The sequence below is a fragment of the Phasianus colchicus genome, chromosome 6 (assembly GCF_987193195.1).
Source record: "Phasianus colchicus chromosome 6, bPhaCol1.hap1.1, whole genome shotgun sequence".
Taxonomy (NCBI): domain Eukaryota; kingdom Metazoa; phylum Chordata; class Aves; order Galliformes; family Phasianidae; genus Phasianus; species Phasianus colchicus.
In genome coordinates this window covers 53,630,758-53,701,431 of record NC_143441.1, presented here as the reverse complement: position 1 = coordinate 53,701,431, position 70,674 = coordinate 53,630,758, and the positions used below count along the sequence as shown (strand labels likewise).

Genomic DNA, 70,674 nt, shown 5'->3' with positions numbered 1-70,674 from the left:
ATGGAATGGAATGGAATGGAATGGAATGGAATGGAATGGAATGGAATGGAATGGAATGGAATGGAATGGAATGGAATGGAATGGAATGGAATGGAATGGAATGGAATGGAATGGAATGGAATGGAATGGAATGGAATGGAATGGAATGGAATGGAATGGAATGGAATGGAATGGAATGGAATGGAATGGAATGGAATGGAATGGAATGGAATGGAATGGAATGGAATGGAATGGAATGGAATGGAATGGAATGGAATGGAATGGAATGGAATGGAATGGAATGGAATGGAATGGAATGGAATGGAATGGAATGGAATGGAATGGAATGGAATGGAATGGAATGGAATGGAATGGAATGGAATGGAATGGAATGGAATGGAATGGAATGGAATGGAATGGAATGGAATGGAATGGAATGGAATGGAATGGAATGGAATGGAATGGAATGGAATGGAATGGAATGGAATGGAATGGAATGGAATGGAATGGAATGGAATGGAATGGAATGGAATGGAATGGAATGGAATGGAATGGAATGGAATGGAATGGAATGGAATGGAATGGAATGGAATGGAATGGAATGGAATGGAATGGAATGGAATGGAATGGAATGGAATGGAATGGAATGGAATGGAATGGAATGGAATGGAATGGAATGGAATGGAATGGAATGGAATGGAATGGAATGGAATGGAATGGAATGGAATGGAATGGAATGGAATGGAATGGAATGGAATGGAATGGAATGGAATGGAATGGAATGGAATGGAATGGAATGGAATGGAATGGAATGGAATGGAATGGAATGGAATGGAATGGAATGGAATGGAATGGAATGGAATGGAATGGAATGGAATGGAATGGAATGGAATGGAATGGAATGGAATGGAATGGAATGGAATGGAATGGAATGGAATGGAATGGAATGGAATGGAATGGAATGGAATGGAATGGAATGGAATGGAACCCTAACCCTAACCCTAACCCTAACCCTAACCCTAACCCTAACCCTAACCCTAACCCTAACCCTAACCCTAACCCTAACCCTAACCCTAACCCTAACCCTAACCCTAACCCTAACCCTAACCCTAACCCTAACCCTAACCCTAACCCTAACCCTAACCCTAACCCTAACCCTAACCCTAACCCTAACCCTAACCCTAACCCTAACCCTAACCCTAACCCTAACCCTAACCCTAACCCTAACCCTAACCCTAACCCTAACCCTAACCCTAACCCTAACCCTAACCCTAACCCTAACCCTAACCCTAACCCTAACCCTAACCCTAACCCTAACCCTAACCCTAACCCTAACCCTAACCCTAACCCTAACCCTAACCCTAACCCTAACCCTAACCCTAACCCTAACCCTAACCCTAACCCTAACCCTAACCCTAACCCTAACCCTAACCCTAACCCTAACCCTAACCCTAACCCTAACCCTAACCCTAACCCTAACCCTAACCCTAACCCTAACCCTAACCCTAACCCTAACCCTAACCCTAACCCTAACCCTAACCCTAACCCTAACCCTAACCCTAACCCTAACCCTAACCCTAACCCTAACCCTAACCCTAACCCTAACCCTAACCCTAACCCTAACCCTAACCCTAACCCTAACCCTAACCCTAACCCTAACCCTAACCCTAACCCTAACCCTAACCCTAACCCTAACCCTAACCCTAACCCTAACCCTAACCCTAACCCTAACCCTAACCCTAACCCTAACCCTAACCCTAACCCTAACCCTAACCCTAACCCTAACCCTAACCCTAACCCTAACCCTAACCCTAACCCTAACCCTAACCCTAACCCTAACCCTAACCCTAACCCTAACCCTAACCCTAACCCTAACCCTAACCCTAACCCTAACCCTAACCCTAACCCTAACCCTAACCCTAACCCTAACCCTAACCCTAACCCTAACCCTAACCCTAACCCTAACCCTAACCCTAACCCTAACCCTAACCCTAACCCTAACCCTAACCCTAACCCTAACCCTAACCCTAACCCTAACCCTAACCCTAACCCTAACCCTAACCCTAACCCTAACCCTAACCCTAACCCTAACCCTAACCCTAACCCTAACCCTAACCCTAACCCTAACCCTAACCCTAACCCTAACCCTAACCCTAACCCTAACCCTAACCCTAACCCTAACCCTAACCCTAACCCTAACCCTAACCCTAACCCTAACCCTAACCCTAACCCTAACCCTAACCCTAACCCTAACCCTAACCCTAACCCTAACCCTAACCCTAACCCTAACCCTAACCCTAACCCTAACCCTAACCCTAACCCTAACCCTAACCCTAACCCTAACCCTAACCCTAACCCTAACCCTAACCCTAACCCTAACCCTAACCCTAACCCTAACCCTAACCCTAACCCTAACCCTAACCCTAACCCTAACCCTAACCCTAACCCTAACCCTAACCCTAACCCTAACCCTAACCCTAACCCTAACCCTAACCCTAACCCTAACCCTAACCCTAACCCTAACCCTAACCCTAACCCTAACCCTAACCCTAACCCTAACCCTAACCCTAACCCTAACCCTAACCCTAACCCTAACCCTAACCCTAACCCTAACCCTAACCCTAACCCTAACCCTAACCCTAACCCTAACCCTAACCCTAACCCTAACCCTAACCCTAACCCTAACCCTAACCCTAACCCTAACCCTAACCCTAACCCTAACCCTAACCCTAACCCTAACCCTAACCCTAACCCTAACCCTAACCCTAACCCTAACCCTAACCCTAACCCTAACCCTAACCCTAACCCTAACCCTAACCCTAACCCTAACCCTAACCCTAACCCTAACCCTAACCCTAACCCTAACCCTAACCCTAACCCTAACCCTAACCCTAACCCTAACCCTAACCCTAACCCTAACCCTAACCCTAACCCTAACCCTAACCCTAACCCTAACCCTAACCCTAACCCTAACCCTAACCCTAACCCTAACCCTAACCCTAACCCTAACCCTAACCCTAACCCTAACCCTAACCCTAACCCTAACCCTAACCCTAACCCTAACCCTAACCCTAACCCTAACCCTAACCCTAACCCTAACCCTAACCCTAACCCTAACCCTAACCCTAACCCTAACCCTAACCCTAACCCTAACCCTAACCCTAACCCTAACCCTAACCCTAACCCTAACCCTAACCCTAACCCTAACCCTAACCCTAACCCTAACCCTAACCCTAACCCTAACCCTAACCCTAACCCTAACCCTAACCCTAACCCTAACCCTAACCCTAACCCTAACCCTAACCCTAACCCTAACCCTAACCCTAACCCTAACCCTAACCCTAACCCTAACCCTAACCCTAACCCTAACCCTAACCCTAACCCTAACCCTAACCCTAACCCTAACCCTAACCCTAACCCTAACCCTAACCCTAACCCTAACCCTAACCCTAACCCTAACCCTAACCCTAACCCTAACCCTAACCCTAACCCTAACCCTAACCCTAACCCTAACCCTAACCCTAACCCTAACCCTAACCCTAACCCTAACCCTAACCCTAACCCTAACCCTAACCCTAACCCTAACCCTAACCCTAACCCTAACCCTAACCCTAACCCTAACCCTAACCCTAACCCTAACCCTAACCCTAACCCTAACCCTAACCCTAACCCTAACCCTAACCCTAACCCTAACCCTAACCCTAACCCTAACCCTAACCCTAACCCTAACCCTAACCCTAACCCTAACCCTAACCCTAACCCTAACCCTAACCCTAACCCTAACCCTAACCCTAACCCTAACCCTAACCCTAACCCTAACCCTAACCCTAACCCTAACCCTAACCCTAACCCTAACCCTAACCCTAACCCTAACCCTAACCCTAACCCTAACCCTAACCCTAACCCTAACCCTAACCCTAACCCTAACCCTAACCCTAACCCTAACCCTAACCCTAACCCTAACCCTAACCCTAACCCTAACCCTAACCCTAACCCTAACCCTAACCCTAACCCTAACCCTAACCCTAACCCTAACCCTAACCCTAACCCTAACCCTAACCCTAACCCTAACCCTAACCCTAACCCTAACCCTAACCCTAACCCTAACCCTAACCCTAACCCTAACCCTAACCCTAACCCTAACCCTAACCCTAACCCTAACCCTAACCCTAACCCTAACCCTAACCCTAACCCTAACCCTAACCCTAACCCTAACCCTAACCCTAACCCTAACCCTAACCCTAACCCTAACCCTAACCCTAACCCTAACCCTAACCCTAACCCTAACCCTAACCCTAACCCTAACCCTAACCCTAACCCTAACCCTAACCCTAACCCTAACCCTAACCCTAACCCTAACCCTAACCCTAACCCTAACCCTAACCCTAACCCTAACCCTAACCCTAACCCTAACCCTAACCCTAACCCTAACCCTAACCCTAACCCTAACCCTAACCCTAACCCTAACCCTAACCCTAACCCTAACCCTAACCCTAACCCTAACCCTAACCCTAACCCTAACCCTAACCCTAACCCTAACCCTAACCCTAACCCTAACCCTAACCCTAACCCTAACCCTAACCCTAACCCTAACCCTAACCCTAACCCTAACCCTAACCCTAACCCTAACCCTAACCCTAACCCTAACCCTAACCCTAACCCTAACCCTAACCCTAACCCTAACCCTAACCCTAACCCTAACCCTAACCCTAACCCTAACCCTAACCCTAACCCTAACCCTAACCCTAACCCTAACCCTAACCCTAACCCTAACCCTAACCCTAACCCTAACCCTAACCCTAACCCTAACCCTAACCCTAACCCTAACCCTAACCCTAACCCTAACCCTAACCCTAACCCTAACCCTAACCCTAACCCTAACCCTAACCCTAACCCTAACCCTAACCCTAACCCTAACCCTAACCCTAACCCTAACCCTAACCCTAACCCTAACCCTAACCCTAACCCTAACCCTAACCCTAACCCTAACCCTAACCCTAACCCTAACCCTAACCCTAACCCTAACCCTAACCCTAACCCTAACCCTAACCCTAACCCTAACCCTAACCCTAACCCTAACCCTAACCCTAACCCTAACCCTAACCCTAACCCTAACCCTAACCCTAACCCTAACCCTAACCCTAACCCTAACCCTAACCCTAACCCTAACCCTAACCCTAACCCTAACCCTAACCCTAACCCTAACCCTAACCCTAACCCTAACCCTAACCCTAACCCTAACCCTAACCCTAACCCTAACCCTAACCCTAACCCTAACCCTAACCCTAACCCTAACCCTAACCCTAACCCTAACCCTAACCCTAACCCTAACCCTAACCCTAACCCTAACCCTAACCCTAACCCTAACCCTAACCCTAACCCTAACCCTAACCCTAACCCTAACCCTAACCCTAACCCTAACCCTAACCCTAACCCTAACCCTAACCCTAACCCTAACCCTAACCCTAACCCTAACCCTAACCCTAACCCTAACCCTAACCCTAACCCTAACCCTAACCCTAACCCTAACCCTAACCCTAACCCTAACCCTAACCCTAACCCTAACCCTAACCCTAACCCTAACCCTAACCCTAACCCTAACCCTAACCCTAACCCTAACCCTAACCCTAACCCTAACCCTAACCCTAACCCTAACCCTAACCCTAACCCTAACCCTAACCCTAACCCTAACCCTAACCCTAACCCTAACCCTAACCCTAACCCTAACCCTAACCCTAACCCTAACCCTAACCCTAACCCTAACCCTAACCCTAACCCTAACCCTAACCCTAACCCTAACCCTAACCCTAACCCTAACCCTAACCCTAACCCTAACCCTAACCCTACCCTAACCCTAACCCTAACCCTAACCCTAACCCTAACCCTAACCCTAACCCTAACCCTAACCCTAACCCTAACCCTAACCCTAACCCTAACCCTAACCCTAACCCTAACCCTAACCCTAACCCTAACCCTAACCCTAACCCTAACCCTAACCCTAACCCTAACCCTAACCCTAACCCTAACCCTAACCCTAACCCTAACCCTAACCCTAACCCTAACCCTAACCCTAACCCTAACCCTAACCCTAACCCTAACCCTAACCCTAACCCTAACCCTAACCCTAACCCTAACCCTAACCCTAACCCTAACCCTAACCCTAACCCTAACCCTAACCCTAACCCTAACCCTAACCCTAACCCTAACCCTACCCTAACCCTACCCTAACCCTAACCCTAACCCTAACCCTAACCCTAACCCTAACCCTAACCCTAACCCTAACCCTAACCCTAACCCTAACCCTAACCCTAACCCTAACCCTAACCCTAACCCTAACCCTAACCCTAACCCTAACCCTAACCCTAACCCTAACCCTAACCCTAACCCTAACCCTAACCCTAACCCTAACCCTAACCCTAACCCTAACCCTAACCCTAACCCTAACCCTAACCCTAACCCTAACCCTAACCCTAACCCTAACCCTAACCCTAACCCTAACCCTAACCCTAACCCTAACCCTAACCCTAACCCTAACCCTAACCCTAACCCTAACCCTAACCCTAACCCTAACCCTAACCCTAACCCTAACCCTAACCCTAACCCTAACCCTAACCCTAACCCTAACCCTAACCCTAACCCTAACCCTAACCCTAACCCTAACCCTAACCCTTACCCTAACCCTTACCCTTACCCTAACCCTAACCCTAACCCTAACCCTAACCCTAACCCTAACCCTAACCCTAACCCTAACCCTAACCCTAACCCTAACCCTAACCCTAACCCTAACCCTAACCCTAACCCTAACCCTAACCCTAACCCTAACCCTAACCCTAACCCTAACCCTAACCCTAACCCTAACCCTAACCCTAACCCTAACCCTAACCCTAACCCTAACCCTAACCCTAACCCTAACCCTAACCCTAACCCTAACCCTAACCCTAACCCTAACCCTAACCCTAACCCTAACCCTAACCCTAACCCTAACCCTAACCCTAACCCTAACCCTAACCCTAACCCTAACCCTAACCCTAACCCTAACCCTAACCCTAACCCTAACCCTAACCCTAACCCTAACCCTAACCCTAACCCTAACCCTAACCCTAACCCTAACCCTAACCCTAACCCTAACCCTAACCCTAACCCTAACCCTAACCCTAACCCTAACCCTAACCCTAACCCTAACCCTAACCCTAACCCTAACCCTAACCCTAACCCTATATTGCAATCCACCTCAAAAGCAGTTCATATCTCAGCCCATCCAAAAGGAAATGCAAGTCTCAGACTGGCCGGAAAGGAAGGCAAATGGCCTCCAACTGCCCTTGGCTGTTGCTTACAGGGTTGGGTTAGCCCTGCGGTAGAAACAAACAAAGCAAAGCTAACCCAACCCCGTAAGCAAGGCAAAGCTAAAGCCAATTTGGTTGAGATTAATCAACTGTACATGCTGAAATCAGCGCAACTCTCAAAATGGCCACAATGGGGCACAAGTCTCAGACTGGCCAGGAAGGAACGCAAATGGCCTCCAACTGCCCTTGGCTGTTGCTTACAGGGTTGGGTTAGCCCTGCGGTACAAACAAACAAAGCAAAGCTAACCCAACCCCGTAAGCAAGGCAAAGCTAAAGCCAATTTGGTTGAGATTAATCAACTGTACATGCTGAAATCAGCGCAACTCTCAAAATGGCCACAATGGGGCACAAGTCTCAGACTGGCCAGGAAGGAACGCAAATGGCCTCCAACTGCCCTTGGCTGTTGCTTACAGGGTTGGGTTAGCCCTGCGGTACAAACAAACAAAGCAAAGCTAACCCAACCCCGTAAGCAAGGCAAAGCTAAAGCCAATTTGGTTGAGATTAATCAACTGTACATGCTGAAATCAGCGCAACTCTCAAAATGGCCACAATGGGGCACGAGTCTCAGACTGGCCGGGAAGGAACGCAAATGGCCTCCAACTGCCCTTGGCTGTTGCTTACAGGGTTGGGTTAGCCCTGCGGTAGAAACAAACAAAGCAAAGCTAACCCAACCCCGTAAGCAAGGCAAAGCTAAAGCCAATTTGGTTGAGATTAATCAACTGTACATGCTGAAATCAGCGCAACTCTCAAAATGGCCACAATGGGGCACGAGTCTCAGACTGGCCGGGAAGGAACGCAAATGGCCTCCAACTGCCCTTGGCTGTTGCTTACAGGGTTGGGTTAGCCCTGCGGTAGAAACAAACAAAGCAAAGCTAACCCAACCCCGTAAGCAAGGCAAAGCTAAAGCCAATTTGGTTGATGCAAAATGACTGCAAAGCCAATTTGATTGATGCAAAAAGTCTGCAAAGCTAAAGCCAATTTGGTTGACATAAATGATGCACATACTGAAATCAGCGCAACTCTCAAAATGGCCACAAAGGGGCATGAGTCTTAAACTGGCTGGGAAGGAACACAAAATCACATGAGAAGGAAGGATTGGTTGGCATGGAAGTAGAAGGGCCCTAAGGAAGGGTGTGGGTGGGTTGGATTTGCTAGGCTGACACCAATGGGGTGAACTATAATGAGAACAAGTACTGCATTCCACACATTGCCTGCAATGACCTTGGGCGGTGGTAGGGGCTTGTGGCAGAGTGAAAGGAAGACTATGGGAAGGGAAGAGACCAGGAGATATGAGTAACAGCTCAACTGAACTAAACTGGTGGTGAGTGTGGGATGCCTGGAAAGAGCATGGCATCCCAGGGGGGAAGTCATCGACTGGAAGTGTCAAAGGCATCTTTGCCTGCAATACAGAGAGACACACTTTAGAAAGAGGAACGCCAAGACACAAACAGCGCTCACCATAAGACCACCCCCCACAAAATGTGCAAGCAAAAGACCACCCCAACAAATGGCTTAAGATTAAGGCTAGGAGTATTTAACAGGAAAGATGTAGGATTATTTTTAGTATTCCTAAATACTAAAAGGTTACAGATAAGTTTAGTGCACCATTAGAGGGTAGGTTCAGGGTTAATTTGGACAGCTAGTATAGTTATCTATACAGTCATGGTTACAATTAGCACTACATTTGTTGTTCAGAGCTCATTAAGGTTGGGGTGAAGATATTACAGTTAGGGTTATTAGGATCATGCTCAGAGTGACTGTTAGGGAAAGCCTAGGCAAAGGCAAGAACACTGAAGCAAACACCAAAACAGAGTGCAAAGGTATAGACAGTACCCAAGAGAGGGCAACATCAAAGGCAAGGCTAAGTCATGGAAAACAACAAAGAAGGCCGCGTCAGAGGCCGGGCCCAAAGAGAAGGCCGCGTCAGAGGCCGGGCCCAAAGAGAAGGCCGCGTCAGAGGCCGGGCCCAAAGAGAAGGCCGCGTCAGAGGCCGGGCCCAAAGAGAAGGCCGCGTCAGAGGCCGGGCCCAAAGAGAAGGCCGCGTCAGAGGCCGGGCCCAAAGAGAAGGCCGCGTCAGAGGCCGGGCCCAAAGAGAAGGCCTCAGGGAATGCCAAACCAGCACAAGACTGAAGAGACCATTACATAGAACGCCAAAACAGAGGGAAGGGCCCAAGAAAACGCTGCCAGGAACACCAAAATGGAGGGCAGGGACCAAGAAAACACTGCATGGAACCCAAAACGGAGGGCAGGGCCCAAGAAAACGCTGCCAGGAACGCCAAAAAGGAGGGCAAGGCCAAGAAAACGCTGCCAGGAACGCCAAAACGGAGGGCAGGGCCCAAGAAAACGCTACCAGGAATGCCAAAATGGAGGGCAGGGCCCAAGAAAACGCTACCAGGAACGCCAAAACGGAGGGCAGGGCCAAGAAAACGCTGCCAGGAACGCCAAAACGGAGGGCAGGGCCCAAGAAAACGCCACCACAGACACCAAAACAGACCAAAGAGAATGCTGCAGGAAATAATCAGGCAAAGAGGAGAGGCAAGGGGAACGCAGAAGGAAGAGAACGGACAGCCTGTAAGGCACACTGAAATGCAGAAATGAACTCCGGGTACCCTACCTTGTGTCTTACTAAGTAATGGGTAAACGTTGCCCTTACCTCTTGGGCAGATTATTACCGTCAGCAAAGTTGGCTTCCAGGACATCACAGGAAATGTAGATTTCTGTTCCTGGCTGTTCTCATGAAGAGCCACAGATTGCTCTGTGCAGTTGTTATGGCACTCAGGAGTGCCACAGCTCCCCGCTGCCACCTGTTGGACACAATACAGTAATTAAGGCACTGCCCCACATATGCGGGGGCTGCACCCTGTGCACACAACTTATTAACAACAACAATTGTTAAACTAACTATGACTTCTTTTCTGCACTACAATTAGGATGAAGGTTACTTTGACAGAAAACAAGGGGTGTTATTTTTATTGCTGCATTTCGGGTTAGAGACATTTTTTACATCAGGCTAAGGGTTAGGGTGACAGACACATCGCAGGTAAATGTAATTATTGTTAGAGCTCTCAGTAAGCTAGGGGTTCAGGTCAAGATTACAATTAACACTGCCTCCCAGCCAATCCCAGAGAGCCAAAGGCAAAGGCGTGCCAAACTGCCAGGACAAGCAAAGGGAAATCCAAGGAAGCAAAGGGAAATCCAAGGTAAAGGCAAAGCAAACAGCTAAGGCTAAGGGAAGGGCAAAAGCAAGGAAAATACCCAACGAAAAGCTATGGTGAGGGCAATGAGAGTGCAGCAGGGAAGGCCAACAGCAAAGGCCAAGAAAACACAGCAAGAAACACCAAAACAGAAGGCCAAGAGAACATGGCAAGAAATGCCTAGGCAAGAGCTAAGAGAACATGGCAAGAAATGCCAAAACAGGAGGCCAAGAGGACGTGGCAGGGAACGCCAGAACAAGCGGCCAAAGAGAACATGGCAAAGAAATCCAATACAGAAGGCCAAGAGAAGGTGGCTGGGTAGGCCAAAACAGGAGGCCAAGGAGAATGCCACAGGGAAGGGAACGCCAAACAGGACACCGAGGAGGACATCACAGGGAACGCCCGGGCAAGGGCTATGAGATGGCAGGAAGTGCCGAGGACAACGACCAAGAGAACATGGCAAGAAATACCAAAACAGAAGGCTAAGAGAACACAGCAGTAAATGCCTAGGCAAGGGCTAAGAGAACATGGCAGGAAGTGCCAAAACAGGAAGCCAAGAGGATGTGGCAGGGAACTCCAGAACAAGTGGCCAGAGAGAACATGGCAAAGAAAGCCCATGCAGAAGGCCAAGAGAAGGTGGCTGGGTAGGCCAAAACAGGAGGCCAAGGAGAATGCCACAGGGAACGCCCAGGCAATGGCTATGAGATGGCAGGAAATGCTGAGGACAACGGCCAAGAGAACAAGGCAAGAAATGCCAAAACACGAGGCCAAGAGAACATGGCAAGAAACACCAAAACCAAATGCTGAAGAGAATGCAGCAAAGAAAGCTAAGTACAATGGCCAAGACAATGGGGCACAGAACACCAAAACAGGACAGCAAGAAAATGCAGTAGATAATGTCTAGGGTAAAGAGAAGGAGAACACTGCAGTGAAAGGCCAGAGACAAATAGAATGTGGGAAGAAAAGGACAGGCAGCCTTTGGGGTACCCTAAAATGCAATAAAGAGCTCCGGGAGTGCTACATTGTACCACGCTACATAATGGGTAAACATTGGTGTGCATACGCTGCCCTTACCTGCTGGGCAGACAATTACCAGTCAGCAAAGTCGGCTTCCAGGGCATCCCAGGAAAAGCGGATTTCTGTTCCAAGCTGTTCTTATGAGGAGCCACAGATCTCTCCGTGCAGTTTTTATGGTGCCCGGGAACACCGCACCTCTCCGCTGCCACCTGTTGGACACAATACAGTAATGAAGGCACTATCCCACATATGCAAGGGCTGCACCCTGTGCACACTGCTCTAATGATGTCACAAAGGAGCATTAGGGATAAAATTAATGCTATTTGTTGGTTTGAAGTCACAGTTAGTTTATTAGTTTAACAATTGCTTTCTGCACTACGATTGGGATGAAGGTTAATTTGACAGAAAACAAGGGGTGTTATTTTTATTGCTGCATTTCGGGTTAGAGACATTTTTTTTTTACATCAGGCTAAGGGTTACGTTTACAGATGCATTGCAGGTTAATGTAATTATCATTAGAGTTCCCATTAAGCTACGGGTTCAGGTCAAGATCAAAATTAACGCTGCCTCCCAGCCAATCCCAGAGAGCCAAAGGCAAAGGCGTGCCAAACTCCCAGGACAAGCAAAGGGAAATCTGAGGTAAAGGCAAAGCAAACAGCAAAGGCTAAGGGAAGGGCAAAAGCAAGGAGAATGCCCAATGAAAGGCTATGGTGAGGGCAAGGGCAAGGAGAGCACAGCAGGGAAGGCCAACGGCAAAGGCCAACAGAACACAGCAAGAAATGCCTAGGTGAGGGCTAAGAGCACACGGCAGGACGTGCCAAAACAGGAGACCGAGAGGACGTGGCAGGGAACGCCAGAACAAGCAGCCAAAGAGAACATGGCAAAGGAAGCCAATGCAGAAGGCCAAGAGAAGGTGGCTAGGTAGGCCAAAACAGGAGGCCAAGGAGAATGCCACAGGGAACGCCAAAACAGAAGGCAAAAGGTATAGACAGCACCCAAGGGAAGGCAACATCAAAGACAACGCAAAGTCATGGAGAACAACAAAGGGAAGGCCTCGCCAGAGGCCGGGCCTCAAGGGACAGCCTCGGGAATGCCAAAATGAAGGACAAGATCAAAGAGAATGCCGCAAGGAACACCAAAACAGCACAAGACTGATGAGACCATTGCACAGAACACCAAAACAGAGGGCAAAAACCAAGATAATGCCATAGGCAATGCCAAAACGGAGGGCAAGGCCCAAGAGAACAATGCAGGGAACGCCAAAACGGAGGGCAGGGCCCAAGAAAACACCGCCAGGAACGCCAAAACGGAGGGCAGGGCCCAAGAAAACACCGCCAGGAACGCCAAAACGGAGGGCAGGGCCCAAGAAAACACCGCCAGGAACGCCAAAACGGAGGGCAGGGCCCAAGAAAACAATGGAGGAAATGCCAAAACGGAGGGCAAGGCCCAAGAAAACACTGCCAGGAACGCCAAAATGGAGGGCAGGGCCCAAGAAAACACCGCCAGGAACGCCAAAACACTGGGCAAGGCACAAGAAAACACTGCCAGGAACACCAAAACACTGGACAAGGCACAAGAGAATGCCACCACAGACACCAAAACAGACCAAAGAGAATGCTGCAGGAAATAACTAGGCACAGAGGAGAGGCAAGGGGAACGCAGAAGGAAGAGAACGGACAGCCTGTAAGGCACGCTGAAATGCAGAAATGAACTCCGGGTACCCTACCTTGTGTCTTACTAAGTAATGGGTAAACATTGCCCTTACCTCTTGGGCAGATTATTACCGTCAGCAAAGTTGGCTTCCGGGGCATCGCAGGAAATGTAGATTTCTGTTCCTGGCTGTTCTCATGAAGAGCCACAGATCACTCTGTGCAGTTTTTACGGCGCTCAGGAGCGCCACAGCTCTCCGCTGCCACCTGTTGGACACAATACAGTAATGAAGGCACTATCCCACATATGCAAGGGCTGCACCCTGTGCACACTGCTCTAATGATGTCACAAAGGAGCATTAGGGATAAAATTAATGCTATTTGTTGGCTTGAATTGTTAAACTAACTACAACTTCTTTTCTGCACTACGATTGGGATGAAGGTTAATTTGACAGAAAACAAGGGGTGTTATTTTTATTGCTGCATTTCAGGTTAGAGACATTTTTTTTTTTTTACATCAGGCTAAGGGTTACGTTTACAGATGCATTGCAGGTTAATGTAATTATCATTAGAGTTCCCATTAAGCTACGGGTTCAGGTCAAGATCAAAATTAACGCTGCCTCCCAGCCAATCCCAGAGAGCCAAAGGCAAAGGCGTGCCAAACTCCCAGGACAAGCAAAGGGAAATCTGAGGTAAAGGCAAAGCAAACAGCTAAGGCTAAGGGAAGGGCAAAAGCAAGGAAAATACCCAGTGAAAAGCTATGGTGAGGGCAAGGAGAGCACAGCAGGGAAGGCCAACAGCAAAGGCCGAGAAAACACAGCAAGAAACACCAAAACAGAAGGCCAAGAGAACATGGCAAGAAATGCCTAGGCAAGAGCTAAGAGAACATGGCAAGAAATGCCAAAACAGGAGGCCAAGAGGACGTGGCAGGGAACGCCAGGACAAGCGGCCAAAGAGAACATGGCAAAGGAAGCCAATACAGAAGGCCAAGAGAAGGTGGCTGGGTAGGCCAAAACAGGAGGCCAAGGAGAATGCCACAGGGAAGGGAACGCCAAAACAGCACGCCAAGGAGGACATCACAGGGAACACCCAGGCAATGGCTATGAGATAGCAGGAAGTGCCGAGGACAACAGCCAAGAGAACATGGCAAGAAATACCAAAACAGAAGGCCAAGAGAACACAGCAGTAAATGCCTAGGCAAGAGCTAAGAGAACATGGCAGGAAGTGCCAAAACAGGAAGCCAAGAGGATGTGGCAGGGAACTCCAGAACAAGCGGCCAGAGAGAACATGGCAAAGAAAGCCCATGCAGAAGGCCAAGAGAAGGTGGCTGGGTAGGCCAAAACAGGAGGCCAAGGAGAATGCCACAGGGAACGCCAAAACAGGACACCGAGGAGGATGTCACAGGGAACACCCAGGCAATGGCTATGAGATGGCAGGAAATGCTGAGGACAACAGCCAAGAGAACATGGCAAGAAACACCAAAACCAAACGCTGAAGAGAATGCAGCAAAGAAAGCTAAGTACAATGGCCAAGACAATGGGGCACAGAACACCAAAACAGGACAGCAAGAAAATGCAGTAGATAATGTCTAGGGTAAAGAGAAGGAGAACACTGCAGTGAAAGGCCAGAGACAAATAGAATGTGGGAAGAAAAGGACAGGCAGCCTTTGGGGTACCCTAAAATGCAATAAAGAGCTCCGGGAGTGCTACGTTGTACCACGCTACATAATGGGTAAACATTGGTGTGCATACGCTGCCCTTACCTGCTGGGCAGACAATTACCAGTCAGCAAAGTGGGATTCTGGGGCATTCCAGGAAATCCAGCTTTCCGTTTCTAGCTGTTCTCATGAAGATTCACACATCTCTCCATGCAGACGTTACAGCACCTGGGAGAACCACAGCTCCCAGTAATGCTGCACAGTAACGAAAGCACTACCCTGCATACATTGGGGGGCTGCACTCTGTGCATGATGCTGCTCACCAGCAGCACAGTAGCTGAGAACAACACACAAGAAAAGGCTCAAATACCCAACAACACTTTTGCTTCCATCTCCTCTGATAACTGCTCATTATATACAGCCCTCACCTTTGGCTGTGCAGGTGGGGATTGAGAAAGCAATGCCACCCCCACCAACAACCTCCCTGCCCCACACTGAGAGTCAAGATAGGGTTTGGGATCACCTGAGGAACCTGAACATCCAGGAGTCTATGGGTCCCAATGAAATGCATCCCAGAGTCACGACGGTATTCGCTGATGCAGTCAACAAGCCATTCTCAACGGTATTTGAGAAGTTGTGGCAGTCAGGTGAAATCCCTGGTGAGTAGAAAAAAGGCAACAGCACACCTGTTATTATGGATAAAAAGGATGACCCTGGGAACTATCAACATGTCAGTCTCACCTCTGTGCTGTGAATGATCGCAGAACAGATCCTCCTGGAAGTCACTCCAAGGCACATGTTCCAGTGCATCACCACCCTGAGTGAAAAACTTCCTCCTAATATCCAACCTAAACCTCTCCTGTCTTAGTTTAAAACTACTCCCCCTTGTCCTATCCTGATCCACCCTCATAAACAGCTGTTTCCCCTCCTGTTTATCCACTCCCTCAAGTACTGGAAGGCCACAATGAGGTCTCTCCAGAGCCTTCTCTTCTCCAGTCTAAACAAGCCCAGTTCCCTCAACCTTTCCTCATAGGAGAGGTGCTCCAGGCCTCTGATCATCTTAGTGCCCTCCTCTGGACCCACTCTGAGAGTTCCAAGTCCTTCCTGTGCTGGGGGCTCCAGGCCTGGATGCAGTTAAGCAGATGGTGCCTCACGAGAGCCGAGTAGAGGGGGAAAAAAAAAAAAAAAAAAAAAATCACCTCCCTCTCTCTGCTGGCTGTTCTTCTTTTAATGCAGCCCAGGATATAGTTGTCTTTCCAGGATGCAAGTGCACACTGCTAGCTCATGTCCAGCTTCTTATACACTGGGATCCACACATCCTTCTCTGCAGAGCTGCTCTCAAGGGGTTCTTTGCCGAGTTTGTATAAACAGCTGGGATTGCCTCTTCATCACTGACACTGACAGTGGGGGTCAAGTGCACCCTAATGACACCGAGCTGTGGGGTGCAATGACACACCAGAGGGATGGGACACCATCCAGAGAGACCTCAACAGGCTGAGTAGTGGGCACTCAGCAATGTACCTTCCCAGCCCAGAAAGCCAACTGTATGCTGGGTTCCACCCAAAGATGCGTGGTCAGTAGGCAAAGGGAGATGATCCTGCCCCTCTGCCCTATGCTGGTGAGGCCTCACCTGGAGTGCTGTGTCTGGATTTGGATGGCTGCAGTGTAGGACACAGACATAGAGCTGTTGGAGTACATACAGGGAATGGCCACAAATATGAACCAAGGGATGGAATGCCTTTCCTATGAAGAGAGAAAATTGGGGCTGTTCAGCCTGGAGAAGTGAAGGCTCTGAGGTGACCTGGTAACAGCCTTTCAATACCTAAAGGGAAGAATGAGAAAAAAATTAGGTTAGATATAAAGAAAATCTTGTGAGGGTGGTGACACAGTCGAACAGGTTACTCAGACACACGATGGATGCCTTGTCCCTTCCAAGGTGAGGCTGGGCCAGGTTCTGGGCAACCTGATCTAGCTGTATCACAGAGCCTCTCTGGACAAGTCCCAGTATTCAGCAGACCAGGGACCTCACTTCATCACACTGTTGGGAACCAGAGCTGTAGAGCTATTGAATGGGGGACAGGGGATGGAAGGAAGAGGGATGGGGGTTTGGGTGTCATAGAGATTAGGAAACTAATAGGATCTCCAGACAATTAGGATGGAGATATCTGGGGTGATGCTGAGTACAGTGGTCCAAAAGAGGACAATCCTTGGCCTTCTATAAAGATGAAGTCAGATCTGCTGTTCAAACAGAAAGGACTGTAGGATCCCAAGGTGGTCAGTCACAATGTGCTCTGAGAACAATGCCTGGGGATCCATTACCATTGACAAATTTGTAAGAGAGATATGGGAGAGAACCAGACAAAATAGGAACAGAATACCTGTTATCACTATGCTCGAGTGGTGCAGACCATATTATGCTCAGTGAGGATGAAGCAGATGGCCACTACGTTCTGGGAGTGTTCTTCAGGTCCTGGCCAAAGCACCTCACTCTATCATCAGCCGTGTAGTGCAGCAGGCTGGGAGAATAGACCCCATGGAGAAAGGTGAGCCGCCTGCAACCCATTTGATCCCTAAGTGAGCTTCCCACAGCCATTAGAAACCTGCCTGCATACAAGCTAGTGCACAAACACGGGGCTTGGAATGCTCTGTTACCTGCTCAGTAGATCTCAGAGTGCTTACACCCCTGATGAGACAAACTCCAGCAATCCCTAAACCCCATCAAGCTAAAAAAAAAAAAGAGATCAGCTGATTTATTACATGTAAGGGTGCACAGAATGCCTTTAAACAACTTTGTATGCTTGGAAGCAGTGCATAACACTCTTAACTACAGTCATGAAATGGGATGATAGAGGTGCACACAAACCATGTTTGGAGCCCCAGGTTTGAGATCATGCTGTAAGAACCATGAAATGGTGAACACAGGTGGAACCAGAAGATAACAAGCTCAGAAATATTTGCTTAAAAGACCTGGAGAATGAAGAACCTCTTTATGGAAAAGGATGTTAGCTCTGGGCATTCCCACAACAGCAATGCTCAGTCAGCTAACCAGCATTATCCTGAGGCTGATTGAAGCATTCCAGAAATGAGGGAGCAATGAAAGAAAGAAACATGTGTCAGTCCTTCAATCACCATATCAGAGAAAGGGAGATAACACCTTCATCTCCCTTAGAGAAGAAAAAAGGGCATTGTGATGACAAACATGCAAATACAGCTGCTCTAATCCAGTTTGGGATCCCCCCAAAAAGGTGGAGCTCACAGCCCTGAAATAAAGAAGGAATTACATGCCCCGTTCCAAATACTCACCCCACTCTCCCAGGGAAGATGCCGCCAGGATGCTGCACCTATGGCTGCCAGGCCTTAAATGTAGTCAGGATACCCCCAGAAGGGGATATCACAGCCCTGAAATAAAAAAAAGAATAAGTTACCCCATTCCAAGGATGAACACTCAGCCCACACTGCCAAGGAAGCAGTCTCCAGGTAGAGATGCTGCCCTTGTGGCTTCCACCCCTTAAAATGTGGTCAGGACACTAGAGGGAAAAAAAAAAAAAAAAAAAAAAAAAAAAAGAGAGAGAGAGATTACAGCCCTGAAATAAAGAAACCACTTACCCCCTTCTCAAGAACCAACACTTGCCCATGCTCCACAGGAGACAGTCTACAGAGATAAACGCTGTCCTTACAGGTGCCAGCACTTAAATGTGGTCAGGATGCCCCCAAAATGGGAAAAAATCACAGCCCTGAAATAAGAAAGAATCACTCGCCCTTTCTCAAGGACCAGACCTCGCCCCACACTCCCAAAGAGACAGTCGCCAAAGATAGATACCACGTTTAAGGCTGTCAGCCCTTAAGTGGGGGCGAGATCTACCAAAAAAAGGAGAGATTGCAACCCTGAAATAAAGAATCACTCACTCTGTTCTAAGGGTTCACTCCATGCTCTAAAGGAAACATTCACCAGGTACAATAGCTGCTCATCCTGCTGTCAGACCTTAAGTGTGGTTAGGAACCCCCCAGAAAGGGAGATTACAATCCAACAATGAAGAAAGAATCAGTTACTCTATTCCAACAACAATCACCCCACACCACAGAGGAAGCAGTCTCCATGGAGAGATGCTGCCCTTATGGTTTCCACCCCTTGAAAGCGGTCGAGATGCCAAAAAAAGGGAAAGATGGCGGCAACATCAGTAACAAGGCACGGCAGCAACATCAGTAACAAGGCACGGCGGCAACATCAGTAACAAGGCACGGCGGCAACATCAGTAACAAGGCACGGCGGCAACATCAGTAACAAGGCACGGCGGCAACATCAGTAACAAGGCACGGCGGCAACATCAGTAACAAGGCACGGCGGCAACATCAGTAACAAGGCACGGCGGCAACATCAGTAACAAGGCACGGCGGCAACATCAGTAACAAGGCACGGCGGCAACATCAGTAACAAGGCACGGCGGCAACATCAGTAACAAGGCACGGCGGCAACATCAGTAACAAGGCACGGCGGCAACAATCAGTAACACATGAATCACTCACCACTTTCCAAAGGTCTGCACTCACTCCCAAGGAGACAACCCCCAGGTAGAGATGCTGCCCTTACTGTTCCCAGCCCTTAAATGTGGTCAGGGAGGGGGTGGAGCCAAGGTCAGCCCTATCCGGTCCCATAGGTGAATTGCTTCCACCTGTGCTCACAGGGCTGGCTACACCCTTCACCAGGTGCTCAATCACTGCTTCTGGCTGTGACCTAACTGTTCCCATAAGGCCTGAAGCAAAAAAAAAAAAAAGACTAGTAACAAGCTGGCGATTGGATCTGCCTGTCTGGCAAGGGGAGTTTTATCAGTGGATGAGCAACAATGGCACGCATATTTTGATTCAAGTCTGTCCTCAAAGGCAATTGGTAAAATTGCCTGACTTTCTAAAATTGGTGACTCTGCTGGTGACACTGGGGTGACACTGGGGTGACATTGGGCTAGGATGATGTGGGGGGGTGATGCTGAGGGGTGATGTTGGAATATCATGGGGGGACATCAGGGAGTGATGTTGGAGTGATATTGTTGGGGGGAATGTAGTGGAAACCCTAAGTTGTGGCTTGAAACAATAATTGAGAAAGGACAAACCAGAGGAGCTCAGGTGCACGAAACGCACCTGAGTGATGAAAGGGGTGGATCCTGGCTCCACCCCCTCCCAGGCCTCATTTAAGTGTTGTCAGCAGGAATGAGCAGCTTTTGCTAGAGGTCCCTGCTTGCTTGAGGTCTTCTAAAGTTAAGTAGATTTTGTTCCTTGTTTTTGTGTTTACAGCTGCTGTGTTTAAGCAAGTCCTCACTTATTGCAACCTAGGACTTGCTTTTTTGCTATTGTTGTTGCATTTTCCATCATGTTGCAGCATTACAGGAGATAATTATTGGTGGGGGTGATGTTGGGGTTTTTTTGAGTAGTATTGTTGGAGTGAAGCTGGTAGGTTACATTGCGATGACTAGGATAGTGTTGGAGTTTCACTGGGGGGTGACATAAGGGAGTGATATTGGGGTTACGCTGTTGGGGTGACACTGGTGGGGGCACACTGGTGTGACACTGGGGTGAAACTGGGTTGAGGTTGTGCAGTGATGCTGTAGGGTGATGTTAGAGTATCTCTGGGGGATGAGATGAAGGAGTGACGTTGTTGGGGGGGGTGACATTATTGAGGTGATGCTGGGAGGGAAGTGAGGGAGGAATCAGGAAATGACGTTGGGGTGATGTTGTTGGGGTGACAAGGGAGAGACGTTGGGTGGTGATGTTGGGGTATCACTTGGGGTAACATCAAGGAGTGACATTGCTGGGGTGACATTACTAGGAAGGATATTGGGCTATCCCTACCCTAGAGGGGTTTCAACAGGGAGTGACGCTGCGGTGATGTTTGGAAGTGATACTGGGGAGTGCTGGTGGGGTGTGGCTGGGATTGACATCAGGAAGTGAAGCTGGGGGGGTGACACTGGAGTGAAATTGGGATGATACAGGGATGATATTAGGGGGTGACACTGGGGGTGATGTTGGGGTATCACTGGAGGAAGTGATGTTGGGTTGATGTCGGGGAATGAAGTTGTGGGTTGATGTTGGGATATTACTAGGGTTTAACATCAAGGAGTGATGTTTTGGGGGGATGTGGGGGTGACGCTGGGGTGATGTTAAGAGTGACGTTGGGGGAGACATTATTGGGGTGAAATTGTTGGGGTGACACTGGGTTTATTTTGGGGAATGACATTGAGAGGTAATGAGTATGACTGGAGGTGACATCAGGGGGTGATACTGGGGGAACGTTGTTGGGGTGATACAAGGAATGACACTGGGGTGGCACTGCTGTGACAGAGGGGTGATATTAGGGAGTAATGTTGGGGGGATGAGGTTGGGTTATTGCTGGGGGAGGGTTCAACAGGGGGGTGACACTGGGGTGATGTTGTAGTATTACTGGGGGCTGACATTGGGGATACTGGAGAATGATTCTGGTGTGTCATTCTAGTGACAAGGGTGATGTTGGGGCTTTTCTGGAGGGAGTGACATCAGGGAGTGAATGCTGGGTGGTGATGTTGTTGGGGTGTTATGTTGGGGATCTAAAGGCCCCTGACTGAAGAATGATCCTGGAATTGAATAAGGTATTTTGGCAGTTTTAAGGGAGTTGATATTTGTGGCTGTGGCTGCAAATGTTTTGTGGAGAGAACTATCCTTGGTATTTGGTCTTGTTCTTGCAAAGACTTGTTTTGCAAGTTGATGTTCCACTTGGGCTCTGTATCACACGCTGGCCGCATGGGTACAGCATGCAAGCGGAACAAACCCTACAGACCCTGGGGAGAATGAAAGCAGGAGAAAGCACGGAAGTGCACTTTGAAGTGGGGGATGCCGTGCTGGTGCTGCCAATCGAATCTACTGCTGGCATGTTCCTTCTCTCTCCTCTTCGGTGACTTGCCATCTCTCAAGGGTCAGATAGTAATAGCACACCTGCTTAGGGAGATTCTGCTTCCCACTTAATGGAATTATCTAACATTTCAGAGAGCGACACTGGAGGAAGTGACACTGTGGTTGTGGTGGAGTGATGTTGGGATATCAATAGGGTTGACATCAGCAAGTAGCACTGGGGTGACATCATTGGGGGTGATGTTGGAGTACCACTGGGATTTAACATGAATGACTGTGTTGCCTATCGTAGGCGTGGCGACCTGGTTCGGGAACGGCACGGCGACCAATCCCAGGTCGCTCGGTCCATCGGCTCGCTAACACCAATGTGGTGGACGGCAAATGGCGTTTATTGGCGGGAGAAACAGCCTTATATAACCTGGGCACTGAACGCTATTGGCTATCGGGAGGGGGACCCTGTCTTCCCGTACAACGCGATATCTTCCGGGCGCCAGACCCTCACTACCACATATCCCCCCTCCCTATGCACAATTAAATTAGGTAAAATATAACAATATATAACAATCTTCAATAGAAAACTCGAATAGAACAATCTTCAATAGAAAACTCAAATAGAACAATCTTCAATAGAAAACTCGAATAGAAAACATAAGGTGCTCTGAACAAGAACATTCTTATAACAGTTGTTGGTGCTCTACCAACGTGATGTTAATCGGAAGAAAAAAGCGGATGGGCTGTGGCCTCAGGTGCACTCCCCATGGATGTGCCAGGTGAGCTGGTTGTCCTCAAAGAGCCTCACCAGGTAGGCCTCGCTCGCCTACAGCTGGGCTCTGGAAGCGCAGGTCGGTCTTGAAGTCCTGCGTGATCTCGCACACCAGGCGCTGGAAGGGCAGCTTGCAGATCAGCAGCTCTGTGGACTTCTGGTAGCGGCGGATCTTGTGCAGCACCACCGTGCCGGGCTGGTCACGCCGCCTGTGGCCAGCACGCTCTTGTGGGCCACCTTGGTGGCAACCGGGCCTTTCACTTCCGCAGGCAGGGTCGAGGAGTCGACTGCTGCCTGGAGGCAATTTACAAATTGTGTAAAGCTCTCACTTCCATTTTGTCTTATGGTGGACCATGGCAATGGCTTAACAATAACTTTAGAGGCTGTGCAAATAGCATCCCTGGCCACACAAGTAGTTGTCATAACTTCAGGGGCCTGGAGGCCCAGGGCCTGTGCTTGGGGGGTAATCATTGTTGGGTCTGTACCCATCAGCCGCTGCAGGCTGGAACCATGTAGTGGGTGATCCGCCCCAGTTACTTGAGCTAGTTGTCTTGCACAGTTATCTTCCCATTCTTGTTTAAAAACAATCATCCCTGCTCCATCAAAAATTAGTCTACAGGTTTGTTTTATGTCAAATGGGAGCATATCATCTCCCCCAAAAACACCATCTATAAGGGTGGAGACCATAGCTGAGTTAAGCCCTTTATCTGCAATTGCCTTAACAATTGCTTGTATATCCCTAGGGTTTATCGGCGAGTGGACCCTCTGTCCCCCATCCATCACCCGGACTGGGAACGCTAGTGTGGCCGATGGGGCCCAGTCAGCACATGCAATCTTTATTTTTCTCCAGTCTGTAAGAGGGATTTCTCCCCCTCGCGGTTTCTCTTTAATTTGGATGGGAATATTTCGGCTCTTAACTCTGTTCGTATTCGTTCCCTCCTCCTCCGAGTTTAAGTCAATTGCGAACCACTCGTCGCAGATGGTGTCTGATCCGGAGTCAGAGCCCGACTGAGCGGCCACTTCCGGTTTCTCGTACCTTTTTGTTAGGCTCCGGCCCCGCCCGCCTCCCTTGCGGGCAGGCCGTTCCCTCCCTCTTGGTTCATCCTGCCCTCTGCTCGGCGGGATGTTTGCCCCACAGCGGCTTTTCTTCAGACGGCCGCTCTGATTGGCTTTCCACCCTTCACTCACGCTCCCCTCACCTTCCCGGTCGCTCCCACCGCCTTTATCTAACACCTCCTCGATGTTCCCGCCAAGGGCGTCCTCCCCCCGCCCTCCCTCTCCTGGCTCGGCGCCATCTTGGGGCGCATAGGGGGGCGGTCGAGCCCAAATTTCCTCGGGCTCCGATTTCTCCGCGGCAGCCCTGGCCTCCTCGATTAACCCACCCCAGAAGGATTTAGCACGTTTCTGTCCCTCCGTGGGCGGGTCGGGGTTCGACTGAGAGGACACGTCATCGTCAGAGGGGTGCAAAGTCCGCGTGGCCGCCCCGACTCCCAGTCCCGGGGTGGCCGACAAACGGCTCTCTGCCGCCCTCCAGCTCTCCCGCTCCCGCATGGCCCTGCGCAGGGCCCGCACGACTCTCCCCCACGACTCTAGGCTTCTCCCACAGCCCGAGGACATCGTCTCCTCAGTTAACGCTTTAGTGCGCTTATCCCACACTTCGGGGTGGAGAATATCCACCGGCTGGTCAATGACCCCAATTCGCAAAAGCCTCGCAATAGTGAGAGTAAAATCTTTGGGCTTACAATCGATACCCCACTGCTTATCTAACTGCGATACGACCTTCACAAGGACTTCCATCCTCCTTGTTGGTCCGGGAGCGTCCTCCCCGCTGGGCTGGTCCTGCCGCTCCGGCCGCCGTTCACCCGTCCAGGCGACAATCCCGGGTTTCGGCACCACTTGTTGCCTATCGTAGGCGTGGCGACCTGGTTCGGGAACGGCACGGCGACCAATCCCAGGTCGCTCGGTCCATCAGCTCGCTGACACCAATGTGGTGGACGGCAAATGGCGTTTATTGGCGGGAGAAACAGCCTTATATAACCTGGGCACTGAACGCTATTGGCTATCGGGAGGGGGACCCTGTCTTCCCGTACAACGCGATATCTTCCGGGCGCCAGACCCTCACTACCACAGACTGATGGTGGGGTGAGAGCGTTGGGGTGACACTGGGGGATGACAATGTTGGAGTGATACTGAGGGTTGATAGTGTGGTGATGTTGGGGGGTGACATTGTTGGGTTGATGCTGGTGGGTGATTTTGGGATGACAGGGGGGTGATATTAAGGAATTACGCTGGGGGAGTGATGCTGGAGCATCCTTGGGGGGTGACATTGGGGTATTGGGGCTGATGTTTGGGGTCAAATAGGCAGGGTTTGGGAGTAGAGTTTGGGGGAAAATAGTAAGGATTTGGGGCTGATACTTGGGATGAAATAATGAGGTTTTGGGAGCTCAATTTGGGGTGAATTAGCAAGGACTTGAACCTGGAGTTTGGCGTGAAATACTGATGGTTTGGGGCTGGAGTATGAGGTGAAATGGGCTTTGGAGCCTATTCGGATGGCAGTTTTCAATGTAAAAAACATGTTCTTTACAGTTTCCTTGCAGGAAGAGGATAAAGAAACTCTGCTTTCACGCAGGAGGGGATACAATATACCTTCAGCAGACTCCCACTATTGCTCAAGCCACCTCACTGAACTTTGACAGAAAGTTTCACTGCCTTCGAATGTGAAATTGTATCCATGTGTAGATATTTTAATTGCAGGCACATACCCTGGAAAGGTGGGGGAAGTGGCAGCAGCACTAGATGACTCAGAAATTGAGATTCCACCTGCAAACTGTCAGGGACTAAGTAAAGAAGTAAAATTTTAAGGCAGCAAAGACCAGCAAAATTGTGCAGACTTGACTGAACCAAAGTGAAGATATGTGAACTAGTGTGAACAGAAGTGAAGCCGTGCAAAATTTTACAAAACCATGTGAACTTCATGGAACCTCAGTGAAGACCAGTGATCCTGTAAAGTCTTCAGTGAACCAGGGCGGACTTCTGCAAAGCCCAGTGAAGACCCACAAACCTGTACAAAGATACCATGAATTTGCACAGACAATACAAGTTAACCAAGTGAAAACCCACAAAATTGGGCATCCTTCTGTTTATTTGGGTTTGGAATTCTGGCAATGCAACCCAACTGGATAAGTCCCTTGTAGACTGGTAGTATTTTCTTCACAAATAATGAAATCTGAATCAGTAGGACATTGTTCATGCCCTATTACCTGACTCTTACCTTCTCCTCCCCTGGTTTCTCATTGCCTGAGTACTTCAGGTTCACAAAAGACGAAAATTAAGAAAAAAAGAAAGAAAAGAAAATAAGGGGAAAAGAAAAAGAAAAAAGGGAAAAGGAAAGAGTAAAAAAAAGATGTAGAAAAAGAAATAGAAAAAGAATAATAAGAGGAAATAGAAAAGGAAATAATTAGAATTATAAAAAGAAAAATTATTAGAAAAAAAAAAGAATTAGAACAGGAATAGGAAAAAGACAAAATAATTGGAATTAGGAAAATAAATAGAAAACGAATTGGAAATAAACTAGAAGAAGAATTGGGAAAGGCTGTGGAAAAAACTGGAATTAGGAAAAAAAGAACTGAAATTAGAATTACAAAAAGATAAAGGAAAAGAAAACTAATTAAGGAAAACAATTAAGAATTAGAAAAAGATAAAGAGTAAAAGAATGAAAAAGAATTAGAAAGAGTAAGAAATAGAAAAGAAACAAGAAAAAGGAAAAGAGAATTCTAATTATAAAAATTATTAGAATTAGAAACAGAAAAAGAAAATAATTAGAATTAGAAAATGAAAGAGAAAAATAATTAGAAAAAGAAAAATGAAGAAGAATTAGGATTAGAATTGGAAAAAGAAAAAAATGGAAAAAGAATTGGGAAATGAGAAAAAAAAATTAAAAAATATATTAGAAAAAGAATTGGAAAAAGAACTAGAATTAGAAAATGAAAAAAGAGTGAAAAAATAAAAAAACCATTGGAAAACGAGTGAGAAAAAGTTTAGAAAAAGATAAAAATAGAACTATGAAAAATAAAAGAATAAAAAAAAGAAAAGAATTAGAAAAAATAGAATTAGAGAGAAAAACAAGAATATGGAAAAGAAAATGAAAAGAAAAGGAATTGGACAAAAAAGAACAGAGAAAATAAATGGAAAATAAAATAGATGAAGAATTGGAAACAACTGGAACTGGAATCAAAACTGAAAAAAGAATTGGAAAATGAAAAAGAAGACAAAGGAAACAAAAGCACTAGAGCAAGAGAAATAATATGAAAAGGAATTAGAAAAAGAAAAACCAATGGATAAAGAAAAAGAATTAGAATGATAATTGGAAAAGGAAAAAGAACTGCAAAAACTGAAAATGCAAAAAGAAAAACCTGGAAACAAAAATAATTAGAAAAAGATTGAGAAAAATAAAATGAATTAGAAAAAGGAAAAATATAAAGAAAAAAAATAGAAAAATATCAAGAATTACAATGAGAAGTAGAAAAAGATTTAGAATCAGAAAAAGAAAAGAAACTGATTCAGGAAAAGGACAGAAAAAATCGAAAACAAATTTAAAAAAAGAATCAGAAAAGAATTAGAAAATGTAAAAGAAAAAAACTGAAATAGAGAAAATGAAAAGGATGTGGATTGGGGAAAAGATTTGGAATGGGGAAAAGAAAAAACTACAATTAGAAAAAGAGTTGGAGTTAGAAAAAAATGAAATAGAAAAAAGAAAAAAAAGAGTTGGAAAAAGAATTAGAGAAAGAAAAAAACAAGGAGTAGAATAAGAATTAGAAAAAGAATTTGAGAAGTCATTAGAAAAGGAAAAAAGAAAATGAAACAAGTATTAGAAAAAAACAAAGTATTATAAAAAGAAAACGAAGAATTAAAGTTAGAATGAGAAGTGGTAAAAGGAAACGAAAAGGAATTGGAAAAAGAAAAACAATGAAAAAAAAGAAATTTAGAAAAAAAACTAGACAAATAATTAGAATTAGACAAAGAAATAGGAAAAAAATGGAAAATTATCCAGAAAAAGAGAACGCAAGAACTACAATTAGAAAAAGAACTGGGATTCAAAAAAGAAAAAAAAGGAAATAGAAAAAGGAAAAAGACTTGCAACAGGAAAAAGAAATAGGAAAAGAATTAGAAAAAAAAAAATAGAAAAACAAAATAGATTAGAAACAGGAAAGAAAAAACAGATTTAGAAAGAGAAAAAGAGAGATTTAGAAAAAGGAATGGAAAAATAATTGGTAAAGGAAAAAGAAATGGAATGAGAATTGGAATGGGAATTGTAATATGATGAAGAAAAAAATATGGAAAGGAATATGACAAAGAAAAGGAACACAATGAAGAAAAAGAAAGAAAATTGGAAACGGAAACAGAATTGGAAACAGAATTAGCAAAAGAAAGAATTAGAGGAATAGAAAAAGAATTCAAAACAAAAAAGAATTGGAAAAAGACTTGAGAAAATAAATTAGAAAGAAAAATAAAAGGAAGCAGAAAAGGATATAAAAGAATTAGAAAATGAAAAGGAGAAAAAAGAAAAAGGTAAAAAGGAAAAGAAAGGGAAAAAACAAATTAGAAAATTATTCAGAAACAGCAATGAAAAAAATAAAAGGAACTGGAAAAGGAATAAGAGAAAAGGAAAGCATTACAATTAGAAAGCGAATTAGAAAATGAAAATAAATTAGAAAAAGGGGGGGGAAATAAAAAAAAACCGAAAGAGAACTGGAAAAGAAGAAGTTAACTCTAGAAACCCCAAGTCATACACGGCCCTCACTGGAAGCCTGTTTTGGAGCCTACCTCTTCTTTTTGCATCTCACTTGGTCAAAGCAGAGCAGTCAGCATTTGGGTCGCTGTAGCTCCAATGAGGCACAGATTGACAACATGAAACACTAGAAAAGAGAAACAAGAAACACTGCATAACGGCAAGAAATGATATTGAACCCAAAAAGAAAAGAACAAACCCATGTTTGGTAGGAGTGACAGAAGCCGCAGACATCCCATTGGTAATTGGGAGCCTAAGCCAGCTACTGTGGACATGATGAGTGTTGGTCAAGCCAGAGTTGAACTCCATCAGGGTACGTTTGGACTTTGTGAGCCCTAGAAGACAAGGAGAGAGAAGGAACCAGGCGGCAGATGTGAGAGGCAGTGCCAGTGGAGCATCCCTTCAAGGGACACTTCTCCTGTCTCACCCAGGACAGCTTCTCTCCTATTTTTTTTTCTTCTCAGGGTCTGCATGCTTTGTTTTGTTGGCACACCGCATCTGCCTGGCCAGAGAGAGATATGGAGACCAAGTGGAACACTTGCTTGTAAGTATATGGTGGGGAAGATGGTGTAAAATAAGAACATCTGGTGAACACAAAGTGAGCACAAGGGACAACCAATGCCATGAATATAGGACCTCTACAAGCATGGGAGTGGCCTCAGGGGTCAACATAGCTTGTCGGACAAAATAAGGAGTGCATCTTGGCACACATCTATGGCTCTGGTTTCCTGCTGTAACCATCAAGAGCCTCAGTACTGTCCTCACACGGCTCAGAGGGCCACAGTTCTCCAATGCCACCTGTTGAACACAAGACAAGATCTTCTAATAAGGATGAAGGAATCACCCCTTCCAAGCATGTGGGCATGTCTAACACTGCAACCCAAAGAGATCAGGAAGGGCAATAGCATCTGGAGTCTCCAGTCCTGGAAGGAGAAAAGAAACCTCCACACGAGATACTAAACAACATGGGTTAGTAAGACTTAGGTGTCATTCTAGAAACCACAAGTCATACACAGCACTCACCCGAAGCCTGTTTTGGAGCCTACCTCTTCTTTTTGCATCTCACTTGGTCAGTGCATAGTAGTCTGTGTTTGGGTCATTGTAGCTCCAATGAGGAGTCAATTAACAGCCTGGAAAACAAAGGAAAGGAAGAGAAACACTCCATAATGGCAAGAAATGATACTGAACCCAAAAAGAAAAGAACAAACCCATGCTATTTGGGAGAGACAGAAGAGCTATTAGTACTGACAAACAACACAAGATGGGAGCAGAAACAACGACATAAAATACTCACGTTATTAGTTCTAATGCAGAAACAACATTCCATTCCTACATAAGTACACAAACACTGTGTAACTGCACAAAATGACCATGACCACTTTTGAGGAGCATGCTGCTCCATGAGAGCTCATGCAGTGGGAGAATGAGGAATGGCTGAATCCAGGTCCATGATCTCTTTTGGTACCATGTGGGGTAGCTTCTGGAGACTGCAGGACTCTGGCATGACAAGCAGCCCACAGGCAGGAACAGGAGAGCGTCAAGATCTGCTAGCGAGAAAGAAAAGGAAATCCCCGAATCTTCTTTCTCCACAAGCATTTGGGATTCTTTTTTCTTTGCAGGAAAAAAAAACCAACTCCATTGTGATTCAGTCCCAGCACAATTATTAGGTATATGGTATGTACCAAAACATTGCATATTGTTAGGACAAAAGCTGTGGCATAGTTAGTGAGAGGATCACAAGTAAAATTAACTAGATGTCACCAAGATTAAAATTCTCTTTGAAATTTGTTTGCATTGTCCCAAATCACCTTTCAAAATTCAGTGGGTAAAGCATTTCTTTTACCTTCCACAACTTAGAGCTAGGGAGACATTATTTGAATTATGGCAAGTGCATCTACAATTAACTGGTGGACTTTTTATATTAGTTCTTTCCCACTGAGATAATACACTAGATAATAACTGCTGATTTGTTCCCAGTGCTGATAGGGAAAACTGCAGGGGTGTAGCAATGCACATAGATCACTTGTTAATCTGACACCATAGTTTTATTCTTTATCCTGCATCTCTCCAGAGTTGGGGGCAATCAGCCAGCGCTATCCTGGCCCCATTCATTTCCTAAATGCATTTAATCACTGTGTTTAACCATGGTTGAAAGGATTAAGCCTCTGTTAGAATTAGAATTCAGTCCCATATGCCCAGTACGGCAAATATGGGCATGGCCCCATGAGCAGCCAGTGACTGTGATAAGGTCATCATAAGCAATTACAAAAATTAATCTGAAGAAGATTCCTGTCCAAAACAGTGACTAATGATACCATGGGGATCCCAGAGAAAGGAACAGAGCGAGAAGGGAACATGTGAGGCACAGAAATAGGATCAGCATTCGTTAGCATTTGGAAAACAAGAGAGAACTTCCCGGTTCCAAAGGAACCAAGGTTAGAGGAAGCATAACTGGAAAAGAAAACAAAACAAACATGAAACTTCCTGGTCCCAAGTGAAGCAAAGTTAGAAGGTAGGTGAAATCCAGATAGCTAATTTTGTACATTTCCTCCTGATCATCTTGAGCCTTTCAGATGTATTTGTTAAGAGTCTCCCTGAGGGTTAAAAGGACAGGACCAGTGTGGGGCAAATCAATCAACACTAGTTGTCCTGGGGAGTAATCATCCCAATAATCAGCTCTTTGAGTAAGGGACCACAGGGCACAGTGGTTGCCAGTGGTGGTCCCCAGTAACCCTCTGATTCCTTTTCAATCAACAGGATCTGATCTCCCACTGTTAGTGGCACTTTCCACACATACTGATTTCCTAGGTGTGTAACCAAAATCCTTCCTTTATTTGGCTAGTTCTGTAGCAGAATAGGGAGACCTTCTCGATACAAACATCAGAATACCCACTTTCAGTCTCTTCATACCCAGTTTCTATCGGAAGGCAGAGAAGGATCACCAGGTTTTCTGATTTGTCTTTGTAATCAATTCCTGCAAGGACTGAATAATTTGGGTTTCTGCCGTGTGCTGTTCATTGTGGATCTCTACGGCAGCAGTAAGAGCAGCTCCTGGAACTGCACAAGTGATTGATTTTCCCTTTTCCTCCACCATACGAGTTTGCTTGTGGAGGGAATCTATATGATCCACAACTCCCTCTAAGTTGGGCCAATTATTCTGTGCCCAATTCATCTCCATGGGGGAGAATTTGGCACCATGCTTTTCTAAGAGGTCAAGGAGCGGATTCCTGCCCTCATTCCTTTTTTTTGTTAATTTCCTTTTTTTTTTTTTTTTTTTTTAAATGATCATGACTCAAAATGAAGAGCAATCTCTTTGGGGGGGCAAACACATACTTTCAAAGTCTCAACAATTTACTCCTTACAACCCCAAAGTGTACACACATACTCTCTTCTACCCATAGGACACTTGCTGCTACCACCTGGACACATTCAGGCCAACCTCGAGATACAGGGTCTAGTGCTTTGGACAAATATGCAATAGGCTTTCTCTAAGATATTTATAAGCACAGTTGGAAATAGCCAAATAATTTTCCAGGACAGTATCTCTGATCTTTATATCTATCCTTATTTGTAATGGTGGGCCTCCTGCAAGCAGGAGAGCGCAGAGAAAACAGTGTTACATCTTTTATCCCCTACTGCCCGACCCTTATCTCTTTCTCCCCGGCTCCTCACTGGCTGAGTACTGCAGGTTCACACTCTTTCGCAACGCTTCACTAATCGTACCAATACCAAGTAAACACAAATCCTTACCACCCAACCACAAATATCTTAATTGGTCGACTGCCTTCTAACAACTGCTTTCTTAACAAACATCTGGTCGTAACTTTTGGATGTCTGCTTTACAACATAGACATAACCTCTTAACTGCTTCATTACCCCCCAGCATTTGTGCCCTTTGCACTGGGTCATTGTTCAGGTCATCCGTCTGTCCTTGCTTAGAGATAAGCTTGGAAGGAGGACAGAGGGCAGTATCTCGGAGCCTGCCTACGGCATCCTAACGTTCCCACAGAGTGGGACAGTTCTGCTTTGTGTAAAGGCCCCGACTCCTTGAGAGTTTGTTCAATGGACTCCACTTCTGCTGGCCTAATGAACAACCTTACAGTACGTTTCCCAGGTCAGAATACTATACCCACATTGTTTAGAACATTTAAAGTCTGTTGCAGCTTTGGGAGAAAGAATTGGTCACGTAATTCGGTAACTATGTCTCTAAAATACGTTACCTATATGCATAAGGTAATCTTCCTGTCCACGTCAGCTATTTCTAAGGATATGTGACAGCTTCATTCTTTAGATCAATTGCCCTTTTTCAATGTTCAGTGCAGAAACAACACTTTCACTTTCCACAGTATACGGTATTCTTACTTTGCACATCAGCTATTTCTAAGGACGTGCTACAGCTCACTTCTTTAGCTCAACTGCCCCTTTCAATATCCAATGCAGAAACACCACTTTCACTTTCCACAGCATTTACCAGAACCACAGAACGGCAGGGGGGCTGAAAAGGACCACAACGATCATCCAGCTCCCCAGAACCCCCACACCCCCTCGCAGCCGCCTACAGCCTCAGATCTCGCTAGATCCCCCCCGTCGCCTCCCTGCAGCTTCCTGGAGCCCCGCACGGCACCTCTCCCCGTCCCGGGACCGTTCTCCCGCACATCTCCGGCACAGCTGTCCTCAGCACTCGCTCCCGTCGCGCCGCGGCTTCCCTCTCGGTGCTGCCCGGACAGCTCCGGCTGCCGCCGCGCTGTCCTGTGGGGCGGCCCAGGCGGCAGGAGCGGCGCTCTGCGAGGAGAGCCGCGCCTCCGACAGCCGGCTCCCAACGCCCGCTCCCGCGCACGGCGGCTCGGCCGACGGCAGCCGGCGGAGCTACCGCGGACCAAGGAGACCCCGGGGGCGGGGCGGCGCCGCCGCTGCCCAATCAGAGGCAGGGGGCGGGGCAAGGGAGATGCTGCTCAAGGTGAGCTCCTCCTGCCGCAGCGTGATGACGACAGGTCTGCACGGCCAGCTCCTAGGTCGGGAGCCAGGAATGGACACGGCAGGAGGAGAGAGGCGTTAGGGAGCAGCCGAGGCTTCGAAATGCATCAAAAAGCCCTGAAAAGCATCACAAAGCCACAGCCAGGAAGCTCGGGATTATCATGAGCAGCATCCAGGATGCTAAACATCTTTTGCTACCATACCAGATGGTAGCTGAGCTCTCGCTGCAGACATCCCAAAGCCAGACAGAACGGGAACAAACCCAGAGCTCTGCTGCGCGCACCCCACAGCCATCGCGTTGCAAGCTGGGGCGCCTTGCTCTTCGTTGCATTCGTCCCAGTCTCTGTGAATGAAGACTCGGAAGGCAGTCAAGGCGTTGATTGAGCACGAGCGTGCTTTTATTATTATGTAAAAGACAGGAGGGTGTGAGAGGTCCAGGGTAAAGATGGGACTCATCCTCTCTTGTCACGGAGAGAGTGGCTCAGAGCTCTCAGTGCTGCTGCCTGGTGCCTGGGGCTGGAGGCCTGATTCTAAGTCCCCCTCCAAGAGGCTTGGCTTCTCCTCAGCGACGCTGACCTGCTCCTGCGTGGAGGTGCTGCTGTCGGGGCACTCGGACTGTGCTTGGGCTGGGCTGCACTGCAAAGGCACTGGGTCACAGTCCAGGCTGGTGACTGTGGTGTCCAGCAGGCTCAGGTCAGCATCTTCAGCACAGCCGGGAGAAATGAGGGCGTGAACTTGGATGAGCTCCTTCTCTCCATCGCTGTTGTTATGTGGAAGGCTGTCATCGTGCTTCCTAAGAGCCCTCCATCGATGGAAGCACACAGCGCACCATCGCTACTTGCCCCGGCTCTTCTGGGTAGACAAGGGCTCGATTCACCTAGGAAGGATACACAGGGGTTAGTGTCAAACTTTCACAAGCTGAATTATGAAAGTGGCTCTTGATCAGGGGTGATCTGAAGATGCTAGGTATAGGTTGGAACACTAGAAGGAGATACAAGTCCACTTGTATTGCATGAGTTCTATGTCGCTGAAAAGCAAGGCTTTGAAAGCTGGATTCGCACCCTTACCTGCCAGCACCACGACTTCTGTCTCTGAGGGCTCCCTGGGACTGCACTGCAGTCGGCGTTTGGCCACAGAGGATGGTTTCCGCAGGCTGAAGCAGGAACGCCAACTGCCAGCTGGTGATTCCTTCGTCTTGCTGGGTGGACGTTGTCTGGAGAGAGAAAACAGTGACTGGTGTGAGTCGTGCGTGGTGCAGGGTGAGGGAAGAGCTGCACTGAGCTCTTGCCGACAGCTGCTTGTTCCTGGCACCGCCTGGTTTCTGCTGAAGCACAGCTTAGAAACTCGCTCTCTTTCAAGCAGTTGAGGATGGTTCCACTCCTATAGCTCAGCCCTGAAGTCTTGCTGGCTAAATTCCCCTAAACTGTGTCAAGCAAGATGCAGAGCACGTGAGCAAAGGCTCCGCGGCTGTACAGGACAGCATCTAAGGGATGGCTCTTCTGGAGCCGGCAGGCGTAACTGCTTTCTGAGGAACCGTGCAGCCATAAAGGAAATTCAAAAGCACCTCTGACTCTGACATCAACACCTTGTCGGCCCCATCTCACCGCCAAGTTTAGTTTCTAGTGCCAGCAGGTCTGACCAACAGCTCTGCTTAGAGGAGAACCGGAACTGGTTTCAGGCATGTGGCCCCGACAGCTGGAAAACCCCAACGTTTCAAGGTAGAGCCAGCTCAGGCCAGGGTAGACGTCAGCATGGCTTTATACATCTCGTGACTGTGTGCCCAGCAAGGAAGGAATGGCAGCCTCGTGTGGCTAAACCGAATATGTTAGTTGAATCTCAGAGTCCAAAGGGAGCAGAGATTCACTGCAACAATTCACTTCAGGCACCGTTACTTTAATTTAGCTTCCACATGTTTTGGCGCAAGAAATAATGGGGGAAAAAAAAAACAACAACACAACCCACCCAAACAATGATGATGGTTGCTGGAAAACAAAGTCCTCTTTACCTTTCAGATGGAAAGTTAACGACTGTGTGGAATTTCCCCTGTACAGCTGTGGGGCCTTCTTCCACTTCTATGTCCCTGCTCTGTGTCACAACGGAAGAGCTGCTGTGGCCTCGCCTCTGAGCCTGTGCCTCCTCCAGGGTGAGCAGCTTTGTGGCAGGAGAAGACACCCACGCAGACTTGGGCCCTGAGAGAGAACCGTGCCCTGTAAGGGAAAGCCACAGGTAAGAGCGAGGATCACAAAGCAGCACCACAGCCATCACAGTTCTGGGGGAGATGCTATAGTTTTCTCAGACCTGCTTATCTGAGCCACTAGAAGAAGAGGAGGTCAGAATAAGCATGTGGTCAGAGGTATGTTTAAGGCAGAGGACAGAGTCATAATTAACAAGAGCAGCTCACTGTATCGAAACGGGCAAAGAAAAACCCTAGAAAGCGGGGGCAGGGCACTCAGAAAGCTTCACTGCCACACTTTCATCAAGCTTCACCTGCATGCAAAACATCGTAACGACAGTGACGGTTTTTTTCTCATTGTAAAGTTTGGACTTGGACATTCTCAGCATCCAGCAACAGGATTCTAATCTAGGCCCAGATTCTAATCTAAGCCCAGAAGTCTGCAGTCCCCTCAATAGTGAAAGTGTATTTCAAAGATCTTGGAGAAGGCCTGGATTTGATCAAGGTGTCTGATCAAGATAAAGCTCATGGAGGAAGACACTCACCTGCTCCATCTGCCATGTCTGATCCGGATTTGGAGCAGAAGAGGACGTCTGCGTGGTTGATGATGAATTCCACCACAGCCGACTGCGTCTGCAGTTCCATGCAGGCGGCTCTTCCGCTGGCGCAGGCAGACTCGTTCTGCTGTGATCTGTAGAAAAGGCAGATTTTAGCATTCATTTATCCAAGATCCAAGTTTCCCCAAGTCTGGATTGTTGCAGCCAAAAGCTGTCAAATTGGGCTCCAGAGGCTTCCGCAGTGATGCCACTGAAGAAATTCTCCTGGATGGTCAAGGACACACCAGTCCCATCTAAACAAGAGGGCAGAAATTGTCATCTAGAAATTGTGCCTGTGGGGTTGGAGAACAGTCCAGGCTCTTGCTCTGCCGTCAGCCACTTACTACACAGTGTACAGGAGAAGAGCACATTCGATGGAGAAAAAGGTAGATTGCATTTTTTTCTGGAGAACAGATCCAAGCAGTGTGTTGAAATGGAGAAAGAAGTTTACCTTAAGAGATTTGGAGCCCACACAATTGCTAAGTTCTTAGCGTGCATGTTTGTCACGGAACAGTTCCCAGCTAGACGAGCCAAGTGTCTCATCAGGTATTCCAGTGTCCTGGAAAATAAGAGAGGCAAATGTTCAGCACCAATGAGCATGCCGTGCTGCGGTTCACAGAGCAAGCCTCAATGCATGTTATTGCTACTGTCACTGAAGATGAAGTAGATCCAACTTGACTAAGTGCCGCGCTGCGGCACCAAGCCCCAGCACAGCACAGCTGCAGCCACCAGCTGCACCAACTGTGCCCCCGTGCCCAGGAACCGACCCAATAAATTAACCCCGTGTAGCCTTAAACTGCTTCAACATACGCAGGCATCATGTTGCCAGCATGAGACAAGCCTGGAATCACACCATTGCCCTCTGAAGTGCAGCATAGCTGAGCTCAACAGACTGAAAGCAGCACTGACCTGTAGTGAGGAGCGGGCAGCTGCTGGATGACGTCCTGCATTCTGACCAGCTGCTCCTCATCTGTAGCGGCACCAACAGCCTCCTGGAGTAGTGCAGAAAGGGACTGAGACACAAATCAGGCCAGATACCTGCCACAGGATCGGGAACTATGGGGACAGCGTGCAGTTGGTCTGCGCCGAGACAGATTTTACGCCTTCCAGGAGGCATCTGGGGAACATAGCAGCACGCAGCTGGTGCCATCAAGGCCAAGGAGTCCAAGCAGTGGGCCGGTTTACAGCCTGATTGTGCAGCTCAGCTTCTCAAGCTTCAAGTGCACTTTGCTATTAATCCCATTCCCATTCTATAAATACTTGGGGAATAGAAAAACAAAACAAAAGAAAAAACAAAAAACATGAATTCTCGCAAGCTTTGCAAATATGGAAATAACCGCCTCCTGGGACCACCGAAAATGGCATCCGTATGATGCATGATGTGGCAAAGACATACAAGTAAACCCCACGGGGCTAACAGAAAAAGGGCCTCAGAGCTGGGGCACTGCTGCAGCCATCTCCCAAGAGGCCCAGGGAAGAGGTAAAGGAAAGACATTGCCTTGTGCTTACCGAGAACTTGTCATACAGCTGGTCGGTCAGCAGAGGGTTCGGGAGCTCCCTGAAGTACATTTTGCAGACGGAGCTCACGCTGTGAGTGTCGCGGATGGTTAGCTCAGGAATCTGCTCAGACTCAAATTCTTGGCTGGAGAGAAGGACACAAAAACGGGCGGGGGGGTTGAGAAAGAGGAAAACAAGTCAAAAGCCACACCAAATATAATCAAGCATTGGAAGGGCTTCCCAATTAACAGGAGAAAATGAACACTCAGTCACCAGCACCACACGAGTCATGCTGGATGAGATGTTTCCAAAAGGAGACCTTTTTGTTTTGCTAAGGCATTTCCCATGACTCTGACAACTGGCTGCCTAGCCTACAATCCTAAGCCAGGAGCCCGGAGCAGCAAGGAGGAGTGTGGGCTGCTCCAAAGGGCTCTGCAAACAGGAGGAAACGGGAATGAGAGCTGGCAGCGGTGACACCGCAGTCCCCCACAGCCTTCCAGTGCTCTGAAGGACAGAAGGAGAACTTCCTGCTCCAGCAAGTCTGCTGAACGCCCCGTGTTCCTATCAAACAGTGACAAGCCTGGTGCACCACCGCTGAGCGCACGCTGCCTGCACAGAGCTGCCCCACGGCGCAGGCCTCTGAGCACCCGCAACAGGGCACGCGCCCCTACTGACCGCTGTGTCAGTCGCAGCACTCTTACCGCAGTCTCTGGATGTTGGACGCAACGCCGGACAGCCGGTATATCCCCTGCACCACGCCGTGCTGCTCAATGAACTCGGCGCAGCTCTGGAGGACCTGGGGGACTAAAGAACACGTGGCCAGCAGTTACTTGAGCTCCTCATTCAAGTCCTGGTTCAGGCTGTGCTCCTGTCAAATCTCATCCACTAAGCCCAGCCAGGCTACTGCTTAGTTCTTCCTTACAGAAGAAAGCTGTCCAAGACGAGGAAACTGGACAGACATGTGTTCCTTGCCTTCAAGAAGTGTAAGGACCTAGGAATCAGCCTAGAGAAAGTAATTCTGGGGAAGCCGGAGACACTGCAAGTCCCACCACAGCTCCATGGGAATGAAAGGAGGTGGGAAATTTTCATGTCCAGGAGAGCTGGGAAACTGATGCAGGACACTCTCCTTGGCCAAAAGGCTTCCCTTCTTTTCAGGCTAGCGTGGGATTGGCTTACAGGCTTTGGTTTAAGCAAATACAAACGTGCTTGTCTCTTAAGAGCATTAGCCTCAGTTTATCTTTCAGCCATCAACTTCCATTACACGTTTCTCCATCGGTACCAACCTGCCCCTTTGCTAGATATGACCTCCCTTTCATCTTTAGATGCCCAGAGGAAGATCTCAGGAAGATCCCTTACCATCGCGACCAGAGTGGAGAAGATGCTCTCCCAGGTCACAGCCAAACACCTTTTTCTCCTCCACCTCCCACTCTTTTGGTTTCTTTGGGCGGGCCTTCACCAAGGAACGAAGGAAGGTGACGAGCTTGCCGCATTTCTTTGGCACTGCACAACAGGAAGAAACCAGTTCATTTCAGGTTTGGCTCAGTTGGACAAGGCCGAACATAACACATTCTACAGAGCACGTCAAAACGGGAAGAACGTTACCAAGTACATACAAAAACGGATTTTCTCCCATCCCTGCAGGAGGAGCCAAAGGCCAGGTTGGATGGGGCCCAGGGCAGTGGGGTCTAGTCTCGCATTAGATGTGGAGGTTGGTTGGCAGCCCAGCCTGAGGCAGGGGGGTTGGAACTTGATGATCCTTGAGCTCCCTTCCATCCCAAGCCATTCTAGGAGGATTCTATGATTTCCCCAAGTCCACTCATAAACACGGGAGGATCGGGCCAAATCTCTGCGCATTCCGATGGAGTTTAATGCACTCCTCTTGCTTGGCTTGCTCAACTTGGGGATTAAGGATCCTCTTGAAAAGCCACGTTCTGATCAAGCGTATCACTAGCACAACCAGGCCTCTAGCTGTCCACCAGGGACACTGGCTGTTCTCAACCTCGTACTGACTCGCAGGAGAACTGCCTTTGCCCTCCTTCATTCTCATTGCCTACAAAACACCAGCCATATGCCCCATGATATGCCTGAAGGATCATCAGCACAGACTATAACACGGGATGGATAAAGGAGGTATTAAACACAGAACACACCCAAAAAGAAACGCCATTTTGCTTCCCTGCACCATCAAATGTAACATCTGTACCTGGCTTTGGCACTGAACAGAGGAGAGACTCCGGAATTTTTCCATTGATGAGCTCCACGCACTCACTTGGGAAAAATCCAACCTGTAACAAGAAAAAAAAGAGAGGTGCAATACTGAAGGCAGCATTTCTCAGACCTGAACTGTTCAACCAAAAGCCACCTAACATTTTCCTTGGAACGTGCTTGCCTGACGCTCCGTAAGACTATCCAACAAAAAGTGGCCTGCATAAAAGTAATAATTATTCAACGTTTGCAGCCAAAAGACCTACAAAACAAATAATTGCTTCTGTAGAAGATGTAGAAGAAGAAAGTTCTTGCTGACTGAGATGCAGCTGCGATCCCCAGCTCCGAGCTACCCAGCGTTCTGCAGCCAGCAGCAGCAACAAGCACGCGGAGGGTCTGTTACCCTACCTCGGCTGACAGGCAGTAACTTCCTAAAAGACACTAACTTCACGTTCTGCATGGGTGCAAGCAAAATACTCTGAGACACTGAAACACTGTCTTAGCTGCTGCATTTCCAAAGGTGGGGTTCAGTGGCCGTGACCTGATGCATATTGTGAAGGCTCTTGCTTCTAAGTGAATTGAGGAAGACAGTTTCCTACAAAGACCATCTCTGACACCAACACAGGGAAAATGTTTACATCCATGAGCCATCCTGTGCAGGCAGCGCAGCTCTTAGCCGAGATTCGCAACCTGACTGAAGTTGCGCTCTCCAGTCTGAAGCTTGTGCCTACCTGAAAGCCATGCCTGCCTCTCCACCAGGGGGTCAGCTCCTTTGGTGGCATATCAGTAACGCACACAATGTCTCCCACCTGCAAAAGACTGCAACCTCACCAAACATTCTGAAGGTATCTGAGAATATTCCTGATGCGTTCACACCTTATACTCTCCTGTACATGACAACTAGGAACGCCCTTAACTGCTTACCTCAAAGGAGAGTTCATCCGGTGCCTGGGCAACGTATCTCTTAAGAACATGGGCAGCAGCAACAGCTGGAATATTTACAGGTGACTCCTCGTGGATCAGCAGGGGCTTCCCATTGTTCTCAGTCTGAAACAGAGAGCACAGGCCATGGTGAGGAGCTGAGGACAAACAAGGACAATTTCAGAGCAAGGAGCACATCTGCAGAGAAAGATCCTTATTGTGAGTGCTTAACAAGAAACTGCAAGTCTAATAACAGCTGTTTCTCTTCCCGACGTGCAGCAGTATCACCAGGCAATGCAAAGATGCGTCTCTCTCTACCCAGACTAAGAGGACAAACAACCCAACCGAGAGGACTCCTGGAGTTTTATAAACTTGCCACACTTGCAGTACTGTCTTGCCAAAGAGGAGCGTAAGAGTCTGCTTGCTTCCTGTAACCTATTGCTTGGAGACCTCAGCCATGGACTGGACACAGGAGCCGGTCCACTGACCCAATCCTTGGCTCACTACAAGTGCCTGCTTCCCTTAACTTGCTGAATATGAGAACTTGGTCTTTGGGTGACAAAATCCAGGCAGGATGGGGAAAATGCTTCTGCATGTTTATAACGCTCGATCTGATTCTGTTGGTACTATAACATCCACGGCCATCTAGATGCTCATAGCAAGGACATGAAGCTTTTCAGGCAGCTTTTCAGTGACACCGATAGAGCTGGAAGGATCCTCCCTCTCTTGAAAAGCAGGAGAGCTCATCTGCAGCTCACTCTGCCAGCTCAAGTCAGCAGAACAAAGACCAATCAGAGCTTCATACTCTACCTCCATTTGTGCCAGGTCAGGCCCACAGCTGATCTCGCTGCACGCGATGCCCATCACAGCAGGCACGACAAGCTGGAACTGAAAAGAAACACACTTCTATTTTCTCTGTTCGCACACCACGGTATGGAGAGACTTCTTCAGAACTACCCTCAGTTACCCACTGGCATAGGCAGGTGTTCTAGAAACAACCACTTTGTTCAGTCAATTCAAACGAGACAGCCTATTGCGCAGCAGTTTACCAAGTCGCTATCCCTCTGCTAGCAGATGGGACTCCGGCACAAAGCAGCAGATGCGCTTGCTCAGAGCACTCCGACAGCGCAGTAGCAGGGCAGTAAGAGGAGTCACTGCTGGAGGTGGATCTGCTCCCCAGCGCCCGGCTCCCACCAGTTCACCTCCAGCGCCGGCCGCAGCCTTGCACACAGATTTCCTCTGCCTGCATCTCTGCTGTGCTCCCCACAGCTGTCATGCGCACACGCAGCCGAAGCACGCATGCTCGTGGTCACGTTGTGCAGCCCTGCACAAACTGGGACTAGGACTCCTTGCCTAAGGGATTGGTTTCCTAAAGATTAGCCGGTCACAGCATCACAGACAGCATCCTTCTGAGGGCTGAGCTGGAGGGAAAGTGGAATAACTCTGCACGTGACCGGTGTCCTGTCAAGGCTGGATGAGGCTGTGTTACTAAACACGGTGCGACGCAGGCTGCAAAACCACGTGGGGGGACAACGCGTGGCACATAGCAGGCAAGAGATCAGAACAAGGTAGACAAGTTCCTTAAAGCCGCAGCCGTTTCTTGTCACTTTGCTCTGTTCTTCCGCGAACAAAAGCTGCATCAAAGGAGAAGGCAGAGGGCGGGGAGAGGAGAGAGAAAGAGCTGATCAGTGAGCTTGCACAATTTAACAAAGAAGACAAGGGAAAAGCCCTGAGACAAATGCCACCTCTATGCTTTGGAATGTAGCTACTGAGTGAAAATTATGTCTGATGGTCAAGAGTAAGCAGCATGACACTACCAGCTCCGCCAGCCAGCAGCTTTCAACACCTCACTGTCCACCCGTCTATCTCACACTGTCTCAGCTTACCTACAAGATGCTGCACAAGACGGTGTGAAAACAAAGGTACTCTGTTGATGCACAAGTGCAACAAGCGAGCTACTCAGTCAGAGCTCAAGCGCTCCAATGAAGGGACGCAGCAGGCACTGCTCCTCCCCTCATTCTAGCTGCTTATGACATCACTAAGGGCCACCAGGCTGCTCCACCATGACAGACAAGGTGGGGAAGCAAGACCACGTCACAAGACCAGAAGATTCCAACACTTCAACATTCTATAATCAGAGGGCGGTTGGAATTCTACCTCAGCCAAATCCTGGAGAAGCTGGCACGGGGTCGTCATGACCAAAGTGCAGGACCCGGCGCTTGCTCTTGTTGAGCCTCGTACAACCGGCCTCAGGCCATCCTTCTGCAGGGCCTTCCTACCCTCGGGCAGATGGACACTTCCTCCCAGCAGCATACCTTGCAGTGCAGGGCCTACATAAAATCCACACTAGAGTCCTTTGTTTCATTCAAGAGCACATTACAGCACGTATCTATTTCACTGTAAGGAAATCAAGGAAGAGACGGGAGAAACACAGAACTGCTACGAGACTGCTATATACATTTCTTGCCCAAGTGGATTTTCGCCTTTTTGCTTCCAGGACGACCTCATTTTCTTCTCCCCTTCTTGTGGGGAAGCTGCCTCCAGTGCCTGAGGTTCAGGAGACAGCATGAAACACGACACTAAGACAAACGCTTGTCGTGGGCGAGGGGCGGCTGTGCTTTGCCAGGCATATGGCGGGGCAGTAAGTGCCACATGGCAGCCCCAAGCCAAGCCCTGCATTCAGTCACTGTGGCCACAGCTGGTGCATCGCTGACAGAACGTATCCAAGGATACAGGTGTACGCAGGCACTCCTGCTCCTTCTGAAAAGCCATCCTCTGCAGAGCCCATTAGGTGCTGCTCAGTGTTATGCCAACCAGGCTCCCGTTTACTGCAGCCCTGGGATAAACACGCGTGTACTCTTCTGTGCAGCAGTGAGCTCCAGGGATGAAGGCTTACCAGAGGGTAAGCCAACAGAATCTACTGCTGACTCCATCAGCTCCTTCTTCTACCAACCATGGGCAAACACTGTGAGACAGAACACAAGGAGGGAAAAGCACTTCTGCTCACACGCCTGCAATGGAATTCAAAACAGCTACTGCAAGAAGAGCTCATAGAGTAAACCCAGCCTCAGAGACACAAACGCACCAGGTTCCAGGAAATAGCATGGCACACTGTTGACCAAATGCTGCTTTGTTGCTCAGAGAGCATGCAACATGCCGCTTTGACAGGCACAGCAGTGCTGCGACGTCCAAGCTGGGCACCAAAACCTCCCCAGCATCCCTGGCCAACGCTGCCAGGGAAATGCAACACCTGCATCCCCATCTGGCTTACAGCACACACACTGGGGGGCTGCCTTAGTCTCAGGTGGGAGGGATTTTTCTTCAGAGTATCTGGTATGATGCTATGTTTGGGTTCTAGGAGAAAAATCACACTGATAACACCCTGATCTTTATAGTTTCTGACAAGCAAAGTTGCGCAGAGCCAAGGCCATTCTCAGCAAAGCTCTCAACAAGGAGCTGGGAGGGAACCAAATTAAGACAGCTAACGTAAACTGGCCAAAGGGATATTCCATACTATACGGCATCAAGTGGAAGGAGTTTTGAAGGGGATGAGAGTACATCTCACTCTCTTTTATTGCTTGGCGGCTAACTGGACAGTGGTTGGCGGGTGGTGAGCCATTGCTTGTACATCACTTGCAATACATTCTATATATATTCAGAACTACTTTTATCTCAAAAACATGAGTTTTACTTCTCTTTTTCCACCCAACACTCTCCCCCATCCCACGGGGAACAGGGGAGTGGGCAAAGGACTGCGTGGTGCTGAGCCACCCACCGGCTTCAACCACAACAGGGCCGCGGGGCAATGGGAGCAAGCACAGAAATAAAACACAGAAACTCGCTGTTCCTTTGGCTCGTGGCTGCCACAAATCTCGTGTTTTAGTGATGCAGAGAACTGTATCTCCAGCTATTGTGTGTCTTGTTAACCACAAGCTCAGCTATGAGCTGTCACCACAAGCAAAAGATAAACGTAAACAGAGGCCCTTATCCACACGTGCCAATCTGGGTGCAAGGAATAAAAGCCCATTGGGCCATGGGCAAAGCAGGGAGCACATAGGCAGGAAACAGGAAGGAGTTGAACTCCAGCTCTCCTACACAAAAGAAAGGGAGAGCTGAGCCAGCACCACGGGAGGAGTTACGACACAGCTTCAGAGCTTACAGAGCCCTGAGATTTCCAAAGGACGGTGCCAGGGTAACTCTCACCATTCCCATGCAGGGGTCTTCCCAGACGCTTCAGCTGCTGACTTCCACTTCCTCTGTCATGTGTAGAAAGTCCAGGTGACAAATGCTCATTTCGTCTGGGTAATGCTTCCATGGTCATGACTGAAAAAAAAGCAGCATGCAACCCCATAAAATGTACCTTTCTGCTCTTTCTGTCAGCACGACATCTAAGATGAGCATTACACGTCCCTGCTACTGACTGAAAATTCATCCAAGCCTATGTTCCACACAGCTTCATCTCAGTGCCAAAAAGAAACACGTAAACAGATGTTCAGAGGATTCTTTGTGCAGATAAAAGTGCAGGGTGCATATGTATTCTCTTCAGTAATAAATATTAGTTTAGAATCCAAAGGTAACTTTTCAAGAAGCAGTATGAAAGAAAGGTCAGTCAAAAGGAAATACGTGATTTTCATCTATTTTCATCTAAAAAATCCTTGCTAAACCTCTTCCCATCAAAAAGGAAGCATGCTGGGCATTGTTAGCAGCAGCTCAGAGGACATCTTGCACCACAAAATGCAGCACATGCTTTTTTGCTCACAGGCCCCTCATGTCTCTAATTTGTGTCAGATTCACCCAAAATGACCACGTGGACCAGAACAGCCATTTGGTTCTGCTGAGGTAGGAACCCACTGCTGGGATGTCCCACAGTCCCGTTTCCCCGCTACTTCCAGCACTGGGGGGAAAAGGAAGAGCAACTGACTTCACCTACCCAGACTTCTGCACGGCCTCCAATATGGTCTCACATCACACGGAGAAGCATGGTGGAGAGCTCTGGCAGCTGAAGAAATCAAGGTTACCTCTAAGATCCTGCTTTAAACCCACATGACTTACTGCCCATAAGACGTGAAAGACAAGGTTAAGGTTAAAAAGCCTCCAATCCCTGTGGATGTGGCTGCCTGCAAAGACAACAGTTGCCTGCTCTCCAGCAGGGTGATGCTCACCCAGCAAAGCACTCACCAGCACATATCTTTTATAGAAACATAGAATTAGCAAGCTTGGAAAAGATCTTCAAGATCATCCAGTCCAACCATTCACCTTCCACCAACATTTCCCACTAAGCCACGTCCCTCACGACAACATCTAATGTTTCTTGAACACCTGCAGGGATGGTAACTCTATCACCTGTCTGGGCAGCCCGTTCCAGCGTCTGACCACCCCTGTGGAGAAGTTTTTCTTAACATCCAACCTCAATCTCCCCTCATGCAACTTCAGGCCACTCCCTCCAGTCCTATTACCACTTACACAGGAGAGGAGGACAACGCCCACCTCAACATAACCTCTCTTCAGCTAGTTGTAGAGAGTGAGGAGGTCTTCCCTGCGCCTCCTCTTCTCCAGACTAAATAATCACAGTTCCCTCAGCCACTCCCCATAAGACTTGTGCTCTAGATGCCCTGCAGCTTCATTGCTCTTCTCTAGACACATTTAAGGCTTTCACTGTCCTTCCTGTAGTGAGGCACCCAGAACTGAACAAAGTACTCAAGGTGAGGACTCACCAGTGCTGAGCACAGGAGGATGATCGCTTCCCTGCTCCTGCTGGCTCCAGTTCTTTGCATTGCACTTCCAATCTAAACCGTTCCTTCTGCAGTAGCGCTTGCATCCTCAGTTAGGGCTGGAGCTCAAGAGGTCAACACAACAGAAAGAACACAACGTGCAACTGGAAGACATGACTCAAAGCTCACAAGAGTCAACTCTCTGACCTTGGGCACAACTCACCAACCAAGAGCCAGGCCTTGCCAACTTGGCAGATCTGAGCATGCCAGAGGGGATCAGATCACAAAGTGTCCATTTCAATTGCAGCTTCATCTAGGGAAGAAAACCTGCTAACAGGCATGAATGAATTCACTCACAAGCTGCACAATGAGTCTGTTCTTCATTAAAAAAACCACATGGATTCCTAATCCAAAAAGAGAACGGCAAGAGTTAATACCGATAGAAGAGGTTCCTGGTCCTCAGCCTCATCCTCTTACCCAACTTTCCTTGTCTCGTACTCTTCCCCAACTCCTGGGCGATGCCCACAGGCTTAAATTCAGACCTCAAATTCATAGGACTACTGTATAATCAATGAAAATTATATAAAGGAATTTTATATAATCAAATGATATTAAGATGTTATAATAATGAAATAAGCAAGAGAGTTAGGCACAGCAAGACAAAGAGAATAAATAGGATGCTTACCCGTGTCGTGGGCTCGCTCAGGAAAGACCAGTGGAGTGGATCTTCCGAAGAGAGAGAGATCCTTCCCCACTGGTAGATTGTTTTATATTGTATTATTTTGCATTCCGATATCATAGTTAGTAAAATAAGTTTACCTCCATAGATTGTTGCCGCTGTTTTTTTCCTTTTCCCCCTTCCTTCCCATTTTGTGGGGCCAGGCGGGGGGTGGGGAGGGCAGGGGCCTACCGCCCCCTGTCACGGGCATAAACTGATCTAGTTAATTCCATGACACTCGTCAAACCAGATTGTCTCAGTCGAAGGATGGTATGCTATCGCTCTCCACTTGCTCGGGTTGCCCTTGCTGGACCCATCTGTATACCAGGCATCTTCAGGGATAGGATATTTCCTCTCCTGAACGGGACTCTTCTCTGGTGGAGCGACCAGTATTTATTTTGGTGCATCACTGATATGTCAATGGGCCTGGGATCTTCTGAAGCCCTTCTTTTAATGGTGATGAAGACAGACTGCTCCTTTGGCTGAGGTAGGCGACCCATCATGCCACTGTTTGTGCTTGGGCCACCCCTGTCTTAGGAAGGTGGGTCAGATCTTTCACCCACCCCTGAATCGGCAGAGTGGTCTTCACTATAACTTCAGCCATCTGGGTTATTGGCTCTACTGCCTGTAATGCTGAATAGGCAGCCAATAACTGTTTTTCAATCATACTATATCTTTCTTCTGCTCCATGCCAGACCTGAGACCAAAAACCAATGGGGGTCCGAACAGAACTCTGGCATTGCCACAGGCCCCAACCAAAGCCATCTTGAGTAACGTGAACATCCAACTCGGCTGGGAGGGTAGGATCAAATATACCCAATGCCTGGGCTGGTTTAACTGCCAGTTGTGCTGGTTGGAAAGCATCCTGTTCTGTTCTCCCCCAGTCCCATAGCTGCCCCTTTTTTGTGAGTCTGTACAGCGGCCTTAGCAGCTGCGCTAGGTGAGGTATAAAGGAACGCCAGTAACCCAGTATACCTAGAAACTCTTGCAGCTGCTTCAATGTTGTAGGGACTGGGAACGCCTGAACCTTATCTATGACAGCACTGGATAGTACTTTGGTCTTTCCTGACCAAACCACCCCCAGGAATTTTACAGACAGGCCCGGACCTTGCACCTTTTGGGGATTTATAGCCCACCCTCTCTATTGTAAATAGGCGGTTAATGAATCCGCCGCCTGCCCTACTGCCTCCAGTGAGTCGGATGTCAGCAGGAGATCATCAATATAATGATACAGGTTAACATCATCAGGTTTTTTCCAATCAGCCAGGTCATGCGCCACTAGATTGTGACAGTATGTTGGTGAATCCATGTACCCCTGTGGCAGGACCTGAAAGGTCCACTGCCTGCCTCCCCACGTAAATGCAAACTGATCTTGCGATTCCTCAGCAATTGGGATACTGAAGAACACGTTTGCTAGATCTAGGACACAATGATAGGTTTTTATCTCCCTACTTAATGTATCCATTAGGGAGGCAATATTGGGTACGGCCACATGAATAGGCAGTGTGACCTTATTTAATTCTCTGTAATCTACTGTCATTCTCCACGTGCCATCCAACTTCTGCACTGGCCATATGGGGAATTATATGGGCTGTGTGCAGGTCTTACAATGCCCACTTTTTCTAATTCCTGCACCGTTCTCGATATTTCATCTTGCCCACATGGGAGTCTATACTGCCTTAATTAGTAATCCGGCACGGTTTCAGCAGGCAAATAGGCCCATGTTTCGCATGGCTTCTTAATATTGCCTGCACCGCCTGGATACTGATACATCTCTAAGTCTGAACTCTCCCACGGTTGTCTGGAGAGCCAGACCCCATAGAATGTCTATGCCCAAGATGTACTCCTGGACTGGGGCAATAGATACCTTATACTCCCGAGGTGGGAGACGCCCAATCCCCAGTTTCAACCATGTTTGGGTGACAGGAATAGTCTGTCCCCCAAAGCCACCAATCATCATTCTGCCCCCATCAAATTTGGTTGGATATCTGTAAATAATTGATGTTTCTGCTCCAGTGTCCACTAATGCCATAACTCTTTGAAGTCAAATAAATTGTTAGTTCTACATAGGGCCTCCAGTAGGGGGACTAACATCCCTCGTCACGCCATGAATTGAGCTATGTCCAATTCTTTTGCTTCCAGTGGCTCAGGCATTATAGCCCAAGACACCTGAAGCAGCTTTTTTTCCCTATTAGGAATAATGAAATCTTCTAAGTTCCATGTCGTTGTTGGCATTCTCTCTATAACCCTTACCCTTGGTTTCTTAGGGTAGGTCTGAAATGTTTGGTTGTCCTCTAGTTGTCTCCAAAGTTGGAGAAGGACATGGTTGGGCTGGCCATCAATCTTAGCAAATTGGACCCAGCCTGAATTAAATCATTAAACATTTGTTTTTGGGAGACCCTTCTGGGTCCCGATTGAGGAGCTCGAGTAGCCGGCATTTTGGTTTTAGTCACTGGCAAGACCTCGGCTTCTTCTAGTGTCCGAATGTTGCGCCTATTCCGCAGGCGTTCTGCTTCTCCTAGATCAGCCACTAACTGCGCAGCCTGCTGGACAACTGCTTCTGAGGCCACTAGGGGATTTAATATAGAGACCAGAGTGCCATACAGATGGGAGGGAGCTTGTTGTAAAATTAGGTCTCTCATCCCTGCTGAGAATTTGACCATATCAGGGCCATCAAATGTGTCTTCATAAATTGCTTCCCTTACACCTAGCTCACGGATATAATTTTGAAGGTCCTCCATGGAGGACCACATCCCTGTATGTAGAGGTATATCAGATTTATTGGGCCATACCATACGGCAGGCAGCCATTAGCCATTCTATTATAGAATGGTTTTCATCGTTATATTGATTATCTGCATATAACCTCTGCCTGACAGCAGGATGAACAGTCATAGTGGCCAACTTGGCTATTTCCGGGCCATTCATCAAAACATTTTCTGCCCCAGAATCCCACAGTCTTAATAACTAAGCTGGCACACTTTCTCTAGCTTTCTGCCTAAATCGCTGTACTAAGTCCATCAGTTCTGTTGCCGTGTACGGCCGGGCTGTTACGTGCAAGTGAGTCTGGGCGGGGAGCCACTGATCAGGCGGCACCCTGCCGGTCTGTCCTGTACTTCTTCTGTTTTTTGAGTTATAACAGGATGGACTTCTCGAATCTCTGATTTTGACAGATGCACTAGATCTGATTTAGATTTTCTATTTTCCTGATCAACACAGTCTGGTGATTCAGGAGCCTGGTCATTGTTTATTGAGATGTTATGAACTTGACCTATTGGAAGACATAGAATTGTTTTTTTTTCCTGTTAATATGCCAAGTTCCTGTTCTAACTTTTCAATACGATCTTTCAAAAGTTCATTTTCATTCACTGAAGTATTATTTCTCACTTCAGCATTGTTTAAAGCATTTAACAGTGGCCACGCCACTGTAGAAGCAGCTAATTGCCTCTCTCTTGTGACTAATATACCTTTGCCTAGTCCCTGAAAGTAATCTGCCATGCGATACCGGGAGATGTTTCCCACAACATGTAGGGGACCCCATTTTTCAATGATAACTACCAGATCATAATAAGGGAATCCAGCAAATCCTGGAATCTGACCTGGAGTCATTTTATCTAGGGGGGTAGTATTCTCCCCCTTGAACCATTTATAGAAATTCCAGAGAAATGACATGATGTAAATTTTAGTATATTCAGCTTGCCTGCCTGGCTCGCCAAGTGTATAATCAAAGAATATTAAGATAGTGTATAATCAAGGAAAATTGTATAAAGGAATATTGTATAATATTAAGATGTTATAATAATGAAACAAACAAGAGTTAAGCAACAGAAGACAAAGAGAATAGATAGGATGCTTACCCGTATTGTGGGCTTGCTCAGGAAACTCCAGTGGAGCAGATCTTCAGAAGAGAGATCTTTCTCCACTGGTAGTCAGCTCTTAAATGGGTCTAGGAGAGGTGGAGCCAGGCTCCACCCCTTCCAGCAGCTCAGCTGAATTGCCTTCACCTGCTGACTCATTGCTCGCCTCAGGTGATCAATCAGAGGTTCAGGCCGGGACTCAACAGTTCCCATACAAATATGCACTTACTTTTTGTGTCCATTCAATTTGAAGGGTACGTAGTCAGATGTCTCCTGTGGATAAGCGTTCAAAGGATTACACCAAAAACCTAGATAAAGATTAATGGTTGAGAAGACCTTGACTTCTGACCTTCTGATCCTTAATTACACATTTTCCACTCTATTTTATTAAAAAAACAGAGCTATCAAGTCAATACTAATACTAGAAAGAGATATGCAAGGTGAATTTTTAGTAATTTTTTGTATGCTTTCGTATGTATTTTCTCCACATCTAGATTCTCCATAAGAGAATGTTACTGGAATATTACTAGAGAGGAGGAAAAAAAAAAAGTATATTTAATCAGAATGTAAATGCTCTAATATCTCCTCACCAGGAATGGAGGTGTGGAGATGCTGTGTTGCAACTACTTATTTCCTCTAGAAAATGTATCAGAATAGAAGACTCAAGTAAACAGTTTGATTTTTTTTTAATGTGACTGGATAAAAGATCCATCTGGCAAATTGAATAACTCAGTGATAAAGGGACGTAGATATCTCACTGTTTCATGGAACCTTTCAGTTAAGCATCTGAGTGCTGTGTACAGAACTTGGAAATAGAAGTATTATAGAATCGTGGAATATCTTGATTTGGAAGGGACCACGAGGATCATGGAGTCCACCTCCTGGTTCCACACCGGACCTCCTGTGAGTCAAGCCCTGTGTCTGAGAGCATTGTGCAAATGCTCTTTGACCTTTGTCAGCTCAGTGCCAAACCACTGCCCTGGGGAGCCAGTGCCAAATTCCCTATATCTAGTTCATCCTACAGAATGATGCCATTTTCTTTATCTCAGTGAAAAGTATAGTAGTCAAAAAAGGACTGGATTTTTGTTCCAGTGCAGACCAAATTTTCTGCCTACCTTTAAGAAAAGCTCATCGTGTGTAGCTACAGTTACGTACAGATGTAGCTCCTCTGTTAAAATTTACACCTGGCAAAGAGAATTATCTCTAATCTTGAAGTGAGATATTTACTAATCTTGTATCATGAATGGCCTCCTGATTCTTCACGCCTGACAATTTTTAAATAATGAGAAATAAAAACACATATTTTTCCAAAACAGGTAGAGAGATCGACTTACAAACAACATTTTCATCTTGAATTAATCATACACTCACCAATCTCCCCCCCCCCCCCCTCCCCAAAAAAAGAGAAAAGCCACATTCTTACTTTTACAGTATTTGTAATTCTGTTGTGACAAATCAAGATTCTCTCATCATGAAATAATGACCAAATTCTCTTTTCATATCTAAACATACAAATATTAAAGGCAATAATGCCATTCAAGAATACATTACAAGCTCAAACACTGCTTTGGCTATAAAGCTGAAGGTAATAAGGAATTTTATTAAGGAGTTAGAAGAAAACATATAAGTGTAGATTTAAAAGCATCCTGTATTATTCTTCGAGTTTGATATAGTGTAATCCAACCCACAGTACTTGTAACAGACATTTTATAAAATTCTTTGCAATATAGGCATGTATTAAGATAAATGTTGCAAGTTCTAATATGTACATGACCTTTTCAAACTGTTCCTTACTTCTACATGTCTCTATTAGTGGTTCTTCTAACAGGAATGATCACATGATTAATTAACCTGTGACCTTAAGTTTGGAATTAAATGCATACAGTGGAAGTAAGAGCTGTTGGTTATTTTGCTCTTTCATTGTTGAACAGCCTAGGTGTTCTGTTTTGGAGGGTGGATAGTGATGGGACAAGTGGGGAATGGTTTTAAACTGAGCCAGGGCAGGTTTGGGTTGGATGTTAGGAGGAAGTTTTTCAGCCAGAGGGTGGTGAGGCACTGGAACAGGTTGCCCAAGGAGGCTGTGGATGCCCCATCCCTACAGGCATCCAAGGCCAGGCTGGATGTGGCTCTGGGCAGCCTGGGCTGCTGGTTGGCAGGTTAGAAAGCCAACATGACTTTATTGCAGTACTGGGTGCATGGGGGATCACTGCTCCTAGCATGCACACAGAAGAGCTAGAGCACACAGGTGATATACATTCCACTTGTGAACATTCCTGCAATTTCAGAAAGTGTGTGCCTGTTCCAATGACTGTTGTACAGATTAAAAACTGATTACAGATGATCTGTTTTTGTATGGGGTTCTTGCAAACCGTCTTCAGTGTTTGTGTGATTCCTCTGGGAGTTGCTCTCCAGCCTAAAGGTGATGTCCTAAGTGGACCAGATCCCGTTTGTGTCAAGAAATGGTTTACAAAAGATCAGCTGCTGGTCAAGTTTCTAATATCACCTTGGCCTTGCTCCAGTGTCTGTGTCATCAGCCCCAGCACATACGGTGCACCTCTCCAAGGCTTGTGGAACACTGAGACTCTGCACTTGGGCTCCAGACATCTTGCTTCTGTAGTAAAAACAACCTTCCCTAGACAGAACATCGCTGTCCTGAAAGCTCTGAATTAAGTGCTGAAGACCGAATTAATTGCCAGGTATCAATCTAACACCTAACTTGTTTGCCAGAGGAGATGAGTGCTATGCTACCAATCATTTCACTAATTCTGAGTAACTTTCTATTTGCCTTTATCCAGGTCTGATGTAATAATCGTATTATCAGGAATGTCTGTCTGGAATTATTGTGAGGGTCTGAGATTTTCTTTCTTTCTGGAGGGACTAGTGAAATGAAAATTCAGAAGTTTAAGGAATAAACACAATTAATAGGCATTTCTGCTCAGAGTGGAGTCACTTCTTGTATTCAGAATCACAGATTCATAGAATTTTGTAATTTGTATTTATGAACCTTAATTTCACAACACCAAGAGGTTATTCTAGCTTGGATATCTTGCAAAGTTTGTATATAACTAAATTACTGTAATCATAAATGTCTAGAAGCATGGAGATGGAGAAATTAATCTTCTTGTAATTCTCTGTACTGTACCCCCATGGTTGTCAACACCGAATGCAATACTGAAATTTCAATTGAAAAACTGAAAGCTGTTCTTAACTTTTGTCTCTACATTGTGCTTCACTGAGGCTGAGAAAGGAGGATCTGGGTTTTAAAATATCTTGTTGGTTTGGGTTATTCTTTATGCAGCTGCTGTGTCAGCTCATGATGATGTAGTAGGACCTGTAGTTACCCTTGCTATCTGTAAATCAAACCTGTCAGATTCCTACTGCTAGCTCTAACAAGTTAAAAACAGAGCTTACTGAGGAAATTACTGGATGTTGAATCCACAAATTGCCATCGTGTCTTTAAAGGTTATTTTAGGCAAACAATTTTCAGGCCACTCATCAAATTTTTAGGGGAAAAAAAAAAAAAAAAAAAAGCCATCTAAATTTGTTATTCAAATCACACTAAGGATCAATAAATCCAAATGCTTCTAGCATAACCACGATTATAGGCAGTGTTTAGAAAAGCTCCTACAGGAAAACCATGAACACAAGGCTAAAAAGAGACTAAGTGATGTACTCTGCAGGAATACTCATGGAAGTATTCACAATGCAGGAGCCTGATCTGATTACAGATGTTGTGCTTTAAGTACCCCTTATCATATCTTTTTTTTTTCACTATTCTTAGAAAAATTTCCTAAACTCAGGGTATCACCTAGCAATAAGAAAGAACTCTTACATTGTTCTTATACGTCTAAAGATCTAACATTTTTGGAGGGCAATGGTTGTTGATTGGAGATTTCTGTGACCTCCCTTCCAACAAGTGTCATATTTTCCTTCTTTGTAAGCATTAGTTAAGTACAGAACTAGTCAGGTCCAGTGTCACTGGGATTTGGGTAAGGAATATTGGAAATTGACAAGAAATGCAGGCCTGAATTTCTGCCTAGGCTAAAAATTTGGGAGTTACAAGTTCTCATCTTCTTACAGACCCTGAAAATGCTTGCTTTTGATGTGTCTTGATCTCATTTGAATGATTTAGAATTGGATTAATCTTAATGAAAAGTTATGTCATTTTGGACTTTCCCTACCTTTATTTTCCAGAAACAGTTAAACAAGAATCATACCAAGTGCTCTGGTAAAACAGAGCCATCACTGCACACTGGTACAGCAGTGGCATCAGAAGAATGCTTTGGCATACGTGGGTATGTTAATTAGATGGGAGATGAGCTCTCAGGAATTTTTTCCTACCATCAGTACTCTCAACTGGGAGAAAGACTTGGAAAAAACTTAATAAGAAAATACAATAAGTCTGTGCCATGTAAAACCTCCAAAATACAGAAGAGCATGATTTAATATTTTTTTTATAGTATAGACAGTGTGTTTCAGAATTGTTTACATAGCAGGAAGTTCCACACCGATATGAGAAGGAACTTCTTCACGGTGAGCATGGAACAGGCTGCCCAGGGAGGCTGTGGGTTCTCCTTCTCTGGAGATGTTCCAGACCCGCCTGGATGCCCAGCTGTGCAGCCTGCTGTAGGGAGCCCGTTGTGCAGGGGTTGGACTCAGTGATCTCTGCAGGTCCCTTCCAAGCCCAGTTCTGTGATTCTGTGGTTTTAATTGTTTCTTCTTGCAGCAGTGCAGTGTTTCAGAAGAGAGAAAAGCACGGTGGGCACAAACTGGATTTCTGTGGTTGGTAAAGCTGTGCTGAGAACTGGGCTGACTGTTGCACCTGGAAATGTGTGCAAAGTCTACAGACACAGAGGAATCACTTTTCCCTGCAGGTTGAGCTTGTCTAAGTTAGGTCACTGCTTGGTGAGCTTCTGCTTTAAAGGATCAAGCTGTATAAGAAAGGTAGTTTAAAAAGCAAGCCTGCCAGTTCATTTTTACCTAAGTGATTTTTTAGCAAGGAAAGGTTTGAGATGCTGTTTGCTAATGGAAGATGGAGAGAGGAAAAGCAAGTCAAAAGCGTGCTGTGCATAGCCACCACATGGCATCTGCACCTTTTCCCCCTGCACAAAGGAGGAGCAGCTCAGCAAGCTTGGCCTGGGCCATGGAAGGGAGCAGGCAAACATCTGGACTGACCCCAAATGAGCTGGTTCTGCAGGTTGGGTGTCTTCTGCTGCTTGTCTCACATCCTGTTGCTCAGTGGTAGATTTGTTCATGTTCAGTGCTAACAGGAAACTCGCACAGCATTTTTGTTTCAGCTGTCCCAGCGCTTTGATCCCTTGCTGCTTGGATGGGGCGTTTGAAGAATGATGCCTGTGCTGATGTCCAGCCAGGCTCTGGGGATGAGTCTCCACACCAGGGTACGTCTGACAGGACTGAGGGTTGGGGATCGGGCCAGGTCGAGTCCAGTGTGCTTTGCTCTTGTTCTTAGTGCTTGTTTTTGCTCAGGAGGGCAGGAGGTGAACCTCATGAACCAATGTCTGCAGATGGGGTTTGCAGAGAAAGAGGTCCTGCAGGCCTTGTGTGACAGCCACGGAGCTGCAGCAAGGCTGCATCAGTGTAAAACATCAGAAATCCATGGAGGTGTGAAGGTGAGCTGTGGGCTCCAGTATCGCAGGAAGGGATGTGCATGCTTGGGGTTTGGTTGCTTCTGTGTGTGTTAAGTGACTGTGATACCACTGCTGGGCCAGTTTGCGTGTATGGAACAAGTGTGACATCCTTTCTGATGGAGTCCTGTCAAAGGAGTTCCATGGATTTGAAATCCAACTATCAGCTTGTGGGCATCATCCAGGAGTTGGGGTAGGGGATGAGGCAAGGGAAGTTGGGGTAAGAAAGTGATAAAGCAGTCTGGCAGTAGTTCTGTGTTTCTCCCATCTCCTCCTTTATTTCCTTACAGGTGAAATAGATCGGTGCTGTAACATGCCCTTGAATTTAAAAAAAAGAAAAAAAAAGGACTCTAGTGTGGAGCACTGCAAGGTACGCTGCTGGGAGGAAGTGTCCATCTGCCTGAGGGTAGGAAGGCCCTGCAGAGGGATGCACTGAGGCCAGTTGTACGAGGCTCAACAAGAGCAAGCACCAGGTCCTGCGCTTTGGTCATGACAACCCCGTGCCAGCTTCTCCAGGATTTGGCTGAGGTAGAATTCCAAGCACCCACTGATTCTAGAATGTTGGGGTGGGCTGTTGGAATATTCTGGTCTTGTGATGTGGACTTGCCTCCCCACCTTGTCTGTCATGGTGGAGCAGCCTGGTGGCCCTCAGTGATGTTATAAGCGGCCAGAATGAGGGGAGGAGCGGTGCGTGCTGCATCCCTTCATTGGAGCGCTGGAGCTCTGACTGAGCAGCTCGCTTGTTGCACTTGTGCACCGACTGAGTACCTTTGTCTTCACATCGTCCTGTGCAACACCTTGTAGGTAAGCTGAAACAGTGTGGGAGAGACGGGGGGACAGTGAGTGTTGAGAACTGCTGGCTGGCGGAGCTCATAGGATCATATTATCTCCATTAGAGCAGCAGTGGCCAGCAGGGACAGGGAGGTGATTGTGCCCCTCTACTCTGCTCTTGTGAGGCCCTATCTGCAGTACTGTGTCCAGGTCTGGAGCCCCCAGTACAAGAAAGAAAGAGAGCTGTTGGAGAGGGTCCAGAGGAAAGCCACAAAGATGACCAGGGGACTGGAGCACCTCCCCTACAAGGACAGGATGAGGGAGCTGGGCTTGTTCAGCCTGGAGAAAAGAAGGCTGCGGGGTGAATCATTGCAGCCTTCAATACCTAAAGGGAGCCTACAAACAGGAGGGGAATCAACTCTTTGAAAGGATAGATATCAGTAGGACAAGGGGAAATGGTTGGAAGTTGAGGGAGGGCAGATTTAGGTTGGATGTCAGGGGGAAATTCTTTACAGAGAGAGTGGTGAGGTGCTGGAACAGCTGCCCAGAGAGGCTGTGGATGCCCCATCCATCCCTGGAGGTGTTCAAGACCAGGTTGGATGGGGCCCTGGGCAGCCTGGTCTAGTATTAAATGGGGAGGTTGGTGGCCCTGCATGTGGCAGGGGGGTAGGAGATTCATGATCCTTGAGGTCCCTTCCGGCCCTGGCCATTCTGTGATTCTCTGATATTGCTTACTCTTCACCATCAGGTGTAATTTTCGCCCAATAAATGCATTCTGAAGCGATCCATAAATGAGGCATTTGTCCCATGGCTTTTCCCTCATTGTCTTTGCTAAATTGTGGAAGCTCACTGACCCGCTCTTTCTCTCTCCTCTCTCCACCCTCTGCCTGCTTCCCTGGTGCAGCTTTTGCTCGTGGAAGATCAGAGCAAAGTGACAAGGAACGGCTGCGGATTCAAGGCATTTGTCTACCTCATTCTGATCTCTTGCCAGGTACCTGCCATGGTTTGTCCCCCACATGCTTTAGCAGCCCGTAACGCCCCACGTTTAGTAACACAGCCTCACCCAGCCTTGATGGGACGCTGGTCACGTGTGGGTTTTTTCCACTTGCTCTCCAGCTCAGCCCTCAGAAGGATGCTGTCTGTGGTGCTGTGACCAGCTGGTCTTAACGAAACCAATCCCTTAGGCAAAGAGTCCTAGCCCCAGCTTGTGCAGAGCTGCACAGCATCAGCCAGGGACACCAGCAGGCGTGCTTCGGCTGTGTGAGTGTGCCTGACAGCTGTGGGGACACAGCAGAGATGCAAGCAGAGGAAATCCATGTGCAAGGCTGGGCAGGTGCTGGTGGTGAGGCTGCTGGGAGATGAGGGCTGTGGAGCAGATCCACCCCAGCAGTGACAACTCTCACTGCCCTGCTACTGTGCTGTCAGAGAGCTCTGGGCAAATGCATGTGCTGCTTTGTGCCAGAGTCCCCACCTGCTAGCAGAGGGATAGCGACTTGTGAAGATGCTGCGTAATAGGCTGCCACGTTTGAATTGACGGAACAAAGTGGTTGCTTCTAGAACACCTGCCAGTGGGTAACTGAGGGTAGTTCTGAAGAAGTCTCTCAATAGTGTGGTGTGTGAACAGAGAAAATAAAAGTGTGTTTCTTTTCAGTTCCAGCTTGTCACACCCACGCTGATGGCCGTGGCGTGCAGCAAGATCAGCTGTGGGCCTGACCTGGCATGGGCAGAGGTAGAGTATGAAGCTCTGATTGGTCTTTGTTCCCTGACTGGAGCCAGCAGAGTGAGCCACAGATGTGCTCTCCTGCTTTTAAGGAGAGGCCGAATCCTTGCGGCTCCTTATGCTCCTCTTTGGCAAGACAGTAGTGCAAGTGTGGCAAGTTTATAAAACTACCAGAGCCATCTCGGTTGTGGTGTTTGTCCTCTACTGATTTTTCCCTTGAAATAGCTGCAGAAACAACAAACATTTCTGCTCCTGTTTGGCCTCACTGTTGGTTGAACTGCTCAAGAGAGCTGCTTTGTGCTTGCAATGGCACTGTTTGCACCCTGTAACTGCAGCCGTAGCTTTCATTTCCCTCTTCACGGTCTCCTAGCATCTTAAGCAGTCAACCTTCCTGGACAAAGAGTGCAGGAAAGGATGGGGCAAAATGGACAAGGCCACCTGTCTGCCTCAGTGCCATTGCTGATTAGTCTGGGTGGGGAGAGATGCATCTTTGCATTGCCTGGCTTGTGCCTGCTGCACACCAGGAAGAGACACAGCTGTTATTAGACTTGCAGTTCCTTCTTATGTGCCCATGATAAGGACCAAGTGCATTTCCTGCAGCTTCCTCTGCAGATGTGCTCCTCATCTTGAAATCCTCCCTGTTTGTTCTCAGCTCCTCACCGTGGCCTGTGCTCTCTGTTTCAGACTGAGAACTAGGGAAAGCCCCTGCTGGTCCATGAGGAGTCAGCTGTGAATATTCCAGCTGTTGCTGCTGCCCATGTTGTTAAGAGATACGTTGCCAGGCAGCGGATGAACTCTCCTTTGAGGTAAGCAGTTAAAGGCGTTCCTTGTCCTGTACAGAAGAGTATAAGGTGTGAATGCATAAGGAATATTCTCAGACACCTTCAGAATGCTTTGTGAGACGAAGCTCAAAAGATTCAGTTCCAGATTAGACTTGCACTGGGTTGGATGCAGGGAGGAGTTCAGCCATCTCTAAAATATGGCTTTATTTGGCTTCTGAATCTTCTGATCAAACAGATACTGCCCAGTATTGTAGCCTAGTGCCTGAGCAACAGCAGACCAGTGTATGGAGTGTGTAGATCTGTTCAGGAAGCCCTGCCACCTTATGTGTGCGGTTTAATTGGAACTCTTCCATACCCTGCTGCTGTTGAGAACCATTTCCTACTGCACACCTGTATTCTGTATGTTGTGTAACGTAGTGACTCTTCTACCTCCAAGTTCAGTTGTACAACGGCAAATGCCTTCAGAGCTGCACTGGTGCAATTGCTCTCAAGCTCGGCGATGTTTGGCAGTGCAGAAGAATGCGGTCATTTGAGCTGTGCTTTCCTCCCAGCCGTGCTGAAGCTGGGATTGACGTTGCAATCTCTTGCAGGTGGGAGACATTGTGTGTGTCATTGACATGCCACCAAAGGAGCTGACCCCCTGGTGGAGAGGCAAGCACGGCTTTCAGGTAGGCACAAGCTTCAGACTGGAGAGTGCAACTTAAGTGAAGGCAGGAAACTCAGCTTAGAGCTGCTCTGCCTGCACAGGATGCCTAACGGACGTAAACGGTTTCCCTATGTCAGTGTCAGAGGACCTTGCCTTTGGCTGCAAATGTTGAAAAATTATTACCTTTATGCAGGCCATATTCTGTTGGATAGTTTTACAGAGTGTCAGGCAAGCACGTTCCAAGGGAAATGTTACGTGGCTTTTGGTTTAACAGTTCAGACCTGAGAAATGCAGCATGCAATAGTTGGCCTCTCTTTTTGTTCTTGTTACAGGTTGGATTTTTCCCAGGGGAGTGTGTGGAACTCATTAATAAGAATGTTCCTGAGGCTCTCATCAATTCAGTGCCAAAGCCAGGTACGGATGTTACATTTGATGGTGTGGGGAAGAAAAATAAGGTTTTTTGGGAGTGTGTTCCATATTTAATACCTCCTTTATCCATCCCACATTGTCCTCTGTGTTGATGATCCTTCATGCACACCACGGGGCAGAGATTTGGCCCAATCCTCATGTGTTTATGACTGGAATTGGGGGAATTATAGGATCTTCATAGACTGGCTTGGGATGGAAGGGAGCTGAAGGATCATTAAGCTTTCACTTCCCTGTATCAGGCTGCGCTGCCAGCCTCCACATTTAATGTCAGATTAGACCAGGCTGCCCAGAGCCCCATCCCACCTGGCCTTGGGCTCCTCCAGGCATGGGGAACATCCCTTTTTGTATATACTTGTTAGTAATGTTCTTCCGTTTTAACATGCTCTGTAGAATGTGCTGTGCTCGGCCTCGTCCAACTGAGCCAAACCTGAAATGACCTGGTTTCTTCCTTTTGTTGTGCAGTGCCCAAGAAACGCAGCAAGATCCTTACCTTCCTTCATTCCTTGGTGAAGGCCTGCCCAAAGAAACCGACCGAGCGGGAGGTGGAGAAGGAAAGGGTGTTTGGCTGTGACCTGGGAGAGCATTTTCTCCACTCTGGTCGTGACAGTAAGGGACAGCCCATTCCTGAGATCTTCCTCTCTTGGGCATCTGAAGAAGATGAAAGGGAGATCATATCTAGCAGGGGGCAGGTTGATAGCAGTGGAGACACGTGTAATGGGAGTTGATGGCTGAAGGATAAAGTGAGGCGAATGCTCCTAAGAGACAAGGACATTTGTATTTGCTTCAACCAAGCCTGGCTGGACTTAGTGGATGGGATGTGATGGGAGCACAGCCTGAACCAGGACTTGAATGAGGAGCTCAAGTAACCGTTGGCACGTGTTCTTTAGTCCCCCAGGTCCTCCAGAGCTGCGCCGAGTTCATTGAGCAGCGCGGCGTGGTGCAGGGGATATACCAGCTGTCCGGCACCGCATCCAACATCCAGAGACTGTGGTAAGAGCGCTGTGACTGACACAGCGGTCAGTAGGGGCGCGTGCCCTGTTGCAGGCATTGAGGCCTGTGGGAAATGCCTTAGCAAAAAGAAAAGTTCTCCTTTGGGAAACATCTCATCCAGCACGGCTCACGTGGCACTGGTGACCGAGTGTTTGTTTTCTCCTGTATATCAGGAAGCCTTTCCCATTCTTGATGGCATTTGGCATGGCTTTTTACTTGCTTTCCTCTTTCTCAACCATTTTTGTGTTCTTCTCTCCAGCCATGAATTTGAGTCTGAGAAGATTTCTGAGCTAACCGTCCATGACACTCACAGCACGAGCTCCCTCTGCAAGATGTACTTCAGGGAGCTCCCAAACCCTCTGCTCACTGACGAGCTGTATGACAAGTTCTCGGTAAGCACAAGGCAACATCTTTCCTCTACCTCTTCCCTGGGCCTCCTGGCAGATGGCTGCAGCAGTGCCCCAGCTCTGAGGTCCTTTTTCTGTTAGCCCCATGAGGTTTACTCGCATGTCTATGCCACATCCTGCATCATACTGATGCCACTTCTGGTGGTGCCAGGAGGTGGTTGTTTCCATATATCACAATGTTTGTGAGAATTCCTGCTTTGTTTTTTTTTTTTTTTTTTTTGCTATTCCCCAACTATTTACAGAACGGGAATGGGATCAGTAGCAAAGTGTACTTGGAGATGAATGGCCACTGCGAGGAGCTGAGCTGCCCAACCAGGCTGTAAATCAGCCTGGTGCTTGGACTCCTTGGCCTTGGTGGCACCAGCTGCATGCCGCTAGATTCCCCAGATGCCTCTTGGAAGGCATCAAATGTGCCTCATGGTGCTGACCAACAGCGCGCTGTCCCCATAGTTCCCGACCCTGCGGCAAGTATCTAGCCTGATTTGTGTCTCAATCCCTTTCCGCACTATTCCAGGATGCTGTTGGTGCCACTACAGATGAGGAGTGGCTGGTCAGAATGCAGGACGTCATCCAGCAGCTGCCCGCTCATCACTACAGGTCAGTGCTGCCCTCAGTCTGCTGAGCTCAGCCCTGCCGCATTTCAGAGGGCAACGGTGCGATTCCAGGCTTTGTATGAAGCTAGAAACGTGATGCCTGTGTATGCTGAAGCGGTTTAGGCTACATGGGGTTAATTTATGGGGTCGGTTCCTGGGCACGGGGGCTGCACGCTTGGTGCAGCTGATGGCTGTGGCTGTGCTGGGGCTTGGTGCTGCAGCGTGGCACTTAGTCAAGTTGTATCTACTTCATCTTCAGTGACAGTAGCAATAACAACTAGCATGAATCACAGAATCACAGAATTGCCAGGGTTGGAAGGGACCTCAAGGATCATGAATCTCCAACCCCCCCACCACAGGCAGGGCCACCAACCATTCCACCTAATGCTAGACCAGACTGCCCAGGGCCCCATCCAATCTGGCCTTGACCACCTCCAGGGATGGATGGGGCATCCACAACCTCCCTGGGCAGCCTATTCCAGTACCTCACCACTCTCTCCGTAAAGAATTTCCCCCTGACGTCCAACCTAAATCTCCCTTCCCTCAACTTCAAACCATTTCCCCTTGTCCTGCTGTCACCCTTTCAAAGAGTTGATTTCCCTCCTGTTTGTAGGCTCCCTTTAGGTAATGAGGGAGTTTCTTTAGGTTCTTTTCTCCAGGCTGAACAAGCCCAGCTCCTTCAGCCTGTCCTCATAGGGGAGGTGCTCCAGTCCCATGGTCATCTTTGTGGCTTTCCTCTGGACCCTCTCCAACAGCTCTCTTTCTTTCTTGTACTGGGGGCTCCAGACCTGCATGCAGTATTCCAGATGGGGCCTCACAAGAGCAGAGTAGAGGGGAACAATCACCTCTCTGTCCCTGCTGGCCACCCCTCTTCTGATGGAGCCCAGGATCCCATTTGCCTTCCGAGCCGCAAGGGCACACTGCTGGCTCATGTTAAGTTTTTCATCCATCAAGACCCCCAGGTCCTTCTCCACAGGGCTGCTCTCAAGGACCTCTCCTTCCAGTCTGTAGGGATGCCTGGGGTTCCTCCGGCCCAAGTGCAAAACTCTGCACTTTGCCGTGTTGAACCTCATCAGGTTCACCCGGGCCCACCTTTCTAGCCTCTCGAGGTCCCTCTGAATGGCATCCCGTCCTTCAACCGTGTCAACCGCACCATTCAGCTTGGTGTCGTAATAGAACAGGCTGGTGGTATTAGCCTTCCTCCGGGGTGCAGGCATTGCCAACCAGCAGGCACACTAATACTATTAGATAGCCTTAACGGGGTATGCCTGATCAGGCCCGCCCTGCTGCCGGTAGTGCTGGCACTGCCCCCGCACCGTTGCCGGGTCGTTAACAGGAGCCCCCGCACTTATCACTCACCCTGGCAATAACAACCGTCCTTGCTGGGGAGTTCCGTGCAGGAGTGGCTTACTGATTCTCCTCGACAAATAAGCCCAGGTGTTTCCCACACACCTTCTCTGGTGGACAGCGACGCGTCACTGCCCTCCCCGAGGCTTTTTAAAGCAAGGAGGGGTGGGTGCGGAACCATTGCCCTGGCAACGCCCCCGCCGCGACGTCCATTCTCGCGAGAACTGCCCAGCCGAGAGCTGCCCGACTACTCTGCTCTCTCGGGGATCCCTAAGTGAGGGAACCAACTGAAACCCCCTTGTACCTCGCGATCAGTCGCTGCGCTTCTGGCTGGACCAGCTCCGAAGCGGCAATCCTCGGCAATCAAGGTTTGAATAGAGGTTTGCTTTGTGAATTGCAGCACGGCATGCTTGTTGGTGCTGAATGTTTGCCTCTCTTGTTTTCCAGGGCACTGGAGTACTTGATGAGACACTTGGCGTGTCCAGCTGAGAACTGCTCTATCACAAACTTGCATGCTAAGAACTTAGCCATTGCGTGGGCTCCTAACCTCTTAAGGTAAACTTCTTCCATTTCAACAGAATGCTTAGATCTGTTCTCCAGTAAAATAAAGCAATCCTCCCTTTTTCTCCACCAAATGTGCTCTTCTCCTGTAAAATCTGTAGTAAGTGGCTGACAGTAGACGGGGAGCCTGGACTGTTCTCCAACCCCACGGGCACAATTTCTAGAAGACCATTTCTGCTCTCTTGTTTAGATGGGACTAACTTGTCCTTAATCAGCCAGGAGAATTTCTTCAGTGGCATCACTGATTGCCCACTGAGGAAGTCTCCAAAGCCCAATTTGACTTTGGCTGCAACAATTCAGACTTGGGGAAACTATCTTGGAGAAGTGACTTCTAAAACCTGCCTTTTCTACAGATCACAGCAGAACGAGTCTGTCTGCATGGAACTGCAGATGCAGTCAGCTGTGGTGGAATTCATCATCAACCACACAGACTTCCTCTTCTGCTCCAAGTCCCGACCTGACATTGCAGATGGAGCAGGTGAGTGTCTTCCTCCATGAGCTTTATCTTGATCAGACACCTCGATCAAATGCAGGCCTTCTCCAAGACCTCTGAAATACACTTTTACTATTGAGGGGACAGCAGACTTCTGGGCTTAGATTAGAACATGGCATCCTGTTGCTGGATGCTGAGAATGTGCAAACCCAAACTTGACAAGAAGAAAACCGACACGGACACTATGATGTTTTGCACGCAGGAGAAGCTTGATGAAAGTGTGGCGGTGAAGCTCTCTCAGTTTCCTGCCCCCAGTTTCTAGGGATTTTGTTTGCCTGCTTCGATACAGTGAGCCGCTCGTTAATTATGACTGTCCTTTGCCATAAACACACCTCTGACCACATGGTTATTTTGAGCTCCTCTTCTTCCAGTGGCTCAGATAAGCAAACCTGAGAAAAATACAGCGCCTCCCCCAGAACTGTGGTGGCTATGCTGCTGCTTTCTGATCCTCGCTCTTACCTGTGGTTTTCCTTTACAGGGGACAGTTCTCTCTCCGGGCCCAAGTCTGTGTGCGTGTCTTCTCCTGCCACAGAGCTGCTCACTCTGGAGGAGGCACAGGCTCAGAGGCGAGGCCACAGCAGCTCTTCCATCGTGACAGAGAGCAGGGACATAGAAGTGGAAGAAGGCCCCGCATCTTTACCAGGGAAATTCCACACAGTCGTTAACTTTCCATCTGAAAGGTAAAGAAGACTTCCTTTTCCAGCACCTATCATCATTGTTTGGGTGGGTTTTTGTGGTTTTTTGTTTTGTTTTGTTTTCCCCATTATTTCTAGTGCCAAACCTGCTGAAACTCAATTAAACTAATGGTGCCTGAAGTGTTGCAGTGAATCTCTGCTCCCTTTGGACTGTGAGATTGAACTAACATTCAGTTGCCCGACGGGCTCAATTTAGACACACAAGGCTGTCATTCCTTCCTTCCTGGGCAGGCAGTCCTGTGCCGGCTGTACGTGGAAACGTTGGAGTTCTCCGGATTTCAAGTGCCTGAAACCAATTCCGGTTCTCCTCAAAGCAGAGCTGTTGGTCAGACTTGCTGGCACTAGAAACTAAACATGGCAGAGAGATGGGGCTAATGAGGTGTTAATGTCAGAGTCAGAGATGCTTTTGAACTTTTATGGCTGCACAGTTCCTCAGAAAGCAGTTATGCCTGCCAGCTTGAGAAGAGCCATCCCTTAAATGCTGTCCTGTACAGCTGCGGAGCCTTTGCTCACGTGCTCTGCAACTTGCTTGACACAGTTTTGGGGAATTTAGCCAGCAAGATTTCAGGGCTGAGCTATAAGAATGGAACCATCCTCAACTGCTTGAAAGAGAGTGAGTTTCTAAGTTGTGTTTCAGCAGAAACCAGGTGGTGCCAGGAACAAACAACTGTTGGGAAGAGCTCAGATACTCCATGTGCTGGAACAGTGCAGTTCTTCCCTCACCCTGCACCATGCACAACTCACACCAGTCACTGTTTTCTCTCTCCAGACAAAGTCCACCCAGCAAGATGAAGGAATCACCAGCTGGAAGTTGGTGTTGGTGCTTCAGCCTGGGAAAACCTTCCTCTGGGGACAAATGCCAACTGCAGTGCTATCCCAGAGAGTCGTCAGAAACAGAAGTCATAGTCCTGGCAGGTAAGTGTGCAAATCCAGGTTGTTGGGGTAACAGGCGAGGTTGAGGGTGGTACAATGGGATTGGGGATTGGTTCGCAGGTTTCCTGGGCGGTCGCGTATCACGGTATATAAGTGCTTGTTGCGCAGCAATAAATTGGCTTTCGGCGAAGGAACACTGGTCGTTTGGTCTGTCTGTCTGTCCCCTCAGCGGTGGTCGATGTTGCGCAGCAACACAGGTTTCAACACCTTGCTTTTCAGAAACATAGAATTCATGCTGTCAGTGGACTTGTATCTCCTTCTAGCATTACAGCCTGTACCTGGCAACAACTTCAGTTAACTCCTGTCTTTCCCAAATGGGTCTTATGTTAAGTCAAGATCTGGACCTGCACAAGGATTTCTTCCAAGACAGTGGCACTGTTGCTAGAAGCCTATTTACTTCTTTCCACGATCACTACATAACCAAATGTCAATGACTACTTTCATAATTCAGCCTGTCACTGTCTCGGTTTTGTTTCCCTAGGGTGACAAGGAGACCACGGGATTCTTTGCTCAGCTAACAGCGCAGACTTAATTAACAGCTATTGCTGACTCCATTCATTGTTGTTGTTGTTTAGAGCTGGCGAGGGAGCATCTAGTATGCTTCTTAAATGGTACTTGACAGACCACACCAAAACTTTGCTTGGACAGTGAAAGTTTGACACTAACCCCTATGTATCCTTCCTAGGTGAATCAAGCCCTTGTCTACCCAGAAGAGCCAGCGCAAGTACTGATGATGTGCTTCCATCAACGGGGAACTCTTAGGAAGCACAAATCGCTGCGGTTCAGATGATGGCCTTCTGCATAACAACAGTGACAGACACAAGGAGCTCATCCAAGTTCATGCCCTCATTTCTCCTGGCTCTGCTAAAGTTGCTGACCTGAGCCTGCCAGAAACAACAGTCACCAGCCTGGACTGTGACCCAGTGCCTTTGCAGTGCAGCCCAGCCCAAGCACACTCCGAGTGCCCTGACAGCAGCACCTCCATGTAGGAGCAGGTCAGCATCGTTGATGAGAAGCCAAGCCTCTTGGAGGGGGACTTAGAATCAGGCTTCCAGCCCCAGGCAGCAGCACTGAGAGCTCTGAGCCATTCTCTCCATGACAAGAGAGGATGAGTCCCATCTTTACCCTGGACCTCTCAAGCCCTCCTGTCTTTGACATAACAATAAAAGCACACTCATGCTCACTCAATGCCTTGACTGCCTTCCGAGTCTTCATTCACAGGGACTGGAATGAATGCAACAAACAGCAAGGCACCTCAGCTTGCAACGTGATGTCTGTGGGGGTACGTGCAGCAGAGTTCCGGGTTACCATTTTGTCTGGCTTTGGGACGTCTGCAGCAAGAGCTCTGCTACCATTTGGTATGGTAGCAAATAATCTCTAGCATCCTGGATGCTGCTCATGATAATCCCAAGCTTCCTCGCTATGACTTTGTGATGCTTTTCAGGGCTTTTTGATGCATTTTGATGCCTCAGCTGCTTCCTAACACCTCTCTCCCTCAGCCGTGTTCATTGCTGGCTCCCACTTATGAGCTGGCCGTGCAGATCATCTCCACACCTGTCATCACCACGTTGTGGCAGGAGGAGCTCACCCTGACCAATGTCAGGCAATACTGCTTGGTCTGCAGCCTCTTCAGCTACAGTTTCTCAGGCAAGTTGGATGCAGTCATGCTCCTCTGGTTTCTGTGGGTTAAATCCAAAGCCAATCTTGATACTATGAGGAGCAAACCACGTTATTTTCCAAATTATGTCAAAATCTCCTTTCCCCTGCTTCACTTCCCTCTTCCCTTTCCTGCTTCTAACAAAGGAGAGCTGAGTTTGGGTGGCAGCAGTCAGGGTAATACAAAGGTGCTGCATCCAACACCAGGAGCTGCCAAAGGCAGGAGCATAACACAGCACCATTCCTCTGACATCTGTGAGCTTTAACCATTTGAGTACTGCATCATCTCCAGCAAGTCATTGCTTTGCCACTTCGATCTGACTCTCACACTTTTTGGACTGAATGTAACTATGTTGTCATGGAGACAAATGCTTTCTATCACATCCTCAATTCTTGCAGCCATTTAGTTGTAGCCAGCACTTGGAGAAAAACAATCAAGCAGTAAAACTTTTTGCTCACCTTGCAGCATGCAAATACTACAAAAGCAGAAACAACCCTGGATGCTCTGGGTCTGCAAGACTGCACACATGTGAGAGGTGTATTGTGTTTTTGCAGTGGAAGTTTCCAGTCTTTCCACCCGTTATAGCAATAATGAATAATCTTTGCTGCTATCACTATGATCTTTACCTAACAAGGAATCTTTGACTTTAAGCATTTCTCACACAAGGAAATAGACAAGGGGGAGCCTGGGTTGGAAGCAGGAGGAGCATCGCTGAGCCAGCTGTCCAAGAATCGACTACTCACGTGCACCCTCGTAGAAACCCGTCCTATTGGTCTTCTGGCGCATGCGCACTACTGCTTGGAGGTCTAAACAGAAGACTGGCGGATTAGCTGCGCAGAGCGACGAGAACATATACGCGGCACGGCGGTGCGCATGCGTACTGCTGCTTGTGGCGCCAAAAAATAGGCGGCCGCACTTCCTCAGATTGGCCGCGCGGTGGCAGCAGAGACCGCGGAAACAACTGCTCCGATAGGTCTGACGCGAATCCGCGGCGCCGCCCCCGGCCACACGTTCTCTCTTTTCATGACAGGAGAAAAATATAAAAGTTAGAAAGGGGGGAGGGGTGGTGAAGAGACTCAGAAAAACAAGATAAAGTTCTCTTCTTTATCTGTAAAAAATGATGGAATTGAACTGACGCTGTCATGCTTTTTTTTATTTATTTGTTTTCCTCATGTGAATTAGATTGTTTTAAAACATCTACACACCAAAATCTAACTACTGAGCAAATTTAATGAAAATCAAATGAAAATGCATTAACAGAAAACACAGGGCCATATTAGTGTTCTCTCTGCCTGTCCTGTTTGTATTTTAGTATCTTTGTTTATAAATGCCTTTAATGCACTCCAAGTTCTTTTTTTTTTTTTTTTTTTTTTTATGAAATAAAATAGGAAGTTCTGGGCCCTAGCAAATCTAAAGGCAGTCACTGCACAAAGAGGCAGTTCTGAGTTTCACATGGGCCACTATATTATTTCCACAAAAATTAAGGAAATCTGCAGTTTTCAGTAATTTTTTTTTTATTCTTTTTTTTCCCCCCCATTTCATTTTTGAAACACTTGACCCAAACCCCAACCCACATAAGAGCTGTGAAGATAACTGTATTAACCTCCAATGGAACTCCAATCCTAACCCTTACCCTGATTCTGAAATCATCACCAACTCAAAATGTAGCAATAAAAAAATCATGCTTTAAGTCTGTAGCAAAAGAAACATTAACCCTGACCATTCTCTGAAAATAATCATTCAAGTAACAATAGGCTTAACCCTAGGAGTCATGTTAATCATAATCCTGGTGACTCTAAAAGAATTCTACTAGACCTCACTCTAAACATGCCCTGAGAAAAGCCCAGAGAAGTCACCATAAAAATAATGCTAATGGTAATGTCAGTTTTAAGGGTGACTGACCTTGGTGCTAACAGGATAACAACGATAATCCAAATGGTCCTAAAAATTCAGGTCTCATGACAGTGGTGCTGCCTGCACATGCTGGACAGTCCCCTCGCTATTGCAGTACCTGTAAAACACAGGCTGCTGCCCTGTGGCAGATCCTGGCACCGGTTGTGGTGGAAGAGCTGGCAACAAATTGCTTGATAT

At 47.6% G+C, this 70,674-nt stretch overlaps 2 protein-coding genes, 2 long non-coding RNA genes and 2 pseudogenes across 7 annotated transcripts; 1 reads left to right on the top strand and 5 right to left on the bottom strand.

Moving 5' to 3' along the window:
- Nucleotides 1-16,576: 16,576 nt before the first annotated feature.
- Nucleotides 16,577-17,623, bottom strand: LOC149917652 (uncharacterized). The gene is made up of 3 exons (XR_016467579.1): nt 17,492-17,623; nt 17,218-17,391; nt 16,577-16,661 (listed from the first exon to the last, which is right to left on the bottom strand). It is a non-coding gene; the product is annotated as an uncharacterized LOC149917652 (long non-coding RNA).
- Nucleotides 17,624-22,497: 4,874 nt separating this feature from the next.
- LOC149917651 (uncharacterized) lies at nt 22,498-24,782 on the bottom strand. Its single transcript, XM_090142171.1, has 2 exons — nt 22,886-24,782; nt 22,498-22,769 (listed from the first exon to the last, which is right to left on the bottom strand). Exons 1-2 carry the CDS (start codon nt 24,270-24,272, stop codon nt 22,498-22,500), a joined length of 1,659 nt encoding a protein of 552 aa, XP_089998297.1. The 5' UTR covers nt 24,273-24,782.
- A 65-nt stretch (nt 24,783-24,847) lies between these two features.
- Nucleotides 24,848-29,831, bottom strand: LOC149917650 (uncharacterized). 2 transcript variants are annotated; one of them, XR_016467577.1, is made up of 3 exons: nt 29,062-29,831; nt 28,299-28,390; nt 24,848-25,536 (listed from the first exon to the last, which is right to left on the bottom strand). It is a non-coding gene; the product is annotated as an uncharacterized LOC149917650 (long non-coding RNA). The 2 variants fall into 2 exon arrangements; XR_016467578.1 differs by having other exon boundaries at nt 28,299-29,186; nt 29,287-29,831.
- A 3,772-nt stretch (nt 29,832-33,603) lies between these two features.
- Nucleotides 33,604-45,349, bottom strand: LOC149917649 (rho GTPase-activating protein 32-like). 2 transcript variants are annotated; one of them, XM_090142165.1, is made up of 14 exons: nt 44,833-45,349; nt 41,440-41,517; nt 40,633-40,755; nt 40,440-40,517; nt 39,707-39,788; nt 38,860-39,003; nt 38,205-38,307; nt 37,516-37,648; nt 36,916-36,998; nt 36,458-36,565; nt 35,956-36,101; nt 35,243-35,444; nt 34,305-34,450; nt 33,604-34,114 (listed from the first exon to the last, which is right to left on the bottom strand). In XM_090142165.1, exons 1-14 carry the CDS (start codon nt 44,839-44,841, stop codon nt 33,927-33,929), a joined length of 1,623 nt encoding a protein of 540 aa, XP_089998291.1. In that variant the 5' UTR covers nt 44,842-45,349; the 3' UTR covers nt 33,604-33,926. The 2 variants fall into 2 exon arrangements, with proteins under 2 accessions (XP_089998291.1, XP_089998292.1); XM_090142166.1 differs by lacking the exon at nt 44,833-45,349 and adding an exon at nt 41,601-41,678.
- A 3,809-nt stretch (nt 45,350-49,158) lies between these two features.
- On the bottom strand, nt 49,159-50,729 carry LOC149917648 (uncharacterized; annotated as a pseudogene).
- An 8,276-nt stretch (nt 50,730-59,005) lies between these two features.
- LOC149917647 (rho GTPase-activating protein 32-like) lies at nt 59,006-62,627 on the top strand (annotated as a pseudogene). Its single transcript, XR_016467582.1, has 8 exons — nt 59,006-59,059; nt 59,735-59,856; nt 60,423-60,500; nt 60,811-60,892; nt 61,370-61,513; nt 61,795-61,897; nt 62,157-62,289; nt 62,547-62,627. The product of XR_016467582.1 is annotated as a rho GTPase-activating protein 32-like (transcript).
- Nucleotides 62,628-70,674: the final 8,047 nt, after the last annotated feature.

Coding starts and splice junctions, on each gene's coding strand:
- LOC149917651 (XM_090142171.1), bottom strand. CDS start 24,272: ATGGAAGTCCTTGTGAAGGTCGTATCGCAGTTAGATAAGCAGTGGGGT. Junction 22,770..22,885: donor TGAAGTTATGACAACTACTT/GTGTGGCCAGGG, acceptor AATTGCCTCCAG/GCAGCAGTCGACTCCTCGAC.
- LOC149917649 (XM_090142165.1), bottom strand. Junction 36,999..37,515: donor AGCTGTATGACAAGTTCTCG/GTAAGCACAAGG, acceptor GCACTACTCCAG/GAGGCTGTTGGTGCCGCTAC. Junction 35,445..35,955: donor AGACATGGCAGATGGAGCAG/GTGAGTGTCTTC, acceptor TTTCCCTTACAG/GGCACGGTTCTCTCTCAGGG.